At 41.5% G+C, this 72,089-nt stretch overlaps 2 protein-coding genes across 2 annotated transcripts; both read right to left on the reverse strand.

The window, feature by feature from the left end:
* Window positions 1-28,386: 28,386 nt before the first annotated feature.
* Mepe (matrix extracellular phosphoglycoprotein) lies at window positions 28,387-37,617 on the reverse strand. Its single transcript, XM_038317742.1, has 2 exons — window positions 37,555-37,617; window positions 28,387-29,661 (listed from the first exon to the last, which is right to left on the reverse strand). The coding sequence occupies exons 1-2, from the start codon at window positions 37,612-37,614 to the stop codon at window positions 28,387-28,389; spliced, it is 1,335 nt and encodes a 444-aa protein (XP_038173670.1). The 5' UTR covers window positions 37,615-37,617.
* Window positions 37,618-47,254: 9,637 nt separating this feature from the next.
* Window positions 47,255-55,528, reverse strand: LOC119806454 (integrin binding sialoprotein). The gene is made up of 6 exons (XM_038318181.1): window positions 55,475-55,528; window positions 55,331-55,381; window positions 55,165-55,242; window positions 51,421-51,483; window positions 48,263-48,427; window positions 47,255-47,803 (listed from the first exon to the last, which is right to left on the reverse strand). Exons 1-6 carry the CDS (start codon window positions 55,526-55,528, stop codon window positions 47,255-47,257), a joined length of 960 nt encoding a protein of 319 aa, XP_038174109.1.
* Between the last annotated feature and the right edge of the window lie 16,561 nt (window positions 55,529-72,089).

Here is a 72,089-nt window from a genome sequence, read left to right on the forward strand (position 1 = left end):
CCCTTCTGATACACACACACCATGGCTCTTCTGACCTTCACATGCACACCATGGCCCTTCTGACCTTCATACGCACACCATGGCCCTTCTGACCTCCACACGCACACCATGGCTCTTCTGACCTCCACACGCACACCATGGCCCTTCTGATACACACACACCATGGCTCTTCTGACCTCCACACGCACACCATGGCCCTTCTGACCTCCACATGTATACCATGGCCCTTCACACACACACACACACACACACACACACACACACAGTGGTCTTTCTGACCTCCACGCACACATTCTGGCCCTTCTGACTTACACACATACACACACATACACACACACACACACACACACACACACACCATGGTCCTTCTGACCTCCACTCGCACACTGTGGCACATGGCCTCCCAACCCCCAACCCAGGCACATACAGAATAAATACCTTAATGCAAGAAAAATACTTCTAAACTTGCAGAGATTCCTACAAGCTAAAAATTCTACTTGTAGGAAATGTACTTCATAGATGTATTTCCACAAATTTCCAAGAAAGTACATAAACAAAATGTTCATTTAAGTACTATGTATAAGTTATCAATTTTGTAAAAAAAATCTCAATTTTTATTAGTAGAGAACTATTTAAATATTATTTTATTCCTATGATGGGCTGGCTAGCGTGGAGTTATTACAAAGTACGAAGTAAGTGTGTACTAATGCTGAGGGGCTGGTGTGTCGGCTCAACTTTTATCAGGTAAAAAAAAGGATTTCTCAGACTGGGAATAGCATATGATCCTATGACTCATAGAGAGATGGGAGAGACTGCATCTGTTTCACACAACACTGTAATAAAATAAATATGTCCACAGCTTTATATCAAATGAGGAAGGGGAGTTTTATGTGAGTTCTGTGTTTCCAGAAGTATTTTTCCGATGACAGTTGTCAATTCATGAGGAATGTCCTAGTCTAAGTGATAAATGCGATAAAGCCAGATCAGTAGGGAGCTATTAGGAATTTTACATCTTTGGCCCAGTGATCTTTGTCAGTGGGGAAGAGAAGCAACACTGGGCAGGATACAACATTATGTAATTGTTATGGGGGTCAGTCGATTCTCACTGGATGTAATGAACAGCCTGGCAGAGGCGGGAGACCTGAGCTCCTCTTTCAGACATTGAGCTGGTGAGCGAAGAGGGTGTCCTTCAGATGAAGTTGACAGAAAGGAAAGGTGTGCTGGGGCAAAGCTTTGGCTAGAGCGACGGCTCTTTAAGGGAGAAATGCAGGGAGAATTACAAAGATACACCTGGACACGACAGAGCCTGTGCTGTGGGCATGCAAAGAGCACTTGCTAAAAATGCACAGTCGGATTTATATTGAGGTCTTTAATCCATTCAGACTTGAGTTTTGTGCATGGGGATAGATAGAGACTATTTTTACTCTTCTACATGTTGACATCCAGTTATGCCAGCACCATTTATGGAAGATGCTTTCTTTTTTCCATTGTATAATTTTAGCTTCTTGTCAAAAGTTGGGTGTTCCTAGGTGTGTGGATTAATGTCTGGGTCTTTGATTCGATTCAATGTGTCTTAGCCTCTCTAAGGAGTGGATGAAGGGTGGGGAGGTAGGTGGAGGGAATGGGAGGAGGAGAGGGAGTGGGAACTGGGATTCATATATAAAATGAAAAAAGATTGTTTTCTTTAAAAAAATAAAAGAATTAAAAAAAACACATAATTGATTCTTGAAGAAGCGGTACCTGAGCTGGATAGACTCAGGGAAGGGTCTTGGATCACATTTGCGAGGGCTACAGGTCTGAGCAGAAAGAGAAGGAATCCCACAGAACCATCTCTCAGTGACTGCACGGGGAGACAGTGAGAGGAAGCCGCTCTCTTTCTCGGCACACCAATGAGCTATTTTAATGAACTCAGCTGTCACTCAGCAACGCTCATTGCTGCAAATTTTCCACAGAGCAAGAAGCACTATCAGCTGACCCTTATTCATCAGGTGACGGTGTTAGCTTTCCACCCTCATAATGAAATTCTCCAGTCATCTGTGAACAGAGAAGGACACCAGCTGCTATCTTCAGCTGAGGAAAGAGCAGCAGGCCTCAGTGTAAAGAGGAAAACAGAAACCCGGATCTTAAGATGAGCACAGCACAACTTATAGGTGTCTGCAGTTTGTAACTGACCAAAACAGAGGGTTTTGTTGTGTTTGTTTGTTTGTCTGTTTGTTTGTTTGTTTGTAACAGAAAGTAAAGACTAAAAAATGCTGAGTGTAATCTTGTGTGTATTTGGTGCCCGCTTTCTGATTTAAAACATTGCAAAACCAGAAACTGCCAGAGGATTTCACAAGTTCTCCTTAAGATGTCAGCTCCTTTTGCGCTAAAGTCTTTCCATTTTTGTGACTTCCAGCCACGTCAACCATGGTCGAAGCCTTGGATTGAGGATATGACATTTCTGTTTACAAGGGCTGCCCCCTAGACCAAGTCGGAATGCACTCTTGAGTATTGTTCAACTACTTCAAGTCACGGTCACTCAGAAGTGGCCACCTCCCTTCCTCCTGGATGCCCCAGCTGAAGGAAGAGCAGGTATGATCAGAAAACCTCACATGGGTGAGGACAAGGCCGAGTTTTCTAACCACACCCCACTTTTGCTTCATGTTTGGGTCAACTTGTTCCCCTAGATCTGAAACTTAAGAACAATGTTGTAGTGTTCCTGTGCTCAAGTAGGGAACCAAATATGAAGTTTTCCTGGGGTCCTTGCTCTGTGACAGTGACCTGCTGACGAGGTCACTTGGCTGATTTCCCCCACTGAGCACTCACTAAAAAGAGCTTAAACTTTCAAAAGTTTTTTCATTATTGCATTTCTTCCCTTAGTTTCCATAGCAAATGATGAAATTAAAAACAAAACAAAATAACTGACTCTGTTTACCCCAAAGCCAACAACTGCTAACTGATCAGCTTGTTTAGCTAGTAATATTTTAAGATACCCTCAGGGTACGTTAGATATAGACCTACTCCACGCTGAACTGCAAATTCCCCTCCCAAGCACAAATTGTTATGTTTCCGTGTCATTTCCTTTTCGGTAGACAGCAGAGCTGTCAACCTCAGGAGGCTGCGGACCATTGGATCAAAGGAAACTATGTATTCAAAATCACCAAAATAAGGCTAACTCTTTAGCCTCATTTTCTACTCCTCTTTTTGGCCCTCCAGATGTCCCTGGGGACAAACATTAGCCAATTGCCACCCTGATAATGAGAAGCACACATCTTTGCTTACTACATTTCTTCCTTTTAAATGTTTGAGCACAAAGTGAGAGGAAGATTTAGCAGAAACATTTGGAATAAATTTTGGATCTTATAATAGATTTAAATGATGTTTGTGACCCACTGGCGACTCAAGTGTTCATTTTACTACAGAAACCTCTTCCTTCCTTTGCACTATTTTTCTGTGTGTTTTCTTAATTATAACTGGGTGTTTTTGAACAATCCCCAAGGAAAGAGTTGTGTCATATTTTAACATGTGTCTAACCCCAAAACAACCACTATATTTAAAAAGGGAGGGAATTCTGTGGATCCTAAGAGGATGCCAGAGTGGCATACTCAGACTCCCAAATATATAATTCTTCTCTGATTCGTAAACAGCAGAAGGAAGTCCCCGAACTTTAAATGGCTCATTGTCCTATTATGTCCTGTGTTCTTCCAGAGCCTGAGCTCAGAGTGAATGGAACGTACTTAGGAAACCTTTACCTAAACCCTGCCTGAGGAGGCTCATCTTGGATTGAGCCAGGCTGTCATGGTCAGTGTGCAGCCCTGTGGAGAGCAAGTGATGTATTAGTTGCTTGTCTCTTTGCTGTGACACAAATACCTGATAAAGTCAACCCAATGAAGGAAGCGATTGTGTTGGCTCACAGTCTGTCACTGCAGGAGCGGCATGCCTCAGGAGCTTAAGGTGGCTGGTCACATGGCATCTTAAGGAGCTGGTCACATGGCATCCCCAGGAGCTCATCGTGTCTGGTCATGTGGCATCCATAGTCAAGAAGCACCAGAGTCTGGGCCTCAGCTTCCTTTTCTTTAAGTAGTCTAGGACCCTGACCCATGGAATAATACTGCCCTCACTTAGGATGGGTCCTCCTTCCTCAATTAACTCATTCTGGATAATCCTTCATAGGCATGACTGGAAGCATGTTTCCTTGGTGACTCTAAATACATCAAGTAGCCAAATTTACCATTGCAGATGTCAAGTCTTGCAGACCAAGTTTTCTGTCCCACCTGGTCCTGCAGCTATTCAGTCACAAAGAAACACACAGAGGTCTACATTAATTACAAACTGGTTGGCCTATTAGCTCAGGCCTCTTATTAACTAATTCTTACATCTTAAATTATCCCGTTATTCTTGTCTATGCTAGCCATGTGGCTTGGTACCTTTTATTAGCGAGGCATCTCGTCTGGCTTCCTCTGTGGCTGGGTGAGGACTGCAGATTGACTCTTTCCTCTTCCCAGAATTCTCCTGTTCTCATCACCCTGCCTCTACTTCCTGCCTGGCTACAGGCCAGCCAGCGTTTTATTAAACTACAAGTGGCAGGATAAAAGACCATTGTCCCACAGCAAAGTTTCAAATTTGATTTGAAGAGCTCTCTCTGGCCATCTTCATTCTCAGCAGTCTCTGTGTGCCTTGGCGATTATCCAGCTGTTGTTCACGGGACCGTGTTTCCTTCTGTTACCTCTCATGTTTTACCATGGTATCAGCTCGTGTTCACATGCACTTTATCTATTTTTCTTGATTCTTTCAGAAGATATTAAATGCTTGAACAACCTAACTCTAAATCTACCATTTTTAAGCACTCAGTAGATAGTTAATAACTGTAATGTTTCTAGTATGGCCAGGAAGTCTGTAGATAGACTGGGTTTTTGTTGCCACTGGATTCTGGTTTAAAGGCTTTCACAGCAGTGAATCTTCATGAAATTCAGTCCATCGTCTTCCTTTGGGGGTTCTTTTTATGAGTTTTCTGAGTGCAGCAATCTAGAAATAGTCTTTGCTTAGCGTGATGGCACATCCTTGGAATCCCAAGACTCAGAAAACTCAGGAATGAGGATTGGCATTAGTTTGAAGCCAGCTTGGTGTCCAGGGTGAGACTTTTTTGTTTTTTTCTCTGTTTTGTTTTGTTAAATTGTACCATCCTTGTCTTCTTTTGCACATAGGTTTGAAATCCCCTTCTTGGCGCCTGCAGAAGGCGGTAGGGAGGGCTTGCTTGTCCTGGAGCCTGGAGAAGGCGGTAGGGAGGGCCTGTCATTTTTCTCACAGTTTTACTCTATGTGGCACTTTGGAAAACACTGTGTTTCTATGGTTTGGCATTCACATATTTATTTTAAGTTACTCTTTGGGAAGAATCCCATATTACTGCAATGAAAACTAACTCATATAAAATAAAAGTTGGCCATTTTTGGAGATATTTATGAATAGTCACAAATGATTTTTCTCCCTCTCTACTCTCCAGCTGATTTTATCCTATCATTTTGCAGGCAGAAAGGGAGCATGGTAGTCTTTACAAGTCAACCTGCAGCTGGCCAGTGCTGCTTGCCCATCATTCCTAGATCTTCTCCGCTTAGCCTGCTCATGTTTCAGACCTGATGTCTTTATTTGATCTCAGGCAAAGGGCCAATAAACGATGGGTATAGGTATCCTTACCTGTTCTCTAAATTCTGTACCTTGAAGCCTCTGCTAAGTAGAGCATATTGATCACTGAAAAGAACAATATGACTATCTTAATACATGAGGCACAAATATGTACATAAATAAGAAAGTATATTCAAAAATTACCTTAGGAAAGAAAATAAGTAATGGAAAGATAGCTGGGAAATATTCATGTGTATAAGTCAATGTGTAGAATTTGAGAAGAAGGCATAGGTGGGGGAAAGTTGTAGATACTAATATCAGATTTATTATGCATGGAGAACAAGAGTGATAGATATGCCAGTTTCCTACAGAGAAATCATTTGAGGAAACATGACAAAAAAGACCTGTAGGAGGAGGGTCCACTTGGTCGTCCCGGCCATCCGGCTAGCTTAGCCCCAAAACAACCACACAGAAATTGTATTAATTAAATCACTCCTTGGCCCATTAGCTTTAGTTTCTTATGGGCTAATTCTTACATCTTAATTTAACCCATTTCTATTAATCTGTGTATCACCACGTGGCAGTGGCCTGCCAGGTAAAATTCTCAGTGTCTATTTCCAGCGGATCCATGGAGTGTCTCCCCTACTCTTTCCTTCTCCCAGAATTCCATTTAGTTTTCCCCACCTACCTAAATTCTGTTCTACCCTATCAGGCCAAGCCAGTTTCTTTACTCATTAACCAATGAAAGCAACACATAGACAGAAGGACCTCCTACACCAAAGACCTGCAGCCTGTGGGGGAGGATGATATTGCATATACATTAAATGTGCAGAAAAAATTTAAAACACATATTATTTTGGATGTTGAAGAGAATTCCTGTTGACATTTGTCAAAAGTGGCAGTCAGGATTAGAATTACACCTAACTAATTTTGTCTTCTGAACTTCTGGACCTTTTTAAAGCTATGTAATGCAAGATGTTTCAATCATTCATAGATTGCTACAAAATGAGGTGCTATAGGTTCTCTGGTACCCTGCCCTCAGTGAGAACACCCTCTAAGCCCATATTACTTAGGTCCTGCAAGCAGTTCTGTTTCCTTCAACACAACAATTGAAAAGACTGGGTACCATGAATGCTAGACTTGATTTGGAATTTATTTAATTATCCCAGACTCTTTCTGTTGATTGGTTCAAAGTCTGTGTTTAGGCTTTTGGTTGCCTCAAAAAATTTTGTGTCGTGTTCTTTGAAATCTGTGGCATCTATTCACCTGGATTTTTATTGGTCCAGGGAATAACCAAGATCTAGTGTCAGAATATATGTACTAAACAAGTAAATAATGCTCAAATTTTCTTGATCAGAAGAAGCAATTATGTCTTCTAAAGGCATACAGAAATTTTCTTCAGTATAATTCTTCCAATTGATGATATTTTGATTATTTATATTGATTATCAATTTGGATCACCTAGGAGACAGATTCCTGGGCATGTCTGTGAGGGATTATCTAGATTAGGTTAACCTCTGGGCTTTCCTGTGAAAGATTATCTTGAAATGATTTGGAGTCCTTAGTCTCAGTAGAAAAACTCAAGAATGAATTTAATGGCAGCACAAGGACATTTTATGAGCACATAAAAGAAGAGCCACATGGCAGGCAAGTGACTTCAGCAACTTCCCACAGGAGGAGACTGAAGATGAGATACCAAAACATTTAAGCAAGTGTGGAGGATAGACACATGCTATGTGGTAGAAAGAGAAGCCCCGGAGGAAGAAAGCCTCGGACACTGGGAGTGGGGAAGCCCAGCACGCTAAGGAGAGCATGCTTAGAAGAGAGGTAGAAGACAAATTCAGAAAACCTGGCCAACTTAAGACCTTTACATGGCTGTGGCTTATAAGCTGCTGCACTAGGGGTTGGGGCTCCGAGAAAACAAAGTTCAGGGTCCCATTTTAAAAGGAGTTATTCTGACCACTACCCGAGGATTGCTGGAGATGAGTCCTCCTCCCCGGGGTGGTCCCTTAGCAAACGTGATTGAACAAGCCCAACTGGAGTGTTAGGTCTCCCTCCCTCCAGGCCAGATACTCAGTTCTCCTGAGCAGGAGTTTTTTTCTGCTCTTACCTGAAGACTCACCCTAAAAGGAAGCAGCTTGATTCTACTAAGACTACATAAAAAGAACTAAGGCAGCTTGGCATCAGCATCCACTGTTGTGGAAAGCAGATGAAAGCCAATCGAGGGTGTACTTTTTGATATGAGCATGGCTATGCCAAGGCCCTCAATGCCTCACATCCTTGAGAATAGACAAGCTTCCCCATGGCTATGCCAAGACCCTCAGTGCCTCAGATTTGTGGGAATGGCCAGGCCTCTCCTGGTTCCATGCAGATGTTGACAGTGCGCTCAGAAAATGTTGACCCTGCTCTTTACAGTCAGACTGCTCAATTCCAGAGATGCCCTACTGAGGTTAAATGATAGGGAACCTTGAGGTTGTACTCCCCATTCCTGTTCCCTGAGTTTTCCCCTTATTGTAAAGAATAATCTTGGAATCTTTTGGATGTAGCTTTGACTCACATCCCCCTCCTTTTTACACGTTCAGCTTCAGTTAGCTAAACCCACCTCCTCTTTCAGCTGTATGCCACAAACCGGCCTTCTCAATCAGATGTATAAAATAAGTGTGTTTCAATAGTGATTGAAGCAGTCAAAGTCAACTACATCATAAGTGGACTGGATCAGGTGCTTAAAGGGGAAATTAAAATAAATGTGCTGGGTCTGGGACAGCTGCTGGTGTCTGTCCCCCAGAATGCACGGTGCGCCTGATCCCAGCTTTTCTGCACCGGCATCTGTATGTCCCTTTGTAGGAGGAGAGAGGTGCTTGTTGGTTCCTGGCTGCTTAGCCCCAAAATAACCACACAGAAACTGTATTAATTAAATCACTGCTTGGCCCATTAGCTCTACCTTCTTATTGGCTAATTCTTACATGTTAATTTAACCCATTTCTATTAATCTGTGTATGGCCCCGTGGCTGTGGCTTACTGGCTAAAGTTCCGGCATCTGTCTCCTGCAGGAGCTACATGGTGTCTCTGACTGCCTCCTTTCTCCCAGCATTGAGTTTAGTTTTCTCTGCCTACTTCTGTTCTGCCCTGCTCGGCTATAGGCTCAAATCAGTTCTTTATTAGTCAATGGTAATCACAGCATACAGAGGGGAATCCCATATCATCCCTTCTTTCTTCCCCGTCACCCTTGTCAGGTCAGTCCCTAATCCTAATCTGTATAGGTCAAAGCACATTGATCTCCTCTTCCTGAATGTGTCACGTGACCAACTGCTTCAACCTCTTGCTGCTTATTTTCCCTATAGTGAGGAACTGTAGTTTCTCACTGTGGTGTGAGCCAGAAGAAAACTTTGTTCCCAGGTTACTTTTGTGACTGTCACTTCTCAGAATAGTTCTAGAGTTCATAGGTCGGAGGACACGAGGCCTTTGTAGCAAGAGAACAAATGTCCCATTTTCATTAATGTGGAATGCCTTACCATAAATGTCCACTTCACCCATCAATTTTCTAAGTTAAAGGATTAAAAACTTAGCTAGAAAATGTAAACACCATTGAGTGCTTTTATACTGCCTGTGAGTGACCTCTGTGTGTTGGTAAAAACAGTCAGGGGTAGGAGACAGGAGGAGGAGTAAAATGATAGCTTAGTGCACACAGACGCTTCCCAGAGGCAGTTGGGAAATACTCCAGTCAAAAATAATAACGCTTTCTGTAAATTTCTTTCACAACCCAGTTGTAAGTTGTCCAATACGATCATAACTTTGTCAGCAAATTCTATTTTCATTGTGACTGGAAAACTTTACCTCAGACTCACTTTGGGGGGAAAAATTGGTTCTACTCTTCTAACTTCTTCCTTTCTGAGCTTGTCTTTTTGTTTTCCTTTGTTTGTGGAAATTTCAACTCATTTATCGAAGTGTCTGTTCCTTGGGGTCATTCCAAAATCCCACAAGATTAGATCTCTACATTTGAACCTAAGCTGAGATGGTACCAGTATGACTGAGGTAGTTTTTGACAGGGAACTTTATAGAGATTAAAAACAAACTGTTGTTCTAAATAGTTTCATGACACCTTGCTTAATATCAATTAAAGTAAGTCTTTTTTTACTTTGAAAACTTTCTCAAGAATTTTATAATTTTTTTTTTCAGAAAGTGTGGTCAAAGAAAAATTTTGATACACTGTAACCAGAAAATAATGGATTAGACATAGGGTGATGTCACTCTAATACTCTGACCACAGGTAAGAGGCAGATCTGAGCAGCATTACAAAGACCCTGCACTATAAGGAGCCAAGAAGGTATACCAACATTGAGAACCTAAAACTGAACACTTCTGAAAGAGAAGATGTCTACATCCAGTCCTTCCACATGTTTACACATCTTGGTCATTTTGGTGCTTAGTTAAGTTCTGCTGGACCAATTCATTCTGTTCATAGTGATATTGTGGCAAGACACAAAAGACTGGAGTGATCTTTAGCCGGGGAGAAATGACCATGTTTTGGAACTGCTTCTGGGAATTTGAGAAACTTGGTATCAGAGCCAGTGTACACCTTTAAGTCACCCCACGCTGCTTCAGCAGAATATGCTAAGAATATAAATTGACCACAAGTTGTCTAATAGCCGATATTTTTATGAATGTCTATTGAATAAGATGTGACAGCCACAGGAAGCCAAGGAAATGACGTGAAGCGGAGTGGGTAGGAGTGGGTATTGGTTTGCCTGCTTTTTCCAGGAAGGTTTGTATATAGTGGCCTTTATGGTGTTTGCTGAAACCCACTCACAGAAGAAATATTCTGTTTTGTTTGCATTTGAGGGGGAAATGGGCTGACATTTCCTGAACTTCTGGGTCTGCTTCTCCAAGCCCAGAAGAGGCTCTTCCACCCCCTCCAAGCACTACTCTGCCTCTGACCCATTGTGGACATGCCACCTTGTTGTCCTGAAAAGTACAACCACAAAAAGTTGTTTCAACACCTTCTTGTCCTTTTGTGTAAAAGAAAACAGAGAACCGAAAAGTATATTTCTCCTGCAGAAAGGCAGAGTAAAGACAGGTGACATTGATCCTGTGTCCCTATCTGCTGCACAGGGCTGCCTCGGAAGTCTATGCACCCGAAAGGGATCCACACTGGTTTATTAGGTAGCTATAAGCTTGAATCTCTTTAAAAAGAAATTAGAATACTTTTTGCATATTTAGGGCTGAAACTAGTGGTCTTGTTCATATTAGCAAAAGTGCTCTTCCACTAACCTTTATGCCAAGACGTCAACTTGAAGTTCATAATAATTACTTTGAACTGCTGAACTGTATAGAAAGGATGGGGCACTGGACCACAGGTTTGTGATGTGAGCTAAACTAAGCCTTGTTTCTGTGTAAGCTGACTGTCCCAGCCATTTGTGAGTGTTGGTAGAAAAAACATCCTGTTGTTAGGAACAGTGGTGAACTGAGCCAAAGTTCCCCACAACTTTGACACCATGATGGTATGTAAGATTGAGAACAAGTCAGATGGAATTTCACTACCTGCTAACCTATCTGACATAAACAGAAAATCTCTTCCTTTGGGTACAATAAAGCTCCCATTCTCTGTCCTTTGGTTTTCTCCAACAAGCACTTTGCATGATTGACTCTTTGGCAGCCTTCTCTGTGTGCCAGAGACAGAAGCCTCCACTAATGGGGCTTTAATCCAAGCACTCAGAGGCAGAGGCAGGCAGATCCTCGTGAGTTAGAGGGTAGCCTGATCGACAGAGTGAGTTCCAGAACAGCCAGACCAACACAGAGAAACCCTGTCTTGAAGGCCTCTCCCCACAAAAAACCAGAGAGATCAGATAACCTTAGTCTATAAGAGTTTGGGTAGAGGGCATCAGGTTCTCTGACTGCCCAGACGGGAAAACCATGCAATTTTCTAGCTGGCTGTCGGCATCCTTAAGCATTTCCTTTGGGGTATTTTTTTTAGTTTTTGAGTCTTTGGGTGATGTGGGATGCCCCTCTGTATGCTGTGAATATGTTTTATTACCATTGGTTAATAAAGAAACTGCTTTGGCCTATGGCAAGATAGATTATAACTAGGTGGGAGATCCAAATAGAGATAGAGGGGGAAAGAAGATGGAGTTGGAGGGATGCCAGCAACCACTGGGGAAGCAAGATGTGAGGTAACAAGTCATGAGCCTTATTGTAAAATATAGAATAATACAAAAGGGTTAAGTTGTAAGAGCTAGTTAATAATAAGCCTAAACTAATAGTCTGAACAGTTTGCAATTAATATTAAGCCTCAGAGTAGTTATTCAGGAGCTGATGGGTGAGAGAGAAATTTCCAGTTAAAATTGGGCTTTTATTTACTTAAAAAGTATCTTAATAAATAAATATATTTTAGGCCTGATGTGGTAGCATAACATGAGGCAAGAAAAGAGAATCACAGGTTCAAGGCATGTCAATACATAGAAACTTTGTCAAAAGAAACAACAATGAATATAACTTCTGAGTATTTTTATTTTAAATTAACACATAATAAATAATGTTACATATCCAGAGGAATAAAGCATGACTTAGCAGCACATTTTCAAAGAGTAATGACCAGTGATATCAGAGGGATTGCATAAACATGGGCTCCAATATTTATCATTAGTTGATGCTAACAATATTCAAAATTATCTCCGCTTGTCAGAGTGACTCAAGCTATCAACCTGAGGTGACCTTGCTGTTGACCAGAGGTGACCTTGCTGTTCTCTGGAGCATTAGTTCTTATTCCTCCTGCCCAGCTGCTTCCACTGGCCATCAACCGCCAACTCCTTCCCAGGTCCCTAAACCATCTTACTGTCTGTGTTTCAAGATCAACTTTCTAGATTCTACATATTGTAAGTAAGGTCACGCAGAACTTGTCTTTCTGAGGTTGACTTATTTGATGTAATACTCTTCAGTTCCCTCCACATCCTTGTGAGTGACACAATGCTGTCTTTACGACTACATGATATTTTTCATTGGTTTATTTTTCATTTGCTTTATTTTCTTTGATGGTTTTATTGCACACCCTCTAGCTGGTTCATACATTGGCTAGTGAGAATAATACCGCACTGAGAACACAAGTACATACATGTCTTTCGTGTACTGGTTTCAGCTCCTTGGATACACATCCAGTCACTGGGTTCCTGGGTCACATGGCAATTTGATTTCTAGTTGCTCAATGAAGTGTCTAGACAAGATGTGAGAATTCTTTCTTTGTGCCTTTGCTAGCATTTGTCCTTTTAGGTAACAGCCTGAATTTGTAGGCTGCTGTCTTTTGCCAGATTTGTACATTCCCACCCACTAATTCTCCAAATATTTTTTCAGTTCTGTCCTTTCTTTTCCTGCCTCTGAAATTCAAATGTCACAAATAGTAAAACTCCTGTGACACCTCACAAGTCCCTGAGGGAATTAATTTTTTTAATTCTAATATTTTCATGTGGGTCTTCTGCCTCTGGACCAAGTCTATGTTTCACAGTGTGACGTGTTTTCGTCGCTTCCTCACTGAAGCTTATGATCACCTTGGCATGATCGTCGGGGTTTGGAGAATTAATGGGTGGGAATGTACAAATCTGGCAAAAGACAGCAGACATTCTTACACGTCAGCACTGAGGTGCACTGCATGCTTCTCTCTAACTCAAGTTTAGATCCTCGTCTCTTCACATGATGGTGACAGCTTTTCATTTGAGTCTTGGATATATAGTCTGAGATGGTGATTCTAGGGGTGTGTGTGTGTGTGTGTGTGTGTGTGTGTGTGTGTGTGTGGTGTGTGTGTGTGTGTGTGTGTGTGTGTGTGTGTGTATGTGTGTGTGTATGGTGTATGTGTGTGTGTATGTGTGTGTGTGTGTATGTGTGTGTGTATGGTGTATGTGTGTGTGTGTGTGTGTGTGTGTGTGTGTGTGTATGGTGTATGGTGTATGTGTGTGTGTATGTGTGTGTGTGTGTGTGTGTATGTGTGTGTGTGTGGCATGACCATATGAGGGACTGCAGCAGGACCATGCCAGGTGTGGGTGGTGTCCAGGCTCCCCACATGTTCTCCACAGATGCCTCAGGACAGCTGTTTTTCTGGGCTGGCAGTCTCAGCGCTTTTCCTAGCAGCTTGGCACAACCGTGATGCTGGTGGTGATGGAGCTGGAACACCTGTATGGTTTATTGAGGGTGGAAAGTCTAGACTCTCCTCAGTAGTGGCCTGCAGAGGTGGGCTCGCTTTCCTCTGTGGTGTCTGACTGCAGCTGGGTGATGCTTGCCTGAAGTTTCCAGTCTTGCTAGGCCATTCGTTTCCTGTTTCTTTGGGTGATGGGTGTAAGGTTTTGCTGGACTTTCAGTTTTGTCTTAATTTTGTCTGTACTTGCTGAACCGTTAGCAGACTATTTAGCTTCAAATCCTGGATATAAGGGAAAAGAAGACAACTCAGACATCCACCACTTTTCATCCACTGAACCTTAAGGTCCTAGTCAATAATTCTATTCACTTTCAGAATCTCTTCTTTTGTCTTAAATAGTCCAGGCACTTTTTATTGCGATCACTAAGAGGAATAGAGAGAAGAATCCCTTCCTTCCCAGGAGCGAAAGTTATCTATTGTTCTTTAAGTCTGTAGAGTCACATTTTAATATTATTCTGGAGCTATTCTGCCTATTTTTTGCTAGTAATACTAGGTATTACAGGCTTGGGGAGTGTGGAGTGCTCCGTTTGTAGATGTCAACAAGTCATCTCTCTCATAACAATAGGCCTACTTAGAGTTTTCTAAACACCTCGCTCAAAAGACATTGTTCGATACGTTGGCTCCAGCCAGCAGATAAGCCAACATCAATGTGCTCCAGGGCACTGCCCCACCCTGGTACCTGTCTGTTGAAGACTTCTACAGAACAAGACTGAGGTAAACACCAAGGAAGCACCTACATATTGAAAAGTGGGAGTGATAGTTAGTAGGTAAGATCGCAAGATTAGAGCTCAGGGCCACTGGGATAAAACAGCTTTAGGAAATGCAATTTCATTTCTTCAGAAAGTAGATGGTATCGCATGATCTCAGGACAGAGCCAGACTAATACTCGGTTCGTACAGAGCAAGCTAATATGCGAACAGAGATGTTGAACTGTGGTGTGGGACAGTGGTCTGTGCCCTGTCACTTGCATCGTTTTAATAAAATGCTGATTGGCCAGTAACTAGGCAGGAAGTATAGGCAGGGTGACCAGGCAGGAAGTATGGCTGGGGCAACAAGAACAGGAGAATCCTGAGAGGAGGAAAGACTCAGTCCGCAGTCGACACAGAGGAAACAAGATGAGAATGCCTCGCTGATAAAGGTACAAGCTACGTGGCTAACACAGACGAGAATTATGGGTTAATGTAAGATGTAAGAATTAGTTAATAAGAAAAGCCTGAGCTACTAGGCCCAACCAGTTTATAATTAATGTAAGCCTTTATTTATTTATTTGGAATTGAATGGCTACAAGACCTGGGTGGGACACAAACCTCTGTCAGCAAAACTGTGTTAGGCTTTGCTGAGCAGTGGTGGTACACGCTTTAATCCTAGCACTCAGGAGGCAGAGGCAGGTGGATCTCTGTGAGTTTGAGGCCAACCTGGTCTACAGAGTGAGCTCCAGGATAGCAAGGGCTGTTACACAGAGAACCCCATCTTGAAAAAAACAAAGCAAAAGAACAACAAAAACTGTGTTGGTTTTGACCTAAAATTTCTTCTCTATGTACTTTATATTTGACTTGGAGTTTTCTGTGCACACAGTGAGCTGTAGCCTAACTTAATATTCCACAGACCGTAGCCAACTCCAACAGCAATAACCCATCTCTGAACAAGCACAGCAGTTCACTTGAGTCAGACAACTGTTCACCCCAGGTTCAAACACAGCAGGTGGCTGTTGGGCTAAATTAGCATCATCTCTGCTTCCTAGATGTCACTTCCTTTTCTCCATATAAAACCAACCAGCACACGCCATAGGGTGCAAACTTGCAGACAGTTTCTGAGCTGTCGCTTTTTGATCCAAGAGCTGCAGATTAAACTGGCAGGATTTGCAAAGTACGATTTGTCTTAATTTTCTCTTTTGAAAGAAATTCACCATTTTAAACTTAGAAATTAAATAGCAGTAAGAGAAGCTATATTAATTTAACTTAAATTTAGAGCCAAGCCTTGGCATAAGCACTAAAAACTAGTTTTCTTGTGGATATCAAGAAATCCAGGGGCTGGAGAGATGGCTCAATGGTTAAGAGCAGGCAATTCTATTGCAGAGGACCTGAATTTGCTTTCCAGTACCCACATGCATGGCTCAAAAGATCCTCTTTTGGATTCCACAGGCAAATGCACTTTTACTTTAAAAGACCTCCCCAATTTATGCATAAGTTAAAAATAAAAATACATTAAAATACACAATTCAGGATAATTAACAAGAGTGCAATATGGTCATCTCATTAGATGCTGAAAACGTTTTCAACAAAATTCAACACCTCTTCATTATAAAGGTCTTGGAAAGAGCAGGGATACTAGAAAAAGACCTAAACATAATAAAGGCAATATACAGCAAGCCAACAGTAAACATCAAACTAAATAGAGAGAAACTCAAAGTGATCCCTCTGAAATCATGAACAAGACAAGACTTTCCACTCTCTCCATATCTATTCAATATAATACTTGATGTTCTAGCTAGAGCAATAAGACAACAAAAGGAGATCAAGGGAATACAAACCAGAAAAGAAGTCCAACTCTTACTATTTACTATTGATACAATAGTAACATAAGTGACCCCCCCAAAATCCACCCCAGATAATTCCTACAGCTGATAAACACTTTCAGTAATGTAGCAGGATACAAGATTAACTCAAAAAAATCAGTAGCCCTCCTATATACAGATGATAGACAGGCTGAAAAAGAAATCAGAGAAACATCACCATTTACAATATCCACAAATAACATAAAATATCTTGGAATAACTCTAATCAAACAAGTGAAAGATTTGTATGACAAGAACTTTAAATCGTTCAAGAAATAAAACGAAGATGATTTCAGAAAATGGGAAGATCTCTCATGCTCTTGAATAGGTAGGATTAACATAGTAAAAATGGCAATCTTATCAAAAGCAACCTACAGATTCAATGCAATACCCATCAAATTCCCATCAAAATTCTTCACAGACCTCAAAAGAAAAACTTCATATGGAAAAACAAAAAACCCAGGATGATCAAAATAATCCTGTACAATAAAAGAACTTCTGGATGCATCACCATCCCTGACTTCAAATTATACTATAGAGCTACAGTAATGAAAACAGCTTGGTATTGGCATAAAAACAGAAAGGAGGACCAATGGAATTGAATCGAAGGCCCAGATATCAATTTACTCACCTATGAACACCTGATTTTTTGACAAAGAAGCTAAAATTATAAAATGGAAAAAAAATCTCCAACAAATGGTGCTGGCATAACTGGATACTGACATATAGAAGAATGCAAATAGATCCATATCTATAATTGTGCACAAAACTCAAGTCCAAATAGATCAAAGACTTCAACATAAAACCAACTGCACTGAACCTTATAAAATAGAAAGTGGGAAGTAGCCTTGAATCCATTGGCACAGGAGACCACTTCTTAAATATAACCCCAAATAGCACAAACACTGATAGCAACAATTAATAAGTGGGGCCTTCTGAAACTGAAAAGCTTCTGTACAGCAAAGGACATAGTCAACAAGACAAAATAGCAGGCTAAAGATTGGGAAAAGATCTTCACCAACCCCGCATCTCACAGAGGAATGATCTTTAAAGTATGCAAAGAACTCAAGAAACTAAACATTAAAAGAACAAATAATCCAATTAAAATGAGGTACAGACCTAAACAGAGAACTTTCAACCAAGAAATCTCAAATGGCTGAAAGACACTTAAGAATGCACAACATCCTTAGCCATCAGAAAAATGCAAATAAAAACAACTCTGAGATTCCATCTTACACCTGTAAGAATGGCCAAGATCAAAAACACTGATGACAACTTATGCTGGAGAGGATGTGGGGTAAATGCTGCATTGCTGGTGGGAGTGCAAATTGGTACAGCCTCCTTTGGATATCAGTATGATGATTTCTCAGAAAATTGGGAGTCAAGACCCAGCAATACCACTCTCGAGCATTTACCCAAGGGATGCTCAATCATACCACAAGGACATGTGCTCAGCTATGTTCAAAGGAGCATTATTTATAATATCTAGAATTGGGAAGCAACCTAGATGCCCCTCAATTGAAAATGGATAAAGAAGATGTGGAGTACTTAGTAATCAGGGGTAAAAAATAATGACATCTTGACATTTACAGGCAAATGGATGGAACTAGAAAAAAAAAATCCTGAATGAGGTAACCCAGACACAAAAAGACAAATATCATATGTACTCACTCATAAGTAGCTTTTAGACATAAAATAAAGAATAACTAGCCTACAGTCCACAACCCCATAGAACCTAGACAACAAAGGGAGACATACATGGATCCACATAGAAAGGAGAAAAAGACAAGCTCTGCTGAGGTTATTGGAAGTGTAAGGGGCAGGTGGTAGGGTGCAGGAGGAGAGGGGAGGAAGGAATTAGAGGGGGAAACATATAGCTCTGTTGCCAGAGCTCCTTCCGCTCCTTCAGCCAATAGCTGCTGAGATACCAGACCATTGAAGCGTGGTCTCTCCTTCTTTAAAAAAGCAGCAACTGCCCTCTGCTCGCTCTCTGGCTTCCGGCTCCGCTTCCGGCGACTAGGCTCCCTTCCTGATTGCGCAGAGGGCTGTTGTCTGGGATGGTGATCTGTAAGTTTTTCCCCTTTAAATAAACAACCATTCTATTAATCATAATTCCAAACTTGTGTGGGATTGTTTGTGATTTACGCCTTCATAGCTCAATTAAAAACAATAAACAAAATAAATTTAATAAAAAGAAATAAAAAAGAGTGGTAAAAATAGAAGAAGTAACTGTCACAGTGTGTGTTGCTAAATAATATTTGGAACCCTGTGCTTCACTAACTGGAGGTGGCAAGTGTAGCCGAAGGTCACATGAAAGGTGGCAAAAATTTGTCTGAGTTCACGCAGAGAAGGGAAGGAAACATGCCTGATGACACAGTGGAAAAAGAATGACTCGCTCTGCCTAGCTCCAGACATGCAGACATCCTGTAAGAATAAGTATGTAGCCTGGAGAAATGGCTCAGTGGTCAAGAACACTTGCTGCTCTTGTGGAGGACCTGGCCTCATTTCCCAGCATCCACACGGAGAAACACAACCCCTGATAAATCGAGTTCTAAGGGATACTGCCCTCTCTTACGACCTCCATGGGCTTCTGCACACAGGTGGTATACACACACGTCCACTCAAGCACACAATGATACAAGTAAAATAAATAAATTAATTATTAAGTAAATATTTTTAAAAGAATAAGTTTGTAAACAGTAGAAGAATTCAGAGAAATTGGGGATACAAGATGCTTCTGGACCAGTTGACTCTAATGTCCCTTTAAGAGCCTGTGCATCCAAATGATAGGTGGGCCAAGAAAGAAATCAGAGAAGCATCACTCTTCACAGTAGCCACAAACAGCATAAAATATCTCAGAGTAACTATAGCCAAACAAGTGGAAGACTTGTATAACAAGAACTTTAAATCTTTGAAGAAAGAAATTGAAGAAGACACCAGAAACTAGAAAGATCTCCCATGCTCTTGGGTAGGTAGAATTAACATAGTAAAAATCGCAATCTTACCAAAAGCAATCTACAGATTCAATGCAATGCCCATAAAAAAAAAAATCCCAGTAAAATTCTTCACAGACCTCAAAAGAACAGTACTCAATTTCATATGGAAAACAAAAAAACCCAGGAGAGGCAAAACAATCCTGTACAATAAAAGAACTTCTGGAGGCATCACAATCCCTGACTTCAAACTCTACTACAGAGCTACAGTAGTGAAAATAGCCTGGTACTGGCATAAAAACAGACAGGACCAACGGAACCAAATCGAAGACCCAGATATTAATCTACACACCTATGAACTTCAGATTTTTGACAAAGAAGCAAAAATTATAAAATGGGAAAAAGGAAGCATATTCAACAAATGGTGCTGGCATAATTAAATATCAACATGTAGAAGAATGAAAATAGACCCATATCTATCACCATGCATAAGCTCAAGTCCAAATGGATCAAAGACTTCAACATAAAGCCAGCTACAGTGAACCTCATAGAAGAGAAAGTGGGAAGTACACTTGAACACATTGGCACAGGAGACCATTTCCTAAATATAACCCCAGTAGGACAGACACTGAGAGAAACAATTAGTAAATGGGACCCCCTGAAATTGAAAAGGTCTGTAAGCAAAGGATATGGCCAACAAGGCAAAACAGCAGCCTAAAGAAGGGGGAAAGATCTTCACAGTCCCACATCAGACAGAGGGCTGATCTCCAAAATATACAAAGAACTCAAAATATTGGTCATTAAAAGAACACATAACTCAATAAAAAAGTGGAGTACAGACCTAAACAGAGAACTCTCAACAGAGAAATCTAAAATGGCTGAAAGACATTTAAGGAAATGTTCAGCATCCTTAGTCATCAGAGAAATGCAAATAAAAACAACTCTGAGATTCCATCTTACACCTATATGAATGGCCAAGATCAAAAATACTTATTAAAACTTATGCTGGAGAGGATGTGGAATAAAGGGAATACTTCTGCATTGCTGGTGGGAGTGCAAATTGGTACAGCCCCCTTTGGATATCAGTATGATGATTGATTTCTCAGAAAATTAGGAAACAACCTTCCTCAAGACCCAATAGTACCACTTTGGGGTATGTACCCAAAAGATGCTCAATTGTGCCACAAGGACAGGTGCTCAACTATGTTCATAGCAACATTGTTTATCATAGCCAGAACCTGGAAGCAGGCTAAATACTCTTCGACCAAGGAATGGATAAGGAAAATGTGGTACATTTACATGATGGAGCACTACACAACAGAAAAAAATAATGACATCTTGAAATTTGCAGGCAAATGGATAGAGCTAGAAAATATATTGAGTGAGGTAACCCAGAGCAGAAAAACAATTATCACATGTACTCACTCGTAAGTGGTTTTTAATCATAAATCAAAGAAAACCAGCCTACAATTCACAATTCCAGAGAACTTAGACAACAATGAGGACCCTAAGATAGACATACATGGATCTAATTTACATGGGAAGTAGAGAAAGACGAGATCTCTTGAGTAAATTTGGAGCATGGGGACCATGAGAGAGGGTTGAAGGGGAGGGGAGAGGAAGGCAGAGGAGCAGAGAAAAATGTAGAGGACAATAAAAATCAATAAAAATCAATCAATCAATCAGTAAAAACCCTGTGCATCACCAAGGACTGAATCCTAAGGCGCAGGGAAAAGTGGTGATGAGATGCTGGGAAAGGGGCCAGCACCATAAAACTGATCGTGGCTGACTTGGTTTTAATGATATCCGGACACAAGTAACATTAGTAAGAAAGAAAAGAACTGTTTTCAGCTAAGATGAATTTCATTATTATCCAAGAAAACAGAAACACTCAGGGTTTTGTAAGGAAAGGTGTACAAACAGAAGTTGGATGATTGCAGAGTCTGATGGGAATGGCATTTGGAAATTGTAACAGAAGTGTCAGCTTACATTTTTTATTATTTATTTTGAAAGTCTGTATATGTGTACTATATTTATAGCATTCCCTCTATTTAACTTCATATGTGCCCCCTCAAATTCATGGCTGCTTGTTCTTTAAGTGTGTGTGTGTGTGTGTGTGTGTGTGTGTGTGTGTCTTCTGTGGGATAATACTCTTGTACCCTGTATAAATTTGTCACTTGTATTGGTTTAATAAAACACTGGTTGTCCAGTAGCTAGGCAGAAATTATCAGCAGAGTGACCGCACTAGGAGAATTCTGAGAAGAGGAAAGTCTCAGTCTGCCATCACCAGGTGTAGAGGAAGCAGGATGAGAATGCTGTACTGATGAAAGGTGCCAAGTCATGTGGCTAAACATAGACTAATAGAAAAGGATTAATTTAAGTTGTAAGAGGTAGTTAATAATAAGCCTGAGTTAATAGGCCAATCAGTTTATAATTAATATAAGCCTTTATGTGTTTTCTTGGGACTGAACGGCTGTGGGACTGGGCAGGACAGAAACTTCCATTTACATGTGTGTGTCTGTCTGTTTACATATGGGTAAATATGTAAATAGAACCTGCTGGGTCCATTTAGAGTTGCTGCTGTGTACATGTTTTCAGGATTGACACCTCAGTGGGACCATGGAACCCAGAAGTGAACCAGCTGCTGCCATAGCAATATAATCTTTCACTTCCTTCTTAATGCTTATCCTAATGCCTATGGGTAAGTGTAGTGCTCACTCTCCTAAAAGAAACTTCTTTTTTGTAGCAGAGACCACTGCGCCATACCAAGGTCAAAACAGAGAACAACTGTCTGACTGTGGCATGCCCAGTCTTAGCCAACACATCTACAGCACACCCTACACCTCAGGCTCAGAGAACATTGTGAAAGAGAGCACAACAGGGAAGCCCCAGCGATGAAATGGCAACAGTGGGAGCCTAAACAAGACATGAACAATGACAACCCTAGTTGGCATGTCAACATGGAAGGGGGAAAATGATGGGACCCCACTCTTAGAGGAGGAGATGCAGGCAATCAAGGGCTGTTGAGAGGGAGAAACAGTATTCTGGGGATCAATATGTTTGGATTTTTAAAAAAAATAATTTTCTATAGTAAGACAATAATCCCAATTTAATTGTAAATGAGAATAAAACCTTCAGCTAGTTTCAAAATACTTCTTAAGAAGTGAGTGAGTTTGCCACCTAGTGACTGTTTCCTGGTTGTCAGAATTGAAGACTTAAATGATGGCTTTTCTGAAGCCAGCCTGCACACTGCCCTCACCTGGACATCGTCCTAAGTTATAGGATCCCAGGACAAGCCAGGAACCGGAAGCTTCATGTGGGAGCACAGACGGTTTCAGGGTTTGTTTTGGTTTTAGTTAGAGAGCTTCAGGTGATTCACCTGGACCAAGTCAGCCACCAGCATTTGGGGCCTGAGTAAGAGGCGGGGAGCATCATGGAGGTAGATTCCTGCAATACAGATGATCCGCGGGTGACGATGGGCTTATGTATGAATAAGCCTTGCAATGTGAGTCAAAAATATCATAAATCAAAAGGGTCATAAATGCACTTAAATCACTGAATTTATGCCATAGTTGGGCTTTGGTTACATTAGCCATTAGTATAAAACTTATTCCATAACAAAGTGTGGACTATCTCATTCAATTCATTATTGAGCCTCTGTGTCTGAAAAATACTGACAACATACTGCACTGTAGTGTTCTCATTCCCATGATAGCCCACCAGCCTTCTGCTCCTGCTTGGCATCTTTGAGAGTCTAGGAAAACATGTTCAAAATCTGAGTGGTTTTTTTTTATGAAATAAGGTCTGCATTCATATTGCTGTAGAGTAGTTTAAAAAGTTAGCCGAATCATCATAAATGGGGGATCATCTGTATACACTCAATTGTCCCAAGATCTGGATTTATGTATGTACAACTTACTGCTACAGCTTCATAGCTGGCATCTGGCATATAAGGTTTTCTGTCTTATAGGCTGTAGACTTCCAAGGCAAGAATTCTGTTTCTGAACTAGGTCTCCATCACTTTGTGCCCAGTATTTAATATTTAATTCCCACCTTGGCAGTGCTGTGAATTTACCTTACTGTTATACACAAATGTGCCTAGCCAAGGATACTTATTATAATACTGATTTTGTTAATGAATGATTAATCAAAAAGTAATTATATACCTGCCAACTTGAAAAATGTCATGAAATCCTAGCCATGAAATTCTATGCAGTATTAAAGCATAGTGGATAGCCATTATACATAACTTTTGTTCATCTATGGTACTTAAAAATGAACTTATGGAGAGTAAGGGAACGTCAGAAGTTATTAAAGTTAAACTTTAATAACAAAGCAAGAATTCATAAGAGAAAATAATCTGGGAGAAGACTAAGTCCTCTCAACAACACACTGAACACATTCTGGTATAGTTATATAATCAAATTAAGTTGATTCAGAAATAGTCACGTGATAAAATGGCAGTGAGACGAGGGGGGAAGAACAGAGTCTGGTGCTGTCTTCTTACAATACGTGGAAGTGTTAGACAAAGGACTAGACAAACTCGTGATACTATAATTTTCCCTTGCAGTTTTCTGTTTTTATAATTTTACCATTTATATATTTTCTTTTTAAAACTTACTTTACTGTTTGCATATATATTTACCTTTTATTTGATTTACTTTATTTTACTGTTTTATATATTTACTTTCATAATTTCTTGTTATTTCATAAAACAAATACATGTCAGCAGGTCCAAGGCCTCTTTTCATTGCAAGAGTAAGTGGAAATAACAAAGCCTTTTCGTTCACTTTTGGCTCTGAGGAAGCCTTGTACCACATCCAAGACTTAGAGAGCGTCTCTCTTCCAGCGGGCACGGGACCAAGGGAGCTTTCACACAGGTGAACTCTATCTTCACCCCACCTGTTGTTCTGAAGGCTGGTGACGATCAGATCCCACGCCTGAGAAAAGCTCATAGCTTCATATAATCTGGATTCTTGTGGACCAGAGAGCTTCAACACTAAACAAGAACCACGGCTGACATAGCGGGGAATTCACACTCCTCCGAGGAACATTACTCAAAAATTCTACAGACTAAAGTTTCTGTTCACAGTAGACAGACCTTGTCGGCACCCAGAGCCTTGAGCAAGGTGAACCAGGAAGTACCACCACCCTGTGCACACGTGACTTGCTGTTTTACACCAGCGAAGGCCTCTTTAGTTCCTTCTCGTCCCCTCCTCACACTCACTTCTGTCTTTTACACAGACACGCAGTGTTGAGCAGTTTGGGCTATCCTGTCTGAATGACCATTCAGTATGAGACCAGAATACATCAAATCTGATACCTGACCTTTAGAACTGCTGTGAACTAAGGAAGGCATGCATACACTTCCAACCATGTCTGCTCCCCAAGAGCCTGTCTCAAGCCGTCTTAACCTGTATCTGTGATTCTCTTTAATTTGTTGGTGTGAAATATCTATAAAGAAGAGTTCTCTTCATCGGAGATGGAACTATCCCCACAGTACCAGGTTAGTAATTCTGGACTGTCCACGGACCTACAGAGGACCCAGAAAATGATTTGGAAGTTGCTGGAAAAGACACCCATGATGGTGATTTCAAATATGGGTTCATAGTCATTTGAGCCTGTTACAAATGAAAACAATAGATATCCTATTCAATGGCCTTCTATCATACTTGGTATATACCAAGGTTGGTGCCAGATCCCATCAGAATAGACTGCTAGAATGATTGCTTGGTTTAATAGAGCACACCTGCCACCGCTCCAGAGTTTCTCTGCCTCATTGTCCTAAGCAAAAAAAAAAAAAAAAAAAAAAACCCTTAAATTAAAATGATTTAACTTCTGATACTAATCTGTTAATGACATCACATAATCTATAAAAATTCAAATATAGTGACAGCTATATTTCTAAGCTTGGAACATGTGTAATAAAGTACCCCATAAACGTTAAAGCACTGTCCACTGAGTGGCAGGCAGGGTCTGCTCGCAGTTCCTTCTTCTTGGCCTTTCTTAACCACAGTCCTTGTGTCTAAGGGAGCCTTCCTCCGTGCTGCTCTCCTGAGCCTCCTGCTCACCGCCACAGCTTCCTAGTCCTCCGACTGACGGATTTTATTTTATTTTTTTTTTTTTATTTTTTTATTTTTTTCTTTTTGGTTTTTCGAGACAGGGTTTCTCGGCAGCTTTAGAGCCTGTCCTGGAGCTAGCTCTTATAGACCAGGCTGGTCTCGAACTCACAGAGATACGCCTGCCTCTGCCTCCCGAGTGCTGGGATTAAAGGCGTGCGCCACCACCGCCCGGCCTGACGGATTTTATTTATCTAATTTTGGTTTTGGTTTTTCGAGACAGGGTTTTTCTGTAGCTTTGGAGCCTGTCCTAGAACTAGCTCTTGTAGACCAGGCTGGCCTTGAACTCACAGAGATCCGCCTGCCTCTGCCTCCCGAATGCTGGGATTAAAGAAATGTGCCATCGTCACCTGGCCGGAGGGATCTTTTTTAAACTTTAAAAGATATGTTGTCCCACTTAAGGTCATCAACTGCAAATTCTTATTTACTTTTAGATATATAGTCTGTCTAAATGTGTAATTCTTAAAGACCTCTGCCTTATTCTCTCTCCCTCTCTGTGTATACACATGTGTGTTTCTGCATGAGTGCATATAAATGGACATGTTCTGGATTGTGGAGTGTATGCATGCATTAGAGAGGGTGTACATGCATGTAGGTAGTGTGACTAGGCCGGAAGTCAACTTTGAGTGCCTTTCTCCATTGTTCTTCACTTTCTATTTTTGGCACAAGTCTCCCAGTGAACCTGCAGCTCATCAATCCATCCATGCTGATTGGTCAATGAGTTCTGGGGATTCACTTGACGCCACTCACTTGTTGCTAAGGCTCTAGGTGAGTACCCAGACTTCCCCCCCACCCCCACCCCCACATCCTGCCTTCTTCCTGATCACCTGTCCCTTTCCTTACATTATCCATTCAGTAAAGCCCAGGAGCATCTCCTCCCTTCTGTGCTCCCCAGAATGTTGTAAACTGTTTCAGGATCGGGTAGTCTGCCCTGACAGACTGGAGTATTGGGTGGCAAATGGAAGGCAGACATTTATAAACAGAAAAACCAAGGAAAGTGGCTTGCAGGGAGCACCCCGCAGGCAGGCAAATCAATGACAATGACAGACCACACCACTCTCGTGGCTGGTCGTGGACAGTTTTTATTTTCGGACACAAGGTGGCAGAGTGCTTCTACTTTTCTCATTCCTCCGAAGGCCACTAAGAGAGACTGAATCTGTCCATTTTGGAGATCTATGTTTATTTATCTTTGAATGAGGATGGTCCAACTGAAAGAGGAACATAGATAAAGCAGAGCCTGTCTCACTGCAGAGGAACCCGTGAGCTTCGGCGGTTCTGAGTCTGTACCAGTGCCTCCATGTGTATGTTCACCTCAGCGTGATGTCTTGGTGAAGTCTTCCTTCTTTCACTTATAGAAAAGCAGATATATATTCACATACACACACATATACACATGTATATGTATACATACATATACGCACGTATATGTGTGTGTGTATGTATCCCTCACCAGTGCTCTGAAGGGCTGTCCGTGAGTGCTCAAAAATGGGGAGAGGGAACAACCTAACAAGGGAATTGAGAACTGAGGTGTGCAGCTGTCCCCCAGATAACAGACAATATGGTGGCCTTTGGAGTCCCCACACATAAAGACCCAAGACGGCATTTTCTCTGTCCATCTTCTTGTGGTTGTTTTCTCTCACCATCTCAGCAGCTCCTATGTGCTCAGATCATTCCTGTGTAAAAGCCATTGGGTTGCTTTCAATTTTTTATTTGCAATTTAAACTCAGTTATAATTTCTCTACTTAATTGCTTTCAGCGTGCTTTTTTGGGGTCAAAATTATTATTCTTTTATTTATTTTTTTTTAAAAAAAAGAGTACCAGGAATCAAAACACAGATTTGACACAGAACACACTGGTCAGGTTGTCTGTTGTTTGAGAGTCTCCAAGGGACAGGAGAAATAATGTTCACATTTTTTTTCTGAAGCTTACAGTCCTCCTTTCCTTCCCTGGATGCTCATCATTATGGAAAAGGAGAAGAATATTAGTAATGAATTCAGAGCAGGCGTCGGCAACAGCAATATACTGATGCCGGACATAAGGAGAGCTAGTTTTCTGGCAGACGAGGATGTTTGGCACGGGGCAGACTCTGTGGCCTTTCTATGCTCGCTCTGCCTTCCCCTCGTGGCCACACACTGGCTCCTGAGCATCCCAACACCATGCTCATGCTAAGCCAAGGAGAAGGTCTGAGACGAGAGAAATGGGGTGCCAGCTGAGTGAGTGAGTCTCTCTTGCCATGGGACAAACACTTCCCTCAATGGGAGATATAGGTTCCCCCCACCACAGACCTGCACTACAAGACCGTCTTAGCCAGAAAACCATCTGTGCTCAGGAGAGGGAGAAAGACAGGGATACTTTGGGAGTGGTCAGTGCTGGTAACTGTTGAACTGGATCCTGGTCCTGGCCCTCTCGTTTCTGTTGCTCGTTCCCTATCACCCATGGCACTTCCTCCATCCTCTGCTTCTCTCTAGATGGAGTCAGAACCAGCAAAAGTGATTACCATATTTGCTTCAGAAATGAAACTTGCTGCATAGGACACTAAGCACGCAGCAGAGGGATGAGCATAGCCAGCCGCAGAGTGAGATCAGGGAAGTGTCTCGTGCCTTGTCCGGGGATTCTTCTCACACACCTTATCTCTCTCCTGGAGGCAGATTAAGATTGTTACCTCTTACTTCTGCCACTAACGCCAACCGTCTCCTCGCGATCACTTAACTGCAGGCGATCATAGAAAAAGCACATTTATTTTCATTCTGAAGAGCGAACAACACACGTCAAGGCACGCATGACATTCACAGGCTATTTTAAGGTGTCGCCTACCCAAATATTACCTACTAGATAATTTCTTAATGAAAATTTTATTTAAAAAGAGCATTAGAACTTTGAGTAGAAATTCTTAGAGCTACTATAACAGCTCAGTGTCCTGGAGGTTTGTTAGCTTGCTCGGTTTGTTTCCGCTGTGTCCGCTCTTCCTCCAGGACAGGAGGAGAGGACTGGACCAGATTCCGGGGGCTAGTCGCCCTCGCTCTCACTGGAGCTGCCGCTGGATGAGGACTCGCTGCTGTCTCTTCTGTGGGTGCTGAAGCGCCGGTGGGCATGGGGCCTTCGCGACGGCCAGGCATCTCTCCACTGTGACATCCCTTTATTCCGTGTAGAACTGTTTCGTCCATGGAGTGCATAATGGTTTTTTCTGCTCTGTGTTATAATCCGCTCATTACTGGGAACGTTAGAGGAATCTCCTTTACTTTTACCCTCATTACCAAGACCGTGAGAAGGGAGACCCGGGCCCTGACTATCGCCTTTGCCTGGAAATCTTTGTTTCTCAGTCAATGTCACTTGCTTCCTGTAGGATTCTTCCGTGTCTTTCCTAGAACTGCCTTTGCTGCGCTTAGGAATCTCATTGTAACTGGCGCTCCCGGCGCCGGCCGTGCTGCCCCCTTTCGGCTTCTCTTTGGAGGGCACTCGTGGATAGTGAAATTCTACTTTTCCTTGATGAGCATTTAGGCTGCCAGCATCAATTCTGTTCCCTTCTTTTCCAGGGAGGTCCCTAAAATTAGTACTGCCTGTGATGTCATTGCCGCCCTCCACCAGGCTCACACCAGCAGCACCTGCCCGTTGTGTGGTTTTGTCTCTGGTTTCAACAGCATCACCGCCATGCGTTTCTCTCTCTGGGATCTCATTAGAACCCAGTCCACTCATGTGGGGGTTAACAATCTCAGATTTGTCAGAGCCTGAGAGGCCTGTGTGACTACCTGAGCTTTCTAGAGCGGGTCCAACAGCACCTCCTTGGCCAGGAATGTATGTGAAACGTTGGCCATCCCCACTGAAAGGAGGGACATCGTTATCACCCCTCACTTGAATGTCTGCGGAACCGCTGCCTTCAAAGTCACTGGGGATCTTTCTGATTTGGGGGTGATGTGTTGGGTAGTGAGGGCTTCGTTGGATCTGGTGGGTACCTTTGCTTTTCACGGGGCTGTTATGGGATAGCAGATTCCTCTGTTGAATCTTTTCATTTTTCAAGTGGTCTTTCGCATCACTGACATCCGCTGGAATCATGTTTGGAACACTCTTAGGTTTCTTCTCTGTGTTTTTGTGCCTCCGTAGCTCGCTCCCAGTCACCGGTCTCTCTATACGCTGCGAGATACTTCTGAGGAGAGCAGCGCCATCCGTTTCCTGGTCAGGCAGGTTAAGGAGGGCATCCTCTCCATCCTCTGCTCCATTGTCCCCCGTGGGCAAGTCCGCGTGGGCGCTGCTTTTGTTGGTGCTGCCATCCTCTTCATTCGTCATCTGCGGATTTACAAAAAGATTTTGGGTTTTTTACTATTTTTGTTATTTTCATTGGCTTTAAAAAGAAACAAGCCTTTCTCTTTTTTTCTGGGCAATGATTTCTTTAGGTGTCGGCTCACAGTTTCTTTCTTTGTCAAACTGGTGAAGAGCAATATTATCTCTGCTTTTTTCTTTTTCCCAAAGTAGATTTTTTTAGCATAAAGTAATTATTTCATGTTAAATTTTAAAAATCCGGTAATTCATAGAAAGTATTTAAAACCTAAAACATTTTTTTGTGAAAGGCCTACAACTCAGTGAGGATGGAATGGAGCAAAGCAGGTCCATGGGAAAAGAAGAATGAAGTAAATTTAATGGTCACGTAAGATTCAAATATTCAGAGGCAAAACAGTGAGACTATTTTAAAACTAAGTAGCAGAATCAATATATTTTTGGAGACACTTTGGTGTGTTAGCTTTCCTTAAGTGTGTTAATATCTTGGTTATGATAATTAAAGATATGAATAGATGAACGTTCCCATATGGAGAAAAAGAAAGATCATCCAAACATCTGTATGAGGGGTAAGGAAGATCACGGAGATGGTAAAGTAGTTCAGGTGAGCGAGGACCCTGCTGAGCAGCATTGAATGAGATAACAGAGTGCCCAAATGTTTGTAGTTTCTTATTTTTAATGTGTGTGGATGTTTTGCCTGTATTCGTGTCTGTGCACCATGTGTGTGCCCGATGCCCACAGAGGCCAGAGAGACCATCAGATCCCTTGAAAGTGAGGTTATAGATGGTTGTGAGCTACCACCTGAGTGTGGGAAGACAAACTCTGATCCTCTCTCTGGGAGAGCAGTAAGTGTTCTTAACTGTAGAATCATCTCCGCAGACCCCAGTTTCAAATCTCTCCAGCGCTCACTAAAGTAACTGTGCCCCAGAAGGACCCAGGCACCAATCATATAAGCTGCCTTCCCTCTTCAGGCTGGGTGAGCTGCAGAGACATGTGATCTGAGAAAGCATTTGACCTGGGAAGTCATGTGACCCAAGGAGGCATGGTACCCGGGGAGGCGTGTAACCCTGGGATGCTATTTTGCTTCTTTGCACATCAGACAGCTCACTACAAGATAAGAAAATGAACACATTTCAGGATTTTTAAAAGAAATAATCTTGTTCCTTAATACAATACAAGCAACGTATCTAAAGCAGTGCCTCTCTCATCCACCGTGGCCTATATCAACGACACTAGCAATCCCTCAGTCAGGACTGTGTGGCGTCCCTGATGTCACGCTAGCTTGCGTCCCTACAGAATGGCAACAGCAGCCACTCCCTCATAGGAGGCACAACTGTCCTCTCGTGTCTTACGTCTTCTGTCGTGGCTGCTAACTGTGGACTCCGTCTTCACTCCTTTCCCTGCGCTGGGAATGTCACCCTTTTGACTGTGGCTTGTGCAAGCCTGTGGCCACTGATCGCACATTGTCTAAAAGAGAGTCTTGATATCCTCATCTCTAAAAACACTAGGAGTGCGTGTGTGTGTGTGTGTGTGTGTGTGTGTGTGGAGGGTCAGGAAAAGCCTGCATGTGTCAGTACCTATGTATGTATGTATGTTTGAGAATAATCTGTGAGAGTTTTGTCTGCCCTTTCCACCATGTAAGTTGTAAGAATAGCTTTCAAATTGTCTGATTTGGGGGTCACTACTGAGCCATCTTGCTGTGCTCCCTCTGCCTCTGCTTGCTTTAAAATGTGTCTTTTTTTTTTTTTTTGGAGTTGTGAGACCGTTAACTGAGCACACACTTGAACTGTAGGTCAGAATAGTTTGAGGAAATCCCATCTAGTCTGGTAGAACTTGTTAGTAGGATGTCTCCAAGAGTGTACATTTGTCTTAATTGTAGGATATAATTAGAAATGATTTCGCATGTGGAAAAGATGACACCATTATTACTCACTAACTGTTATAGTTGCAAGCTTGTTTGGGGGAAAATGTAGAATTTTGTTGTGAGGGGGGAAAAGGATCTGCAATGGTTTACTTCTGAATAAAAACATTCTAATTACTTAGTTAAGCCACTGAGTCTCAGAAATCTTGCATTGGGCATTTATTCCTATTTACTCATTTCTGATGATACATTTTGAGCTGAACAGGAGGGTTAGAAAAATTAGTATAGCTGGGCAGTGGTGGTGCATACCTTTAATCTCAGCACTTGGGAGGCAGAGGTAGGTGGACCTCTGGGAGTTTGAGGCCAGCCTGATCTACAAGAGCTAGTTCCAGGACAGGCTCCAAAGCTAAAGAGAAACCCTGTCTTGAAAGAACAAGAACAAAACAAAAAACAACAACAAAAAAAGAAAAGAAAAAAAAGAAAAATTAGTATAATATATTAAGTTAAATTTAAATTTAAAAATTCTTAATTTTTTCCTGTCTACTCTTAGAGGAAGTTTTGTCCCATTTTTTTTTCTCTTCCTCTTCTTTTGTAGAAAGGTAAAATGCTTGCTAATGACTGGTGTGCATTTAATTAGAGGAAAAAATAAAACTGTTTTGTATAGCAGACAAGAGACAAAGTTTTAATTTTGGTGTAAGACAGTTAAGCACTTGTCTGAGAAAATATTTTAATGTACAAAGAGCTTCCTGTTCCGCATGTGCCCAGGGACGTGATTTTCGTCCGCCACCGGCTGCACGACCGGCTGTGAGTCAGCGGCTGCTCTGTCCTCTCCTTCCTCCCATGCCTTACTTCCTGGCAGTCTCTCTCTGGAGAACAGCCTGCCCACTCACTTCTGTCTTCTCAAACCTTATCGCTCCCCCACGACCGGCTCACGGTTCCCATTGTATAGCTCTCCCTGAACACCAGCCTGGAACTGACTCCTTTCCACTCCCGTCCCATTGTCTGGTTTTATTTCCTGGTGCCACTCACATGACCCTTTCCATGTCTCGGGTTCTCACTGCAGTGTCTCTCTTCTGTCTTCATGTTCTGAGAGAGAAGGAATTACACTCCCTCTGTTGTTTCAATTGGCATTATAACTTACACAGCAGGAAGCGCTGAAAACATGTTGCCCCAGAACCAAAATTAGCTAACTGCCTTAGAGATGGCTGTATGAAGAAGACCTAGCTGAGGCAAACAAAATTCTACGGGAGAATTCTCACTTCCAGGGGAAATGAAGCCAGATTTGGAAAAGTAAATCGTCCTTCGTTTGGAGGCATTTTAAGCTGTGTGCTGTTCTGCGGGTAATGATTCTGCAAGAAGCCACTGAATGAAAGAATTATTGTCAACCCTGTGGACAAGTGTCTCACTCTTCCTCTTCGATGAAAGTGGGCATGGATGAAGTCATCTGTGGGAGGAGTTTAAGATATGGAGCCGTGTGTCACTCTTGACAAGACGGTCTCTCATGGGAGCTTCCTTCTGGAAGTCTACACGGTCCCAGCACATGGGAGGATATGCTCAGAAAAATCCCTCACGAGAAGCAGTGCTATCGAAGCACAGGGAAATGACAATTGCAGGCCCCTGAGGTCCACCAAGGCCACCTTTGCAGAAGTAAGTCCTGAATCAGAACACGGCTTGGGCCGAAACAGTGGATGGGAGTAAGGGGGACCCTGGAATGAAGAGTTGCATAGCACCCTGGCTTCAGAACCTGACAAGTGTCGAGCAGGGAAGAAAGGCAACATCCACAGCTGGAAATGCCAGAGCACTTTGTCCCTGCTGAGCCTGCTTGCTAGTCCAGACTGTCATGGAAGGGTCTTTCCTTAGCCATGCACCTTTATGTTAGTTTCAGAGTAGACGTGTTTCCATGGTGACCCTTATAAATGATGCAAAAACATACACCATTATATTAAGGTGGTTTTTGTCTCGAATTTTCTGTATTTTTCCCTAAGACTACAGAATTTTTTTTTTAGTTTGAGAGAAGTCTAATTTTGCATCTGACAATTGGTAGTACTTCTTAGAACCACTGGAGGACGACTGTTGGCTGCCCTAGAAGGCAGCCACCGCATGGGCTCTCTTTTGTTTACATCTTGAAAAATATTTTCCTGCATGTCACTGTCAACTGTTTGTCATACCACAGTGTATCAATCTTACTATCATATGTCATATCATTGGGAAACACTTCCAGAGAAGAGTGGGGAAGCCATGAGAGGAAAGACAGGTTTCCCTGTGCTCATGGCTGAGGTCTTGCCGGCAAGTGTCACCCCTTGAACCTTCTGGCTTTTAAGTTTGCCATTCGGACCCTTGTTATTTTCAGCAGGGAGTTTCAGGACCTAGAACTGGGATTGCTGGGACAAACTGTGGCCAAGATGAGCTGTAATTTGGTGACATGCAGACCTTGATAGTATTTCTTGTATTGATAGCTTTCTTGATGCTTGTAGAAAAGTAATTCCACGTGAAGCCAATTCTCTATGGAAGCCTGTTAACCAGCCTCCTCCCTCCTTGAATGTTGGTTTGCTTTCATATACAGCACACACGGGGAATGGTGTTTGCTAATAACAATGTCCCAGAACTCTTACTTATCCCTCTGAAAATTGTGATTTCAAGGATGGCATCACACTGGGACAAGAACATCAATATGTGACATTTTTAATTATCCGTTGTAGGAATTACAATGGACTAGAATGTGTCACAATTATGCTGGACACTGTACACCCCTTGCCTAAGAACCCAAAGACATTTTGGCAGTTAAAATGTTCTCATATTGCTTTTTCTTTCTTTATAGAGCTGAAAGAGTTATTTGGGAGGAATGATTCTGTTTGCCCTCTGTTGTTCTACACAGCCCTGCCTGGGTGAAATTCCGCAAGGAGTCCAGAAACTCAATTCCACCAAATAGAACGTTCTTTCATTCATTTCTTCAAACAACAAATATCTAATTTCTTTTACTGGATTATATTAATGTGAAAAATCATTCTGACTGAAAGAGGCTCAGACCCACTTCTCTGTATTTGTTAGGGAAGAAAACATCATTTTCCTCCCCACTAGATGGCAGTGCCATTTCGGCCACAGAATCAGATTCCCGCATGAAGCAGTTTTCCCATGGCATGGAAGGGGAAAGACAGGCCTGGGGCTCCAGAATGGAGTCGTGGTCATTGGAACACACAGAACGATGTTTTCATGTGCAAACCTGAGAGGTTTAGTGTAAGAGGCAACTCCAAGTTCAGGAAGCGTGGTGATGGTGAAAGCCAACGGCTGTGTTACAATATGATGGTGCCAAAGAACTACAGTGCCGACATCAGTTCTGCCTGCAAGGCCGCACAGTGATGCCTCGTCGCCCACTGCAGCCCTGCACGTAAGGGTGCACAGTGATGCCTTGTCAATCACATGGTACACCGTTTTGCTCAGGCAAGAAAGAATGGACATGGCCACTAGTTCAGGCTGTCTCTTTGATCAGTGTGGAAGTGTCAATTTTTTCTTGAGGCTTACTGAACTACAGAAAGACCAGACACCGAGGAATACATATAGGTAGTTGTCTTGGGTCTTGGAGTTGAGGCCTTATGAGATGTCACACAAAAGAAAGGACCTAAGAATTCTGGGACAAGTGTTCTGTGAACAGCATAGTGTAACAATTCTTCCAATCTTGGTGTTTCCATTTCTTTATTTCCTTTGGAAACTTCTCACTTCTCACTGATGTGGCGAAGGGAACGAATGAGTGGCTATGCTAGTGTCCTGTGTGTGCTAAAGTGGAAGTCAGCACCATGATGGACCAGCCACTGATGAGAAAGACGTCCCACGGGAGACTTAAAACAAGACAAGCAACCAGAGGACCATCTCACCTGCCTGTTCTGTTGGCCTGAAGACTGCTTCTCCTGAACAATGCGCAAAGACTTGGGAGTTTGTTTATGTGTCTCTACTCTAATTGATAAAACAATTCACAGAAATGTAAATTCAAGTGGCTAGTGAAAGTATCTCATTATTTGGTTTACCATTCCAGAAACAAACAATTGGTTTGTCAATAACATCTTCTGTTTCTAGGACACAATGGATTTGCAGAGAATTTCTCACTTTGCAAAGGAATTTTGCATGAAAATTTCTCTCGAGTGCCTTAACAACCACATGAGGTGAGCAGCAGGAGAGAGAGTGCCCACACAGACACAGCTGGTGATGGAGAAGAAGGGAGAAGTCCCAGCCTGCATCTCCTCTTTCAAAATCCCAAGACTGAGGCAATACAAAGATGAAAGTAGCTTTCTTTGGAAAGATGTTTACTAATATGGGGATGTGTTCCTAAAGCTTATGTCAAATCTTTAAGATATCTTTCATAATATATCTTATTTTATATTTATATTTATATATCTCATATTTATATTTTTATTTATTGCATCTATTTTCTTATTGTTAGTTCTCCCATGATTGTGTGAAAATAAGTTTAAATTGTTACCTCATTTTTAGCAATAAAAAATGAGCTATAGGAAGAATAATATAGAAATAGCTTGGCTAGGTATAAAAATAGGATATGATAGCATGAGTGTTTTCTAACAGAGCATGCTCATTTATGTTTGTGTTAAAACATGTACTTGTGACATAGATTAACCCCGTGTAGGTTCCGATTCATTGTGCCTTGGACCAAAGCCTCCTGCACGGAACTGCGTGTGAGGGATAGCGGCTGCGTATCACTGCTTGACCTTCCCCCTTCTTTTTTCTCACACTTTAAAGCTGTTTGAATCCAGGTCATAATTATGATACATGCACATGGCTTACTATATGCTCATTTTTATACCAGCAGCCTATGATCAGATAATTGAGGTAACTGTTAAAATGGAATGTATGCATCTGCGAGAAAAGATGACACTACAATTCACAGTACCCGATTTTGTCCGTTACCCTACTAAGACTCTTTAATTTGGACTCTGCAGTCCTCCCTACTCCTCTGACACCCACTTGGCAGTTGCACTAAACTTGACAGTGGCCCTGTAGTGGATATGACATCGTCTTCCCTGAGGAGGAAAGCTGGCAGCCTCTTTTGACTGGTGGTCACCGGATTGATGTTGGCCTGGCACTTTACTGGAAGCTGGTTAGAAAGGATACTTCAGCTCTTCCCTGGAATGTGCAGCTCAAAATAACTCAGCTTTGGTTGGTTGGACTGAATAGGTCAGCAAGACCCACTTGACCACCAGCCTGCTTCAGTGCAAGCCTGTTGGTCCCGACTGGCCCCATGGGGATCAGGTGGGACTGGCTGGTTTGGTAGGCACAGCTCTTACCGCAGTGTAAGGGCTGTGCACGAAGGGGTTAGTGAGATTCCCTCCTTTCTGCTCTTTCACCAGATGGTTACCCAACAGCTCTCCCACTTACTCGGGACCTATATTTAAGTATGGTCAGCAATGGAGTGAGTACTTGTTTCCATAGTTACTCAACCCACAAGGTTACTCTGGGAGCTAGGATGCCGGTAAGACGTTATCTAATTAGCTCCGTGTCTGAGTTGCAGAAAAAGTCTGTAGTGCTCAACTTTGTCACAGGATAATTTGGTCACATCCCGAGTGCTCGACCGGTGAGTCAGAAGAAGCAAAGTGACGAGAGGCAATAGAGGCCCGATTTAGGTAAGATCATGGGCATCAGTTCCATTTTAGCCTCATCAAAGAACATCTTCGACAGGCTCCCGCTGGCCAAGATGCTGCCAGACACAGGCATCCTAGTCCCCTCCCAGAGCCAGCTATTTGCAAAACGCATTTAGCTAGCTTTACACAGTCATGTCAAATTCCTCAAGGCTCTGGTGAAATATTACAAGGTTCTTTTATGGTTCCAGTTTTTGAGCATAACTCACTAATCTGGGCTGACTTGGAACGCTGTAGCTGGGTGCTCATTTTCTCAGAGATTCGTGATAAAATAACATGGCACCATCCTATTGTGGCAGGCTTCTGATGTGCATGCTCAGTGCAGAGAGAGAGAGAGAGAGAGAGAGAGAGAGAGAGGAGAGAGAGATTATGTGGCATGTAAATTAATTTGTAAATGCTTACTGGTGCTGCCCAGGTCACACTGAAGAGGAGCAGTCCCAAACACATGGCCACAGTCTGCATCTTCACAAGTCTCCCTGAAAAAGTCACAACACCTCTTTTAAGAAAGCCAGGCATGAACACACATATGCAACATCCTTCCCAGAGCAGATAACTTCCTTTTAATATATAGATTACATACCTTGTATATAATTACATCTATACAATTATCATCTCCACAAATATATGTAGTTTGCACAATTAGTTCATAGTTAAGGGTTAATATTTTAATCTATTTCCATGTCTGATTATTATCATGTAAAAAATAAAAATCATTGAATATAATTAATCTGGTAACCAATTGATAGAAATAAATTTTACAGACATAATAGAAATAAATTTTACAGACATAATTATTTGCATTTTCCCTATGTGCTTAGAAAACTATCATTAAATGCTTGTATGATTTAAAGTAACAGTAAGGCAACATATCAGCTCATAATTGAATCATTTAGTATGTCAAGTATGTAAATGTGAGGAATGGAATCTTATCGATTCCAGGCTAGTACCCTAGTGCACATCTTCACACTCACTAGCAATATGTCTGAATTCGTCACTGTTGGGGCCAGAGAAAGAAACCACTGGAGCAATTTTTACTGTAAGCAAATGTATGTACTAAATATTAAAGTAGATAAACATCATTCTGAGAATTTTACGTGTGCTTCTTTATTTGGTCCCTACAACAAACTTATGAGCTGGGTGGCTTTACCAGTTTTATAGATGAGGAAGCAGACTCAGAAATGACTATTGATGAGCAGAACTGGGGTTGGTATTCTTGCAAAGTAGCTACAGAACTGGTACTCCTAACCAAAACTCTATGCCACCTCAAGTAAGATTCTGTTCTTCCATCCAATTTAATAAAAGCCACATGCAGTCAACTTTTAAAAGACCCTGTGTTGTATAAATTTCAATAGAGTAATCTTTGGAACCCTAGCATTTAGTTACAGAGTAAAGCACATGTGTATAGTGTGATAGATATCTCACTAGGACCTAGTGAGCTCAGCTAACTCAAGGAGCAATTACAAAGAAAACTTACCAGCATGGCTCCAGATAGCAATCTGTTGGTCTTGATGAACATTAAATATTTTACTGACACATAAACATTTAACAGCCAATATGAAAATAATGTGTTTTGTTGGAAGAAAGTACTTTTATGGGCAAAGTGTTTTAAATGTTCTTACAACCTTTAAATATTTCATAGTAAAAACATACTCAAAAGAATAATGCAACTAAAATATATTGTAAAATCCCAGTTTGTAGTCTAACAAGATCATCCTAAGAATCGAAATCGAAATTCAAGCTATAATTTTGGTTTCCAAGCCTTGTAGATAAGGGCAGGCTACACATTTATCAAGTAGCTCATTGCTGGTAGATACCTCAGTGAAGTGTTTGTAAATAGAAGCACAGCTGGCTTCTCCTGTGTCCGGGTTCTCAGATGGTGTACTGCTACCAGTTAGCATGGATTTTGATAATAATGACAGTCAGCCCGCAGGCCAATTTTCTGCCAAGACACAGAGTTGAGTTAATGATGTCTAGCACCTCACGTATCGTATAGAACAAAGCACTGAACTTAGCGATGCTCAGCTGAGAATAGTCCCAGCTGCGCTTATTTTCAATTAAGCAGACCAGGACTGGAGGAGACTGCAAAGTGAAGCAAGCGCTTTCGATAGCAAGCAATTCTCTGTGAGGAGCAGCGAGAGACAAGTTACCTGGTGTCATTGACCTTTGGCAAAGCTCGGCTTCTTCGGGCTCAGCAGTCCCTGGGCATTTGCTGAAATTTAAAGTTTGTTAGAGCCCCCCAGTGTCCAATCAGCATGGCTCACTTGTGCCCACGGATGACCACAGGGGGCAAGGTAATTTTAATCTAAAAATGTTCTTGTGGTAGAAAGCTGCTATCAAATGTTCCAGGGAGTAGAATAAACAGAAAATTATAAATATCACAGTTTGGACATTATGCTGCCAGATAATTAAAATTGATTTCAGAACTATTAACTAGAACTGGGTGGATAGCTTGCATATTTATAAAATAGAAAATATTTGTAAACCAACAAATTTATGAATGGAAGGCATTTTATTAGGTAAATTTGTTGTCTTCATTGTGTCTGAATGGGATTCAGAATCAGTTAACAACTATGTTCTGAGCGTCTACTCCATGGCAGGCATTGGAGAAGCCCCGGTGGATGAAACAGAAACTCATCCTGTCTCGTGGGATTCGCCACCCGAGGAAGGAATCAGACAATGAACTACGTTCTATTAGATGGTGTCGTGGATGAAGTTCGAAGTGGAACACTGCAGGGGGAGATCTCAAACACTAGGAGGAAGGAGACGGGACTGAAATTTTATATAGAGCATCCTCAGGGGTCCTCACTGGAAATGTGACTTTTGAGTAAAGTCTTTGATATGGCTCAAATGTGTGTTATGCTCCAAAACTCGTACCGTGAAACTAAAACTCCTATGAGATAGGATAGAGCTTTAGAATCTAAGTTATCAGGTGAGAACTTTCCTGAGTGAGATTAAAGGACTGAAGGAAATGACCTCGACTTCTCTCAGTCCACCTGTCTGTCACGTGAACACACGACTTTCATCCTCCTCACCACACCCCCAGGAGGAAGTCACAAGACACCATATTGGATGGTGGTAAAATTATCTTCTACCCAACAGTGAACCTTCCAGCACCTTCTTTTTCTTAAGCTTCCCAAACCTCCAAAGCCACAAGAAGTCAGCACAGTGAGATGCCAACTTTTGTTCTTTGATACCAAGTGTGAGGTAGTCTGTTACAGTCGCGTAAACAGACTAAGCAACCACATGACTTTGCACAGAAGAACATTCCAGACAGAAGGTCTAGGAAGATCCAGCTCTGGAACAGGGGCCTGCTGGCTATTTCCAGAAGTCAATTAGATGCAAAGAAGCCACTTAGCTGGAGAAACTGAGCAAGGGAAACAACAGCAAATAAAGTGAGACAGGAATTAGATAGCGAGGACGAAGGACCTGCAGGTCTGTGCACTCTGCCCTAAGAGGTAAAGCCCTTTCAGGGTTGGTTCGGAGCTGTGACATAGAGGGGCTTGCCTACTCTACATAGGACCTTGGATTCAGTCTCAGTACTACTAAATAGAAATAAATAGGTGAAATTTAATCAATTATTAATTTAATTTAATTCCAAGTCAAGAAAGCTGCTAGAGGTTTGGAGCAGAGCTGAGACTGAAGGCGTGAAGTCGGGACAGAGTAGAGAAGCAGCCCAGAGTTCCTGCAGTGATGGAAACAAAGTCCAGGGGTCTCCAGGCACAGAGGGAGAGGAACGAGGAAAGGCGGTCATGTTCAGCATGGTCTCAGCGGACAGCCAATCGGACTGGCTGCGTGGGGAAGTTAGCACCAGAGAAGCTCCCACCAGAGGAAGCTCACCAGGAGACTCAGACTACAGGATGATTTTGCCTTGTAATAAGAAAACTGAAGTTGCTTTTTATTGAAATGGGAAAATATTCAGAAGATACTTTTGAAGGATGTGTTGTGGTTTTAATTTGGATGAAGATTTCTCTTGAATGGTTAGGACACCATTGAGTCTGTTCTTCCTTTCCGGACATTGAGCTCGTTCTCCCTTTCCTTGGTGGTAGCAGCTAAAATCAAACTGTAATGCATGTTCACAATAGGGAGGTTTTATTTGATCTAAAAATATAGTAACACCTCATGGGATGACTCATATTAGGTTTATGTGTAAATATACCAGTAAAAGATTATGTAAGTTATTAGACCTATACTTTATGATGAGAGCTACTTATGCATAAATACAGCTTTACAACCAATTATAAATAGTATGTAATAAATTTTATGTACAAATCTCTGATTTCTCCAAATCAAATAGGCAAAAATAAAATAAAAAATAATAAAAGAAAGCAGAAAATGAGCAGTATATCCCTAACACAGTTTTGGTTTGGACAAAGATGTTTTTTCTAATTTAGGCCAAATTCTTTCTTGCTTTGTACAAGTTCTATGGCTTTCTCCCAAGGATCCTGAGTTGCTTTTAAAGACTTGTAGGAACTTCAAGCTATTGTGTGTGAAAAGAACCACAGTTCATTTGAAATCATCTAACTGAACTTTAGAATATTTGATCACTATCATTGACAGTGGAGACCTTTAACCCTCATAGTCGTGAACTGAAACACACCTAAGCTCAAGCCCAGCTCCATTATGGTTTTAGTGACAAATTGCTCAAATAATGAAACTGAATTTTTTCAGCCTCCTTTCCTCCATCCAAGCACCATTCTAACTAATCAAATCCAGACAACAACTGCGATGTAGGTAATATTATTATCATCATAGTTTTGAGTGATGAGATAAAGTGCTTTGGGGTTTTTCCATAGGTTACATAATCAGCAAATGGAAAATCCAGAAATAGCACAGGACATGTAATTAATGAAGGCCAGGATGCTATACTGACACATAATGTCAGCATGAACACTACCAAATTCTGCCAGGTGCTTAGCCCACTGTCTCTATGCCTGCCTCACCCATTGCTCCTGTTAGCAACAAATGTCTGGGGCCCAGAAGGAGCAGGGGCTTCTGTCCCCTGTCCCCTGTTGGTTTCCTGACCAAGTCTTCTGTGGCTTATCTAATGGACACACAAAATCAGAGAGGGAAATGGCAGAACTGAGGATGTATTTCTCTAGACATTATACACATCTGGGACACCAGTTTCATCGGTGCTGAGGATTTGGGTGACAAGGGACAAAACTAATAAGGAGATGGAAGTCAAAAAAGAAAAGCAATAAGCAGAAGTGAACCAAAACACAAATGGTAGAAAAGAGAGAGAAGGGGAAGGGAAGAAAGGTAAAAATGCTCGCTTGCAGCTTAGATATTCTATTAAACCAGTAATCAATTAGCAAATTTGACAATTGGCAGGCTATTCTGGTGCGGGACAATGGTCTGTATTCTGTAAATTATATTTTAAATAAATGCTGATTGGCCAGTAGCAGGCAGGAAGTACATGAGGGACAACCACACAGGAAGTAGAGGCGGGTCAATGAGACAGGAGAATTCTGGGAAGAGAAAAGCTTGGATTGCAGTTCTGACCCAGCCACAGAAGAAACAAGATGTGACTGTGTCACTGAATAAGGTACTGAACCATGTGGCTAGCATAGACAAGAATAATAAAGTTATAAGAGTTAATAAGAAGTCTGAGCTAATGGGCCAATCAGTTTATAACTAATGTAGACCTCTGTGTGATTTCTTTGGGACTTAACAATTGTGGGAACTGGGCAGGACAGAAATCTTCAGTCAACACTATTCAGTATCTCATGCTTGTGCACTGCTCATAGCTTCAACAATTCACACAGAGATTTTGTTTGAGCCTCATATACAGTATAGACAGTGAATGGCTCTTCATTACCATAGTCTTATAAGAATTTCATATGGATACAAATGTATTTTTCCTTTGTTTTTCTTCCTTTCAAAAGAATGTTCCTAGCTATGAAAGTGGTTGCCTATTAAATTAACTAATATATTTATAATATATTTATATTATTCTGGTCTGAAAGTGTGTGAGTTTTAGGAGAAGAAAATTCACTTAAGAAACAACTCCTTGTCCTACCATGGAGTGGACTGAATGGAGCTAAATATACATGTTCTCAAAGCTGAAATGAATTCAAAGAAAAAAACATTCAACTTAAGACTTAAACTTAGAACCTACAATTGACAAGAGCAAAAATAGTGAGACCCCTTTCCAGCTAGACGTTTGGAGGGTGGCATTCTGGGAAGAGGCTGCTGAGTGGTTAGTGTGAGTGTCCCGGGAGATGGACACTTTGTTTCTGTTCTCTTGGAACCTGTCCTCTTTGCTGACTTTACGGATCTCTGTGAGTTCGAGGCCAGCCTGGTCTACAAGAGCTAGTTCCAGGACAGGCTCTAAAGCTGCAGAGAAACCCTGTCTCGAAAAACCAAAAAAAAAAAAAAAAAAAAAAAAAGAGCAAACAAATTTGTCCAAAAAGTTTTGCTTATAAATTCATCCTGGAAATCTTGTCCTGTTTCAGAAGAATAAGGTGTGTTTATTTTAAATATACTCATTTGTAAGTATCAATATTCATCCTAAGGTACAAAAATGTTGCTCTGTAAAACATCACTGGCGACCTACTTCTCGTTTTCCTCCAAGTGATTTTTATCTTTAGGGAGCATTATCTTCCCTCAGCATTGGGCATTCTCTCAAGCGCAGCACCACAGAGCGCCACAGAACAGCAGGAAGCTAGTTGTGTCCGTTTCTCCAGACCACACACCCCTTCAGCTATTACTAGCGAAGGGAGGGTATGGCAATATAATTTACCTTTATTTTTATATTAGAAGTAAGTGTTATTACAACTTAAGATGATGACTCAGAGGGTGTAGCTAGAATGTAATTATAATGACCCCAGCCTTTTCTCCAGGACATGGTGACATTGCTGGACGTGGCTACAAAGCTCTGATCTGTGGCCTGGAGGGGATAGCGCTGCTCATTCTCAGAATAGGATTCCTTCCAGGGGCTGCTGCTCTGCATTGAGAGCCCACAGGAGGCGGAATGTGACTTTGAGGGGATGCATATTCACATCGGCTTACTATGTCGGGGCATGTCTAGTTTTCTCCGTCCTTTAAGCTGCCTGGTTTTGCATTGTGTTATTTCAGCTCTTCTTCAATGATCTCCTTAACTCCTGGGGATCCAGAGTCATTCTGCCAGTTTCTGTCCTAGTTAGCTGTTGCTATTTAACATATTATCTTAAGACTTATTTTGAAAATCAAAGTTAAAGTTCATCAAGGGGGGAATATTATGAACGAGAAAGCGTGACGGAAATCAGCATCAGCTTAGAAAGATGTAGAGTTTATATTACAGCAGTAAACTAAACCATAGAGAAATGTTTTGTGTTCTCCAAAGCCTAAACATGGGTTGACATGAGGAAAACTTGACTGAGACGTGGGTCGATGAAACTTGGAAAGACTGGAAAGTAGCAGAGGGACAGAGGGCTATCACAGAGAGCGGACAGATCTGTCTTTTGCCAGCACCTGTGCTGTGGTCCTATTAATATTCTCAGGTTATCAACTCACTTCCTGCCTGCCCTGCCTGCCATGCCTGCCTGCCTTTCCCCCAGTTTCAGCTCAGTAAAAATCTTTCAACTTTTTCTCCTCATCATTCAACTTCTGCCTCTGTACAGTCCAGCTGCTCAACTGTGATCAGAGCCAGCCCCTCAGTAGCAGACCATTCTGCCCTCTGTCACCTGTCACCTATGGTTTAGTATTGTCTTGTAATGCTAGGAACACAGAGAACTGACATATTACTGCTCCTGTGTGCTCTCTGTCCAACTCCATTTGAGCCTATGCCTCTCTGCTGGTGGAATCAATTTAAATGGAGTGTGTCAATCTAACAGCTTCAGCTTCTTCATGGGACTGTTACAAACCATCCCGGTGTTTAGTAACCATGACACCCCAACCAGGTCTAAGAGTATGCAGTCCTGAAAGGCTACGTTTCAGTAGGAGTGGAGAAATGAAACCCACGAATTATACAATTTACCAGAAAACCCAGTTATTTTGGAAAGCATAATGACCAAGGTGACTTGGCTTCCTGGTAGCTTCAAATTGTAAAATAAATAGCTAAACAAACAAACAAACAAAAGATACCCTGAAGCCTAGGACTGAGGGATCAGTGGAATTCTACAGCCAAGAAGGAAACCTCTCAACAGACAGAATGTGGAAGATGATACTCCAGGAAGGAAAAGAGATGGAGGCTTCTGAAGCTAAAGTGCAGCCTCTAAAGAGGAGAGAGGAGAGATGATCTCTACAAACTCCTCTTAGGCGGTTTTACAAAGTGTAATACACACACACACACACACACACACACACGAGCACGCACGCACGCACATGAACAGGAAATGACAAAAATAAATGTGGCAGAACGTTAACCAGTCATGAGTTTAATGTTTAGTGTTAACTGTTAACCTGAAAGAATCCCAAACCCCCTAGGAGATGGCTCTCTGAATGGGCCTGTGAGGACTATCCTCATTTTAACCGAGATGGGAAGACCCTCCCACTGTAGGCGGCACTGTTCCCTGGCTGGAATCCCCGACTCTACTGGTGAAGAAAAGGAACCAAACTGCAGCGTGCATTCGTCACTATTGGCTGATTGTGGATGCCATGTGACTTGCTGGAACAAATCGCAGCTGCCTCTACTTCTCTGCCATGAGGGCTGACTGGAACTGTGAGCTGAAATAAACACCTTCCTGTAAAGATGTCTTTTCCAGGGCATTTTATCACAGCAACGGAAAAAGGAAGGCAGTGAGCCAGGTGCCAGGTGTATGGAGGGTGCTTATGGATTGGCTTCTTCCTTCAGGGACTCTTCCTCCAAGGCCCTGGAGCCGGTGATAATGGAACTGACGGCAACCAAACTGAAGACATTTTGACGAGGTTCTACATTTTCATGTTCTGGATGTCTAAACATTGACTATGTGGGCTCATATGTTTTATAATGTATAAATTAAAGGATATGCCAATTATTGTTGTCGTGCTCCTTCCAAGTGTCTATTTGTTTTTAGGTTTATATTAAGGAGTCAGTTGCTGTCAAGACTTGGTACACTAATTGTGTGTGTGTGTGTGTGCGGTTTGAGTGTGCGTTTACATGTATATGTGTGTGCAGTTTGTGTGTGTGGTTTGTGTATGTGTTTGCATGTGCATTTTGTGTAGTTTGTGTGTGTAAGAGTTTAATTACCCCATGTTATGACTTACCCTATTTAAAATCAAATTTTGTAAAGATAAGCTTACCAGAAAAAACATAGAACACTCAGTCACAACTAAATATTAGATAAAGAATAAGTCATTTATTTAGCATAGGTTTGATTCAGATATTTCACAGAGACTAAATTATTCATGGGGGCCACTTGTTTTTAAAAAAAGCAACTGTATTTATCTGAAATTCAAATTGAAGTGAACATCTTACATGTATTCATGTTTGCTAAATCTGGCAGCTCTAAGAGTTATTCACTTTTTGGTGTATATTGTTGATTTTGCCACCATCAAACCTTAGCTGTGCAGACTTATTGAAGACAGAATGTTTCCAGATCCTCTGAGTTTTAAACCCTAATGAAAATAAGCTTGCTTTTTAGCTGAATGGTCCCACCCTTCTTAAACCCACGTGCTTTCTGATGTTCCCCATTTCTTCATAATTATAACACATTTGAAGAATTGCATGTTTATTTGCGATAAAATCTGTGCATACAGGTCACATAATATACATGAGGATGAGAATTAAACCTAATACAGTATTAGATAGGAAGTGTGATATAGGAAGTACACAATTACTGTATACAGTATCATTCATAAATCTCTCTCTAGTTGCCTTCTTGTACAAAGAGTGTGTTTGGGCCATTAGCAATAATGCACACAGCACAAACAGGAAGCATTCCAGCTAAGCCCAGCTCAGACATCAGTGTACTGCTCGATCAATGGCCCTGACTTACAATGACCTTTCAAGTGACACACCTGGGAAAAAGCAAAAGAAGCCATTTCAAATAGAAGCATTTGCAGAAATCACTCTGGGATTGTAGCACCATTCCACATTGTAAAATGCACATTTGTTATATTGCACCTTCCTGAGTTGAACTTTGAAAATAAATGGTAGCCAAATGCAATGACAGAACAGGGAATTTACCCCAGGGGTGGGGCTTCACTGATGGTAGTAATAATCCTGACCATCATAGCCTTCATAGCCACGCCCCTTGTAGTAGCTATATTCGTCCTCATAAGCTCGGTAATTGTCCCCGCGAGGCTCCCCGTTCTCATTGTCGTAGACTTGATACTCACTGTCATTCTCATTGATGCCCGTTTGTTCATATTCTCCCCAATACTCAGCGGTTGTTTTACTGAGTGGTGGGGAGGAGGTCCCGTAGGCTTCGGGTGGTGGGGGTGGTGGGGTCGTACGCTGAAGTGCCTTCGGAAGGACAGCAGTCGTGGGGCCATCACTGATCAGCTCCCTGCCCGTTGTGGCTCCCTCTACACCCGCTTCCGTGACGCTTTGTCCCTCACCTTCTTCTCCATTGTCCCCTCCGCTACTGCCGTTGCCACCGTACACCTCTGTGGAGTTCGTGCTGGTGCCGTTGACGGCCTGCTCGTTTTCATCGACTTCTGCCTCTTCGTTTTCATTTTCCTCCTCTTCCTCTTCTTCTTCTTCATCGCTTTCCTTCTTTTTTGCAGCCTTGCTTTCTGTGTCTCCAGCCTAAAAGGGAAGGTTTGAAATCATCCAAATCTAGCTGTGGAAAACTGAGAACGTCTCTACTGGTGACCTTGCTGTGGATGCTCTTTCAAGTTAAAGATAACTTCGTTTGTGAAAGAATTGGCTGATGGCTCTAAGAATGCAGAACAGATACCTTTGTGATGGGTTTTGCTGGGGTGGGGTGTGTACTCCATAAGTCTACCCTGTGTGCCATGCCTCTAGCTCTGACCCCCACTTTGTCTGCCTTGGAAATCGCACCTCTGAAGTAGGATGGTCTAATAGCATGGGAAAGAAATTTACAGAATATCATTCCTCATTTGTAATCGGGGAAAGTGTATCCATGCTTGCTTCTTTATGGGGTAATAATATTAAGTAAAGATGATATCAAATATGATGTAGATAGGGAAACTTGGACATCAGCAGAGAGATGGAAACAGATCAGCGTTTGAGACTACTCATTACCTTCTTGGGCAGTTGGAGCGCAGCTAGTCCTATAGTCTCTGCTTCAGGTGTGGCCTCCGTTCCATAGAGTGGAGTTACAGTAGAGAGGGTGGAGTTCTCAGCTTCTGCCTCCTCCTCTTCATTCCCCTCAGAACCCTCGTTGTTCTCCTCTTCATTTGAATTCTCCTGGTGAAAATGTCCAGAGTTCAGAATCTACTCTAGCTGGAAGAGAGTCTTTGAGGCACTGTTTGGAAATGCCCTCAGCTGGTTCATCAGCTGCCTCCCTGGATGCCATTCCCCATCTAATTTCTAGGAACTCAGCATTATTTAATCCTATTTATCTGCTGGTGGGGTGCTTCAGCTATTTTTACTTTCTGTCTTATCAGCTTAACAGTCCTTGCGATTGAAATGCTGGGTGCACAACTGTTTCTTCTGCGCACGAAATTTATAGTCGTGTATAATGCTCCTACATGAAGATGATGACAAATTAAGACTCCTGAACAAATGCACATTCTAATCTTTATTTTATTTTTTTATCTAGGCTATGAAATCATAGTAGTTAAACTGAGCTAATCTAGTAGTAAAATTAATACCTACTAGTTAAAGTCTGGATTTCATATGTTTAAATTGATGTATTTAAGTGAGTCCTGGGTAGTTGAATTCACTTGAAAGGTATTTCTGAGAGATATGTGGGATAATGTTAAGATCTCAGGAAAACAAATTGAATCTGAGTTTGACCTTTCTTATGAAAACGAATTGACTAAAGCAGGATTTTTCTCACTCAGTTTGTGAGGGCTACAGATGCAGGGAAGGGTTTGACACAAGCCAAGTCCATCTTCCAAGCTAGGTGCCCGATATCTCAGGTGTGGTATACAGTCTGGTTTTTTAATGATTCATTCAAGCAAATTAAACCTTTTAGTGGGATAAGGAGAAATTATTGGTATCACTGGAGAGACTCTAGGAGGTCATGTTAGCTGGCCCTTGTTCCCTCGTTTCACTGATGAAAAACTCATGTGTAGTGATACAGTGGTTTGTGCAAAGTCAAATGAATGATAATTCACGGCAATTCACTGAAGAGTGGTCAATCTCCTAATGTATGCAGTTGTTCCTCTTAGATCTTTTCTTGGCCGAGAAACTTAATTTCAGAATGTTCTTGTGCAAACAAATTAAAAAGGAAATGACTTGGACTGTTGCTAGATATTAGGCTTCAAATATCTGATTAGATAGAAAAGTTATCTATATCCATGACCCTATAGAATGGTGAAAATCAATAAAACAAACAGGCGTTGGTGAGAACGGGGAGTGGTCGAAGCTCTGTCTGCGGAGAGCGGGCCTTTGCCTGATGGCCCCTACTTTGGAAAGCCTTTAGCGAAGCTGAACATATGCACATATCATTTTTTACTCAGAAGCTACACTTTTAAGAAAAATAGCCTCCTCAAATGGATATGCGTAGTCACTTGAAGTTCTAGAATGTTCCTGGTAGCAACACCTTTGCAGCAATCCTAATTTGGAAACTACCGACATGCCCATTTTCAGGTGAGTCATGCAGGGCGTTGATAGAGGGAAATGCCCATGGGAAGCCTGTGTCCTAAAAACGACAGGATCACATAGAAGCATCTCCGAAGGTCGGAACAAGGGAAGCCTCTTACAAAAGAATGTACACTATGTCATCCTGTATATAGAATATGTACATGTATAATATATAAAAAATATATAAAGTATTGTATATGAAAACAAGCAGAAATTAACCTATTCGGTTGACGTTAAACTCACGGTAGTCCATGGTAGTAGAAGTTGGTTAATGGATATTCGGCATGTGCTATTTTTTTATATTAGTGCTGATTTTACTTATATGTTTAGTTTCTGAAATTTCAGTGAGCTGATAATTTTATCATGTATGTTTCCATTAAACAAAGTCTGAAATACTTTATGGTGTGCAGGGGAGGATGTTATCAACAAATAGAAAGTGTGTCCAAGTTGTTTCCTCGGGTGAACACAGTCCCTGGGGTTTGTTTACCTAAGTGGAACTGGCAATTAAATTTTAAAGAAGAAATGGAGATTAAAGCATGCCTAGAATCTCGCAGGTAGAAGATTCCCGAACCCACCCACGTTTCCTTGATCACTGTGGATGATCTTTGGAGCACTATTCCTTCGACCTATCAAAGCAGCTATTTCCTGGGCATCATATATGCGTCCGAATTATGCTGGGCAGTATGAGGAGCTACAGCAGGGGGCACAGAGTGGATGAGTCTCCCTTAGTTTCGGAGCATGACTGAGCTGCAGCAGGAATTTGAAAGATGTAGGGCACACATGGTTTCTAGTCCTGGCTTGGCAAGACTTTTAAGATCTTTCCTCCACTGTCAGTATAACTATAGCACAGGAGATGTTACTTAACGGAAAGAAAAAACAAATACTTGGTCACTGTACGAGTTGCCACATCTGCCTTCAGGATAGATGACACAGATGATCCATTTTTGTCTGTCATTCTCTATTCATAAATACCACCTAGGAATACCTGAATTTAGAATGTTCCCAAGCCAGGGGTAGCTATGATTAGAAATCCAGGAAAATAGATCTTAATAGTATGCTTTCATAAGAAAGATGTCAGTTATAAACATAATATCATAATTTCCAAGCTATATAAATGAATTTTAGACATTAATTACAGTAATTTAACTGTTTGGGAAGATGTTTATACATCTTGAGTATTTTAGTTTCTGTAATCTAATAATTAGATTAAAATCTACTGAATTCCTATTAAAGAGATTGACCTTATTCTATAGATTAAGTCAGGACACTGTAGAGGCATCAGTTGGCTTCACATCCTGGCCACCAAGGAAAGGGCATCACACCAAGCTTAGGCTTACTTCTCTCTTGCCTACTATCATAGACATCCAATATAAACAAACTTTGTGCTGCGTTTTAGTGGGTTTTACACTTCCCTTAAAATGCAGACACCTCTGTTCCTGTGTACCACATCTAGGTAACTTTAACCCCACATTGCAATGGTGTAATAAGCAGATTATTTTAGTTGCTTCTAACTTAAATAACATTCCATTTGTCCAAAATAGCTGGTTATGGGTAGCTGGCAAGGAAGTAATGGCTATTTGCTGAGTTTAGATTGCTATTAGTTCCTTGTGTTGCCTGGCTTGTTATGGAAGAAATAGAAAATGTCTTACCTCTTCCCCTTCCTCGTCTGAACTATCTCCATCTCCATTTTCTTCAGAAGAGTCACTGCCTCCCTAAAACATACATATATGCATATACATAGTACGTGTGCACATGTACATATATATATACATATGAAGCATAAATATATACTCCACAACAATTAAAATTTCCTGATGATTAAAATGTAACACACAGAGGTATTTACTTACACTTATTACTGGATTGGTTGGTTTATTAACACAGAATAGGGTCAAGCTAAAGTGCGAGAGAAGTGGGTACACTTGGGCATATGGGGAATGAGGGCAGTGAAGCAGTTGCTTTCAAATGAACAGCATATGAATGAGGTTGCTCACTTCCAACCCCTCCAACATAGACAATATGTTGAACTATTGCATTCTCTGTAAAAGCCAGAATAAGAAATCGCAAATTGATTAGTTCTGAAGGAATGAAGGGACTACTCCAAGAAAAAAATTCAAAAAGGGTGATTTTTCCCACCTGTTCCTAAGCAGGTCTCCAACTAGAACATAGATGTCATAGTCTTTCTTACAAAATGTAGGTGATAATGATTTAGCTTACTATAAAGTATAAACTGTTCTTTGATAATTCTCTTAAATACTACAATCTAAATTATAATTTGATTTATAGAAACTGAATTTATATTCCAAATTTTAATTTAATTAAAACTAATTTTAAAATTGTATTTAATTAATATATGCACAGTTAAATTATATAAAAGATATAAAAGCACTTACGATTTGATGGGGTGATAATAAAGTGAACCAAGGAGCCTACATACAAAACATGAGTCAATGAACTTTACTGGGCTCTTCATTGTTGCCTTTATATTGTTTAGTTATATTCTTACAGTGCTGTGGATCAATCTCAGGGCAAATGCTCTACACATTAGACATATCCTAATTCTGAGCATTCTTTTTATTTTTTAATTATATGCCAATGTAAACATGCATCAGAGCTTCTAAGCCAAGAGAGAAGATTCTTGATCTTTCTACCAAAGAAGCCCACAGGGAATCTCCCTTCATATTCCTCACCATCCCCAACACCTCAAGGATTCATGCCTACCTAACTTCAGAGCCTGCCATTTCCTGCCTATCAGTGTTGGCTTATGATTGTGATGATCAGTTAAGCATCCTGTCCTGGGAGAACATGACTTAGAAGGACCTGTAGCTTCTAGGTTAGGAATAAGACTGTAGGAAAGACTCATCCCTGTGTTGTTCATGGCAGTCCCTGCTGGACTCATTCTCCTGGTGGCCATGTCACCCAGCCAAGGAAAGGGAATGCTTGCTGTCTTCAGCCAATAATAACTCTGGGTGGAAAAAGAATAATTAGACCCTCCCTACACTGCCATGACCTAGTACTTGTGCTGTTCCACACCCAGGGGGAGAGTAAAACAAATCATTATATTTGAGCTATTTCCACTTATTAAACCAAATATAGAGGACAATACATTTATGTAAGCAGAGCTGTTTTTCTCAGCTAGGAGTCTGTTGGGTATTTTTCAAACTTCCTCCACTCTAATTCCCTCCATAACTCAGTTAACATTCGACCACCAGTGTGTGTTGGAAACATGGCAAAGCTGTATGGGATACCTTAAAGCTTTTCACTTTATTTTGTTATTGTTTTGAATCACTTTCCTTTCTTTGGCTTATTACCAATTTATCACAAACTCTTAGTGATCCTTCCAGAGTCTTTCATTCATATAGACACATGAGGGACGATGGTTTGATAAAAGGCAGATGAACTGGCATCTTAGTAGAAGGCAGTTCTGAAAACCCACATTTGTGTGCTAGCTGAATGTGATGAAAATAAAACTGAATCTTGTTCGCTACAAGTTGGCACACTAATCAAATATTATCCTAATCATAAAATGTAGCTTTCCATTAAAACAGCTTAGGATACTAATTAAGCTGATTTATACTTTTGTTTCTGTAGTTCAGGATAGAGATAATCTAGAGTAGACTTTCTGGTGGCATTGCCAGGATAGAGACTTGCTGGTGGCTTGCAACCCATCTGATGCATTACACACAAGATCCTATTTTATGGATGGCTGCCCACAAGCAGACTTGGTAACTAAAACATGAATTTTAAAGTCAATAAAATGTAACTCATGGGGTCAGGATGACAACTTTGGACGAGAAATAGACATTGACATAAGACAGAAATCAAACTTTGTAAAACAGGAGATTGCCACAAATATCTCAGAAAGTTACATTTGGAGATGTTTTATTTCTCATTTTAAAACAACTACCTTACAAGTTCTACTTAACTCTATCAAGCCATTATGTATATAATTTGTGATAAAAGCATATATGACTCCTAAGGACAATGAGTCTATCAATAATAAAAAGAAAACTGTAACCTTACCAATATTAGCACACTATGGACTTTTTTAGTTAGATCACACATGTCTATAAAAAAATCTAGGTGGGAATGGTTGTATCTAAGTATTAGATATTCCAGAAAAGTTGGCCAAATACTTAAGAACTAGAATTTATATCACTTCTGTTTCAGAAAGAGAGCAGAGCTCCAAATGGATCCTGTTTATTTCTGGGCCTGAGGTGAACCAAAGAGAGCAGAACAATTGTGAAAACCACAGCGCTCGTACCATTCGCACTCACAGATCTGCAGCCGCACACGTTCCCTGTAATTAGAATGGTGCTAGAAATACTCGAGGGTTATGATTTCCTATCATGGCATGAGCCGGAGAGGGGTCAGCCTGACATATGTGAGACTGGAAATACTTGAGGGTTATGATTTCCTATCATGGCATGAGCCGGAGAGGGGTCAGCCTGACATATGTGAGACTGGAAATACTTGAGGGTTATGATTTCCTATCATGGCATGAGCTGGAGAGGGCTTAGCCTGACACACGGTGAGACTCACAGCCCAGTTGCTGCGTGGAGGCAGCGTTCTCAGGGCCCTGTTGCTTTCAGTGACTTAGGAGTCCTGGGTCAAATGGTGCATAATTGATGCTCTGAACCCAAACAGTACAGTCATGTAAATAGTGTCATGCTAGGTTTTTTGTTTGTATTTAGAACCAGCACCACACCCTCCAGTATCCAAAAGCCTCTTTCACAAACAACCCAGCAAAAATGGGATGTCTCGCTTTTAGCTTTAATTATTTTTCCTTCGTGTTTACAAATCTTACTGATTTGTTCTTCCTCACAGGCTTCCTACATTTACCAAGTCTCTCTCTTTGCTCTGCAGAGCTTGGGCCAGACCCCAGTGTAATTGTGCTCCATGAGACACTCACAGCTCTGCCCGCTAACAGGGTAAGGGTTCCAGACAGCATCATCACTACAAGACAGTTGCTAAGGGTACTGGTTGTCCAGAGACCCGAGCGATTATGAACTTAGATTTTTGAGAGCTCAGGGGGATGCTGAAATATCCGGTGTGAACAGCTGGATGCCAATACTGAGCCAACCGTCACGACAATGGGTGATCTTACCAGTTCTTTGTCAGTAGATGATCAAATGGTTCACTTTTATCAGCACATTAGCCGAACACTTGAACTCTAGATGCCAGGGCACTGGTTTCTATCACCCCAGCGTTTTCACTCTGTGTGCTTTGTCTCTTGAGAGAGAGCTTAGGGGAGTCAAGTTTCTATATCCTGAGGTCCCTCCAGCTGAGATGTCTGGGTGTCAAATGTCTGGGTGTCAAATGTCTGGGTGTCAAATCTGATCCCCACAATAAAAGTGCGAGGAGGGAAAAGGAAAGTTAAGCTTTACGCTTACCTGGGCTGGAAGGCGCTTTAGAGGAGGATAGAAGTAGGCATGTTTGTAAAGAAAATAGCGTGGCCGGTACTTAAAGACCTGCACAAATGAGAGGCGTGTTATCATATGCAGTGTGCAGTTATGTTAGAGTAAGTGTAGCCCAGAGAAATGTTCTCAAATTACTCACCCCATTCTCTTCAGAATCTTCAGCTTTGACTCTTCGGTGGAAATTCTTCATCTGTCCAAAAGAACATTTTGTTAGTACATGCCCTGTTTACATTAAAATGCAGCTGCCAAAAATATAGGGTTCTTTCCCCCACAACGAACTTACTGAGAAAGCACAAGCCATTCCCAAAATGCTGAGCAAAATTAAAGCGGTCCTCATTTTGGAATTATTTCTGCAATCCAAGAAGGGATATTGTTAATAGATATCAAAGCATAGTACATGACTTTTGCTCAGAAAGAGTTCAATTGATCTTAATTTGTGTAATTCTCATGTAAACTAATTATAAGTGAGTTTCTGGTTGGAGAGGTGAGGTGTAGGTACTTGGCCCGGCTCACATAAGGACCTATTTGACCCCTAGCCTTAGAAAAGTCTGTATTTGTTTCCACGCCCTTCCATGTGGGTTGTAGCCATGTCTGAATAGTTCTGAGCTTCACATATGACTCAGACATTTTTCTGTGGTTTGTAAGAGGAGGTTCATTGGATCCCGGCGTCAGGATCTGAACACCCCGGATGCTTCACCTGGGGTGTGAAGAAATCTCCAGCTGGCACTGACAAGGGCGTGCCAGCCACTCCAGCTGGTGTGTCGTTGCAGCTATGTGTCCCATCCCATTGCTGATAGGTAAAATATCAAGCAAAGCCCAAATGTGTTAAAATGGTTTGTTTACCTGGTGAGCTACACAAATTTCCAACTTCTGGGCATAGATTTTTAGACTAAAAGTCCATTCTTAGAATAGACAGTAGGGACATTTTCCCTGTGAATGCTCCATAGCTGCTTTAGGTCCTGCAAGAAAGAGTGAAGGATTGGAGAAAAGGGGAGGGAGAGAAGGGGAGAGAGAATGAGGTAGGGGAGAATAAGAGAAAGAGGGGGGAGAGAAAGAAAGAGAGATGCAGAGAGAGGAAGGAAGGGAGTGAGGAGGGAGGGAGGGAGGGAAGAAGAAGGGGGAGAAGGAAAGGGAAGAGGGGAGAAAGAGAAACAACCCATAATATATGAAATGCTATTCTCATGAGAACTAGCTCTTGAGATTCTCATCTAAAGGTATGGGATAAGTCTCCTTGAATCACACCTCCCCAGTTCTATTTTAGCTCTGAATCTCCTACTGTAGTAGGTACAGGTGCTCTATGGAGTGGTCCCCCATTTTAGCTCTGTATCTCCTATGGTGGCATGTACCGATGTTCAATGGAGTGTGAAAAGATACAGCTACCCCTGGGTAGGTAGTTCCGAGCAATCCTGGGGTTTGCAGCAACAGCTCCTCCTTCCACAGAGCTTCATCATAAATAGAAGCAGACAGGGAAGTGTTACCATAAAATTCCATAGTAAAACTCTCTCCTCTAAAAGTTGAACAAACGTAGCTGGAATCCTAACACCTGCTCACTCACAGCTGATGAGAGTTGCTTCATACACAGTGACAAAGGGAATAACAATTTCTCCAAATACATCTTGTAATGAGATACTTAAGATGTATAGAACTCAGGTCACATACTACACTCTGTGGGGGGATCCTTTTTATTTTGCCTCATCATTAGCATTTACTACAGCTATGCTGAGTATTAGATACTACAGCGACCTTTATGCAGAGTGCGGCTCCAAATGCACTACTGGTGTGGGAATTCTGATTTGATGTGTACACACTCTTTCCATGGCTTTTTTGATGTCATGCCTGGGATCATTCATATTTGTTTGTGTGAAAACAAAAGAGGCAGGATGGGGACAGAAGAGAGAAAGACAGAGACAGAGGCAGCGGCACACATAGTTTAACAATTCAGAGGACCAAAGGGGTTTGGTCGTTGAAGATGGACCACCTGTTTAGGAAGACTGATGATCCAGTCCCGGTGGTCCACTCGGGAGGTAGATGCAGGAGAATCAGGCATTCAAGCATATCCTTGGCTACACAATAAATTCAAAGAAAGCCTGAGCTATGAAAGACTCTCTATTTAAAAAAAAATGATAGCAATGAAGGAGTAAAGGAAGAAGAAGGAGAAGAAGAAAAATGAGGCGGAGGAGAAAATTTGCTTCATAGCATCATAAAATGTGATATTCCTAATACTCAAAGAACTTAAAACTTGAATATATAGAACTGTAGACAGAGCTGCGATAAGAAAAAAATGTCTCAAAAGAAATCTTGACCTAACCAGAATAAAAGCATGGCAGAGAGGATAACATTTTCTATATAAAAACAAGAGAAACATCAATACCTCAACCGACTGCCCATGTTAATCTCCTCTTATTTACTTTCTGATTCATTCAACATAAGGAACTTCCACAGTGGCCACTGCTGACTAGTCAACTCAAACACTCTTAAACAATTGTCTTACAATTACACGTAAGGTAGCAAAACCATCTACTTCTCTAGTAGTATACATACCCATATTAATTTTAGAGGTATAGGATATGAACACTTTGAAATTTAATGTAGAATATATCGAAAAGATATTATGTATTATTGAAGTACAGAACAGGTGTAATTTATGGAAAATACATATATCTAGGCAATTTACAAATGTAAATAGTATTACAGTTAGGTTGCCCTAAATACATCAGCATGAGAAAAACAGTTGGTCAGGATACGTAGAAAAAGAAAGACACATTATTTCCTAGTTCATGTTCTCAATCTGAACAGTTTACTTGCTTGCTTAGGTTAAGAAGTCTGGCCTTTGGAAAGAAGCTCAACTCAGAGGTCCCGTTACATAGTAAACAAAAGTTCAATCATTGTGCACAATGCAATAAAACCCCATTAAAGAATTCCAAGCCAGATCTACACAGGTAAGCCTGAGGTGCCTGGCTGTGCTGTAGAGCAGTTTGTTTGCTGTCTTACCCTTTGGCGGTCCTGGCTGGAGTGAGTGAGTGAGTGGCACGGATTGTTCCCTCTGCTGTCACTCACTCATTCACTTGCTCTTGCTGGCTATAAACCCTCTCTGCCTCCCAGGAGCCTATCACAGCCACGGTCAGCGTGATGTCAGGCTCACCAGAAAACCCCAAACTTCAACACGTTTTCAAGATCCGTGCACAGTTGAATAAACATGAAAGACGGGTCTAGTGCCAAGAGGTTTGCATTGTGGGATTTAATTGAAGGGTTAGAAGAAGATGACAGTTAGAGTTCTGAAGATATATAATAATATGCTGGATTTCAAATAAAATAAATAGTAAAAGACCTAAGCATCTAAGCATTTAAACTTTCATAATTACGCAGGTTTTCACTATGTTGAAAGAAAGGAAAACCGGCTAGTGCACACATCACTGCATCCGTTTAAAAGCACTAGGTAAGGGGAAAGAGGTGGTGCCCCGAGATACTTCAATATTGGTTCTTTTATATTCTTTCCTAAAACATATTTCAGAGACTCATGAGTCAAAATTAATGTGATTGAATCATTCAGACTGCCCAAGGTTTGCTAACTTTGCGCTGACTGTAAAAGTTACAACATTTGAGGCTCAGTCCAAGAAGCCAAGAAGCCGATGTAGCCTTTCCTAAAACAGAACAGTCCACATCATCTGGTACCTGACCCTTGGCTGTGCAAATGGGACCACCCCATCATGCATTCGGACTTATTTCAATTTTTCTTCATATGTATTTTTGCCTATGAATAGAGAACAATTACTGGTTCTGTAAGAAAGCAGTTCGTGGTTGTTGAAATGTTTACTGAAAAACAAACCCATAGTTCGTGGGTTGGCAACTGGATGTTTTCTAAGCTTGCCAAGGAAAGCCTGGCTTGGTGCTCTGTACACTCTTCTTGCTCTGTCCTATTGTTCGTCTCGGTTGGTGTCCACCTTACAGAAATCAACAAATGGCGTTGTTGCTCATGTACAGCTACTCTGTTAGCTTCTTCGACGGTTTAACTAAAGAAAAGTATTTCAGCTTTTCTCTTTTTTGAAAATATAGAGCCATAAAAGAGACATTGAATAGGCTCCTTTAATCCAATTCAGACCCATAATCTCAACTGAACAAAGTTTGAATAATTCAGTTTTTTACCAAACCAAAGTGTTTTATAGGACTTGGGGAGCTAAACGAGAAAACCTGGCACTTGCTTTACAATGTTTGGAGCTGTGTGTTGAGCAGAGCAAAGGCAGAGGGCATAGAAGCTAAAGCATTCGTGAGGTCCAGAGCTGCATGAGGAGGGAAGGAGGTTAGATTGTGGAGATGGAAATGCTAATGATACCAAGAACCTGAGCCTGGCTAGGTCATGAGCTCCAGGGGAAGACCCTCTACTCTCGTTCTGCTTACCGAACAGTGAAATGACTTCTAATGACATATTGTTATTCCCAGAGGTCACCACATCGCTCTGACCTCATCAGAGGGCGATTCTTACAGTAAATGGAAACTATTGCAGAGACCTCAGCGGGACAACGTGGAGGGAGTGAGGAGAGAGACTTCAGGGTGCTCACCCTGAATGGGATGATTTTTATCACGGCCGTCTCCTCAAGGCTTGGGGATCTGTGAGGAAGAGGGGATGGAAAGGTTGTAAGAGCCAGAGATGTGGACGATCCTAAGGAAACAATATCTTCCAGACTAATGGGGCAGATGTACATGTGAACTCACAGGGACTGGTCTATACAAGATCAAGTCAGACAAAAATCCAACCACAAAGAAGCGGAGGTTGCACAAAGTCCCACACCCAGCTGAGAAGTTATTCACAGATGGTAGCTGGTGGGAGAGGGACAATCAGCTTTCTTCAATAAAGTGACACTGGGAATATCCGCCACATTGCAGGGTAGGCCTGTGCCCAGAAGCAGTTATCCAATGCAAACCAGAGTCCATGGTCTGAGAAAGAACATGGAATTGGGTGGGAAGGGACAGGAGGATCTAGAAGGAGTTTGGGAACAGAAAAGACTATGATAAAATATACTGTATAAATTTCTCCACGAATGAACAAAATTAAGATGCTGGCAATAGAGTAGTACAGTATCTAATGTGAGAGCAGAAACTGTCTGAGTTACCGTGAGAATAGTGTAATCCAGAAGGAAAGGGCACAAGGGGAGATGGTTCAGCCAACGAGAGGACTAGTCCTTCAGGCATGAGGGCCTGAGTTTGAATCCCCAGAACCCACATAAAAAGCTATACATGTCCCTGAGGTTCTGTATTGAATGGTGGAGATGTGCAGATGCCAGGTACTCACCTGCCATGGACCTCACCAATGGCTTCTGTTTGGATGAAAGGGGTAGAATGAGAGTCAGGAATGGCATGCTATGTTCAATTTTCCCACAATCTTGATTTATTGTGTACCACTTGGAAGTTAAAATGAAGATATTTTCACCAAAGATTTTCAAAAGTATTATCAATTATATGCCTCCATCACCCATGAAGCAGGTGTCCAAATAATTGCATGTAATTTGGGTCAAGCTTTTGTACCTACCATGCCAGAGGAAATGGAAGACAAACACATGAAATGGCGTAATCAGGATGCTCTCAGCAACATCCAGAATACAGAAAATAATATAGAAAATGTTATTACACACGACCAGCTTCCTTCAGTAAAACAGCATTAAACATAAAGCCGAAGGAAAGGAACCTGATAGACCAAAAATACTTTGGGGATCCGGGATGATGTCTCGGCAGTTTAAATCAATTACTGCTTTTGCAGAAGACTAGGGTTCTGTATCCAGCACCCTCAGGGTGTTTCACAACTGCCAGTCACGCCAGCCTCAGGGGACCTGACGCCCTCTTCAAACCTCCAAGTTCACTGCACCTAAGTGGTATACATACATACAAACACTAGGGAGCGCGCGCGCACACACACACACACACACACACACACACACCACAGGGGGGGAGAGAGAAAAAGAGAGAGAGAGAGAGAGAGAGAGAGAGAGAGAGAGAGAGAGAGAGAGAGAACAAAATAAAACAATCAGTTGAAAGTACTTCAGAGCTAGGGACATGGCTCAGTAAGTAAAGCACAAGGACTCCAGTTGAGACCCCCAGAGCCCATGTCAATCATCTTAATGCTCCTGTAGTGAGCTGGGAGGGAGAGACAAGAAAATCCCCTGGAAGCCGGGCGATGGTGGCGCACGCCTTTAATCCCAGCACTCGGGAGGCAGAGGCAGGCGGATCTCTGTGAGTTCAAGACCAGCCAGGTCTACAAGAGCTAGTTCCAGGACAGGCTCCAAAGCCGCAGAGAAACCCTGTCTCGAAAAACCAAAAAAAAAAAAAAAAAAAAAAGAAAAAGAAAATCCCCTGGAACCTTGCAGGACAGCTGGCATGGTCTACTCATGGCAAACACAAGATGTTGACTCAAAGATAGAAAGTAAAGAATATCCAAGGTTTTTCCTTGACCACCACACTTGGGCTGTGGCAAAAGTGTGCCTGAGCTTACACACACATACACACACACCACACATACACACACACATATACACATGTGCATGCACACACATACACGCACACACACACACATGATTTTTTCTTTTATTGAAACCAGATTTTTTCCATACAATATATTCTGATTACAGTTTCTCCTCTCTCAATTCCTCTGAGCTCCCCACATCCCCTCTCATCTGCATCCACACCCTTTTGTCTCTTGTTAAAAAAAAATCAAAAGAATAAAATAAAATCAGATCAATGAAAATAAACAAATTGGGATAGGGCAAAACAAAGAGAATAAAAAAAAGCAAAGAAAAACCACAAGAAACATATTTAAATGTAGAGATACACACATTTGTAAACACAGAGATTCCATTAAAAACACAAAATTGGAATAATATATACTCAAGGGACCTGTGAGGTTAAAAAAAAGTACAGCTCTGACAAAACACTACAAGGCAAAGACCTCCAAAGACACCATTGAGTTCATTTGCGTTGACCCTTTACTGCCCAGCAAGGGGCCGACCCTTAGGAGTGATTTGTATACCCAGTGAGATGGTTGGATGGATGGTTTTGTTTGTGAGTGGGTATCAATTGGAGATAGCTTCTGGGTTAGGGATGGGGGCTTGTGTCCATGTCTTCTGTTAGTATTTCAATTCCATCTGGCACAAAACTTGTACGTATCCCATAATCCAGAAGCAACAGACTCCAAACTTATACCCAAAGAAAACTCTTATTAAAACCACTGTGTTCTCATACTACTGTGTCCTTGTGGGGTGGTGGTGGTGAACCTATGCCTCCATGCCATCTGTTTCTTGTTGCTATGCTCTGAAGACAAGGGCTGCCTCTGTTCCAGTTGCTTTATATGGACACCAGTAAACCACATTTATAGCTATTTACGTGAGACTGGAAGTCCTCATAGAATTTGACATCAGTTGAACATTAGTGAAACACATCAATTGATTCTATTCTTATAAAATGAGGGGGGAAACTCGGAGGCTAACACACACAAGCTATGTGTGGATGATAAACCCAAGGACGGAGTGAGTACTTGTGGGTCATTTTTGATGGTATTCCTGTCTCAAAGGTAAACTAAATTTTTCTCTGTCCTTCCAAATTAACATTATTTAAGACCCTACAGGAATGAACAAAGTTGACATCTGTATGATCAATTTACAGCTTTCCTCAGAACCAGTATCCCCTACGGTGCTATCAATTCCTCTCTATTGATTCTTTTTCATTGCCATTTAGATTTGAAGGCTCTTTCATAAAAGAAAGAAACTACAAACCCTCTCCCCCATATACATACCTACCTACCTACAAACACACACACACACCCTATATATACATATATGTGTGCATTCCCCACATACATCCCTACCTAGCTCTTTCTATATGGCTTTTCATCTTCTCTGGAGGTATGAGTAAGAATTGTCCCGATAGACCTGAATATTTGGTTCCCAGTTGATGGTGTTGTTTGGGAAGGTTTAGGAGGTGTGGCTTTCCTGGACAAAGTAAGTCACCTGGATTGGGTTTTAATATTATAGAGTGTCTCTCTATCTCTTGTTTGCTCTCTCCACTCCTTCTTACTTGCAGTTGAAGATACGAGGTCTCGGCTTCCTGCTCTGTTCACCCTGCCTCCTCCCTGTTACCTCACTTCCATGAGATGGACTCTTATCCCGCTGAAACCAGCAATCAAAATAAACTCTTCCTTCCCTAAGTTGTCTTTAGTGGTGGTGCTTTATCGCAGCCACAGAAAAGTGACTCACACAGCCCTGAGTCAATCTCTTCACGTCTGCTCACCTTTCAACCTCTTCAAGGTGGCCTTTGCCTCCCAGGTCTGGGAACCTGGCCGCACAAAGGCCACTGATAATGGCTTCTTTAACCACTGTGTTTTGCCTGTTCATTGGACTGAACACTTTCTGCCACATTCTTATGTGGTGTCTACCGTAATGGAGGCCACCATTTCTCCTCTTTCCACATCCATGGCACTGTGCTCCGTTCTCTCCATCCCTTCTGCCCACCTAAGCGTCTCCTCTCTGCCACACTGTCTCTCCCTGGCATGTAGAGTTGGGCACGTTGGAGAGATTCTGTGTCCATCTTCTCTTTTCATCCTTTAATCTCTAGATGATCTATGCCTTCGACTCCACGTCTCTTATTTAGTACAGATGCCTCTCCTTTGCTCAGACACCATCCTTCAAGACGACATGAATAGCGCTACCAGGATGACACCGCCAGGAAGGCTGAGCTGACTGGTCTTCTGCATTGCTTTACCCGTTCCTCAAGACAGAACCCCCGATGGCTTCCTTATCATCGCTTGTCTGGACCTATTCCTGCTGCACCAGTGTGGGGCTGTCCCTCCATCAACACAAACCTTGCTGCCATCCACGCTGCCTCTGCTGTCTTACTTGAGATATCATCGCCTGGCATGGCTGACATGAGACTTCTTCACTGTTCACCGTGAAATCTGCTTTTCACGCTGTAGTCTACGTAAACTTTCTAAAACACTGAGATGTTTAAAGTCTCTGTGTAAAATTCCCAACACTCCATCCCTGGCAGCCATTTATAGGAAAGGTTTGTGGCCAAACAGATAGAAGGTTTATCAAAACAAGATTTATTAAGATTTAGTTCCCCTTTACCAACCAGATGTTTTATGGGGGGGTATCTTATTCAGTTTGTGCTGCTCTAGAGGCATACCACAAACTAACCTCTGTTTCCTGGTCTGCAGGTTGGAAGTCTGATGATCTGATGTCAGAGGGAGGTCTATAGTAAGATATCTCTTTTGGGAGTCTCACCATCCAGCTCCCAAAATGAATCATGCATGGAGGTTTATTCTTAGTTATAACCCTCTGGCCTTAGCTTGGCTTGTTGCTTGTCAGCTTTTCTTAACTTATATTATCCTGTCTACCTTTTTGCCCTGGACTTTTCCCTTTCTCTTACTTTTGTGAATCTTACTCTCACTCCATGGACTGTTTTGTAGCTGGATGGCTGCCCCTAATGTCCTCCTTCTCAGGCTACTTCTCCCGAGTTTCTCCTTCTATCCATTCTCTCTGCCTGCCAGCCCCACCCATCCTTTCTCTGCCTCATTATCGGTGTTGAGATCTCTATTAGACCATCAGGTGTTCTAAACAAGCAAAGAATCACAGCTTCACAGAGTTAAACAAATGCAACATAAACAAAAGTAACATACCTTAAAATAATAATGCCAACTGAGGCCCTCTGTGGATCTTCATACAGTAGAGGGAGGTGGTTTTTATGTCTCTTTCCGTAAGGTCACCAATGCCATCATGAAGGACACCATTTTCATGACCTATTCTAACATCAACTTATCTACTAAGAACGCTATAGTGTTGGCTATTAGAGTTTCGGTCTAGGAGTCTTAAAGGAGCATGTGCGGCTCATGGCCACAGGCTACGTTTAGCTCTCAAGCCAACCTGTAGATTCCCATCCATGTCTCTCTTCTTTTAACCACTGTCCCGGTCCAGAGGTCGTATCTTGTTTTCACTCTAAGGAGTGGTCTGGTTGGCAATTTGTTTCTATGTCCCAAATTCTCGAGACTAAAACTGGCAAACACAATCATGATTTACCCACTAGTTAGTTGTTGCTTGAAATCATTATTCTTTGAAACCTTTCTAAAAATAAAGAAGAAGCATCCTGGAAGCTTTAAATATTTCCAAGAAATGTCACCATTCTCTACAAAGCTAAAGAAGTTACGCTTTAGAGCCAGATGATTCCGGGCCCTAATTCTCATTCATTTATTATTCCAGTGTGTATTTATTGTTTCTAGCGCATGGTGACATTATTTCTTCTAAATGATAAGAATAATCAGAATCTTCTCAGTATATTTTAGTTGGAGTGGGGGTGGGTGCCAGTAACAGAAACAATAAGCAAATGTGCCACATTGGTGCAAGATGAGAAAAAAAGTGAAAGAGAAGACTGTATATACACGACGATTAACTTTAAGAGTCATCGGGAGGCCTTTGACTGAATTTAAATTTCAGTAAGCACATACATAATTCCCTGAACTTTGGTTTGACTTGCCTCCCTCAGATTATGTTACGTCATTAAAAGTATTATTAATCTTAAGCATTAAAAAAAAGAATTGAGACACGTACTTTCTAGTTAGCTTAAACTGTCAGTTTGAACCATCCTAGAAAGGAATCACATCTGAGGAATTTCCCAGACCAGACTGGCCTCTGGAATGTCTATAATGCTTTGTCTTCACGGTTAATTGATGCAGGACAGCCTAGCCCACTGTGTTCAGCACCATTCCCTAGGCAGGTGGTCCTAGGCTATGGAAAAAAGCCAGCTGAGCCTGAACCTGAGCGAGCCACCAAGCAGCCATCCTCCCTGTTTTCTGCTTCACCCTCCTGCTTGAGTTCCCACCTCCAACTCCCTCAATAGCCGACATAACTTGTAAGATAAAGAAAAGCCCCTTCTCCTCGGTTGCCTTTGGCTGGCGTTTCGTCAAGAGAAGATTTCACTGTTACTTGATGATCTGATCACTTCGTGATTGGCCTGGAGGTCCCATAACTGTTCGTTTTGCTTTGGTAAAAGACCTAATGTCCTTTTGTTGGGTCAGCGCATTCTTTGGTGAATAAGAAATCTGTTCTCAGAAATTCTCTCAGGGATTCCACAGTAGACAAATACCAGTCTTCAGTTACTAGCGGGGTTGTATTTTTGGTATTTCCCAGGCTTGCCACTGCTGGGGCCTTCTGCAGCAACCCACAATAATAATAGCCTGTGACTGCAGAGCGAATAAGTCGTGGCCAGCCTTTACTTACAGCATTATTGGAAGGTTGTACAATAGCCATGGTTCTGCTGCATTGATGACAAAATGTTGACAGAGCATCTGAAGACAGCCGGCCACGTAGTCAACATTACTGGGGACTACACTGGTCTTTCCTACTTGAAATTGCACCTTACACTTGTTGGGAATACCTTTGATCCAGGACATTCCAAGCAAACTCCTCCATCTTAAGAGAGTGCACCCTTCCCATGTGGCTCATGTTCCTGTCATGATTCTTCTGTTCTTTGGGGTTCATTAAAGAGCTCTTGTGTAAATTTTTATTGCTTTATGAGTTTTATTTCTTTTGGCACAATCTAATTTTCTCACTGTATACACACACACACACACACACACACACACACAGGAATGTTTGATGGCTGACTGAATGACCAACTTCTTGAAGTATCTATCCCTACTGCTATGTATGAGATCTTTGTATTAAATGAGAATATGAGCTAATGACACAGGTCTGTCTATGCCACACACCAAAGATGAAAATAACAGTTACTTAGATTGAAACTTAAATACCTAAAAATAATGTTTCCTGGAGAATTTTTATAAAGTCAAAATCATTATCTCTACCATTGTACTCTAGGCACAGCCACATTCAAAGACAAGGGGCAAGATGATATGTCTCTGGCTCAATGGTTTATAGCTCATTATAAATAGCTGTGATAAAGTCATATGGAATAAAGTAATAATGACTTAAATCATAGGTTAAGATAAAAAATGAATCAGGCCGGGCGGTGGCGGCGCACGCCTTTAATCCCAGCACTCGGGAGGCAGAGGCAGGCGGATCTCTGTGAGTTCGAGACCAGCCTGGTCTACAAGAGCTAGTTCCAGGACAGGCTCCAAAGCTACAGAGAAACCCTGTCTCGAAAAATCAAAAAAAAAGAAAAAAAAATGAATCAGATTGAGCAGGAGATTTAAAAGTTCTTGAAAATTTGAAGTTTTGCCATTGTCAGTGCCAATACTATTAGAATGCCTGCTTTGACTTACACTCTGGCAAGGTCTCTGGGGAGAATAAGAATCTACACTTAGCCAGGAAATGATGCGCACACCTTTAATCCCAGCACTCAGGAGGAAGAGGAGGGTGGATCTCTGTGAGTTCGAGGCTAGCCTGGTCTATAAGAATTAGTTCCAGGACAGGCTCAAAAGCTACAAAGAAATCCTATCTAGAAAAACAAAAAAGAATACATGTAAAATATATATGCATGATATTAAAATATCTAAAAATGTGGCTATAGAAATTCTTTGAGGGATTTTATATTTTATAATAATATAAATAGACCAAATTCAGCATTTCATTTCATAAGGGTGACAATCTAACAATGGAGTATTAGACTAAACGACCCATTAAAATGTCAAGATCTAATTCTACAAAGTCATAAGACATTTAAAACACATGGATGTCCTTTTTTCCAATCTGATGAGTTGGCATTGGGAGATGAAGCCCTCCCTTGGTCTTGTGGCTTTGCATCAAGGGTGGGGGTCAAGGGATCTGCCTTCAATTTCAGGCTGATTCAAAACCATACCAGAGCCAAGTGCTCCTTGTAATTATGTGTTCCTGTAATAGCTCAAACTCTGCCCCATGTTCATGTTCCTGCTTTGCTAAGGTGAATGGGATGAGTCCTGCCTTCTCCTGGTGCTGTTGTATCAAACAGTGAGAAGCCGCAGGCCATGAGAGGCCAGAATTGGTCTCTGTGGTAGAAGGAGTGTTGACCACCATGAGAGAGAACTTTCCTATGGATTTGGATGTTTTAAAATGGGAAACAGGTTCTATGAAACATCCAAGAGGAGACTTGCAAAGAAATGGGTCATCAAAGAGAAATCAAACCTGAAGGATCCCAAAGAAGTCAACAAAGTGCACCAAAGGAGACATTAAATCACAAGTAGACCACATTCCAGCTCAGGACCCATGGGGAAGCATGTTACATGCACAATACTGAGGGAGTGGTGGGAAGGACAGGTGTGGCAAAACAAGGTGAATTCTTTGGGGAAGTTGGACCACCCCTGTATCTAACCATGTCAAAAGACACCGCAGATTTAAAGCTTGACAAAGCACTAATGAAAGGGAAGACGTGCTTTGTTCATTTCTTAAGACAGAACTCTAATTTCAAGAAGAGAGTGGCTAACATAATAGAGACAATTTGTTTCACAATTCATAGAAAGGTCAGAGTTTTCTGAAACGTAGTCTTGCTAAAGCATCCCATGTTTGTCTTCATTTCTGTCAAGTTCCCCTTGATAACTGATGTTTTAGTATAGAACTTGGTTCACTCTTGGCTAGTCTTTCAGTTAAAATTCACTGTATAATCAGTAAAATAGATATTTTAAGGACTTGCCTAGTAATCTATATAAGTCTGCTGTGGGACAGTGGTCTTGCACCTTGTAAAGATTTGTAACTTGTATTGGTTTAATAAAATGATGATTGGCCAATAGCCAGGCAGGAAGTATAGGTGGGATGATCAGACAGGAGAATTCTGGGAAAAGAAAAGGCTCAGTCTGCAGTTGTCACCCACACACAGAGGATGCAATAAGAGAATGCCTCACTGATAAAAGGTACTAAGCCATGTGGCTAACACAGACAAGAATTATAGGTTAATGTAAGATGTAAAAGTTAATAAGAAGCCTGAGCTAATAATAGGTCAACCAGTTTATAATTAATGTAGGCCTCTTTGTGTTTCTTTGGGACTGAATGGCTGTGAGACCAGTAGGGACAAAAACCTTTAACAACAAATGGTGCCTATGTGGACAACTACAACCACATAAAACCTGAGAGAGCTTGGGAAGTAATTCTAGACACAGAAGAACAGAGTTAAGCACAGCTTCTTGGTAGCAGCATTTTCTCAGGTGGGCTCTGTTTGCGAGAGGCATGCACATCTCATTTAAGAGAGGCTTCCTGACTCAACTTTAGCTGCAAAGACCTTACAACTCTTTTTAAAAGCCCCACCACCAAACACTTAAATGATGTTTATGAATAGCCAAACAACATGCTTCTTGGTAGTCACAGAGACCTTGAAACTCTATAGAGTTGTGGCAATAAACATGGCTCCTGCCAGTACCTCTACCATGAAGCTAGACTCTCAGAAAGCTAAGGAATGGGGTGGATCCAGCTGTCAAAGTCACGGCTTTAATCCTAGTTATATTGCTTAGCAAATTAAAGACTCATGTGGTCAGAAAGATCTACAAAAGAGAGATATACAGTAAAGATAGAGTCAGATTTAAAAAAAAAAACCTCTAAATGGTTTAGAGTGTGTTTAAAAATATATGTAGGCTTGGTAGAGAAAAGAAAACAGGAAAAAGTCCTGAGAGAGAGAGAGAGAGAGAGAGAGAGAGAGAGAGAGAGAAGTTGGGTGTGGGGCACACACTTTTAATCGCAGCACTTGGGAGGCAGAGGCTGGAGGAGCTCTGTGAGTTTAAGGGCAGCCTGGTTTACAGAGTGAGTTCCAAGATAGTCGAAGATACACAGAGAAACCCTTTCTCAAAAAAAGAAAAGAAAAGAAATAGAGTTTAAAATAAAGCCATGGAAAATGGAAAATACACAAAGAATCTAGATACTGTATGTTATTGTATTGTCTTTAAATTGTTTGATGGCTGAGGAAGAAGCAACAGCTGCTAAAAGTCATTTGATTATAAATGCTGCTGGATTAATTCAACATATATATTTTGAAAATGCCTTGTGTCAAAATTTAAGTCAAAAGATATGTTACTCTTTGGAGAAGAGGTTTTGCTTTGGTTTCCACAGGAAATGAGAGGTTGTGGATTCATTCTGGGTTAAAAAATTAGGTTTGATCAAGGAAGACCCCCTGAGAAATTTTCAATAGGAGCAGATTGCCTAGATGATCCAATATTTCAAAAGACCTCTGTTGGAGTTTTCTCTGAGTTCTACATCCAGAAGAGCATCAAGATGGCTGGCTGAGATGATCAAGTCTCACAGAACATTCCATTCAGGACTTGACCATAATTCTAAATTTTCTTTAGTCCCTATAAGATTATCAGTGCCCCCAATCAGCACAAAGTAGCCTAGAATACTTTGCCCACATTCCCAAAAAATGGATTATGGATGTTTGTCTTTTTTTAGAGTGTTGGTTCCAAGTTGTTATGGATAATGGTCAGGAAAAAAGCTAACCAAAGGAGATTAGATTCAGAGTTTTTGTTTTGAAAAGAAAAAAAAAGGGAGGAGTGCCAATGGTCTTGTATCCTGTAAAGATTTGTCACTTGTATTGTTTTAATAAAATGCTGATGGGCCCAAGTATAGGGGGCAACCAGAACAGGAGAATCCTGGGAAGAGGAAAGGCTTAGTTTGCAGCTGTCACCTAGACATTGAGGAAGAAAAATGAGAATGCCTCACTGATAAAAGGTACCAAGCCATGTGGGCAACACACATAAGAATTATGGGTTAATGTAAGATATAAGAGTTAATAAGAAGCCTAAGTTAATAGGCCAACTGGTTTATAATTAATGTAGGACTCTGTGTGTTTCTTTGGGACTGAACGGCCTGTGGGACTGGGCAAGACAGAAACCTCTGTCAACATAGGTCAGGGGCATTATCTTACCCTTTGTGAATCCCATACCACAAACAGTATCTTTTAATAGCTGCTTCATCATGACAGAAAGACTCACCATTGTGCTGTGAATCCTTCATACCACTGCTCTGCTCTTCTCATCACTGAAGGAGTCACCTCCAGCTGGCAAGGTCACTCTTCATCTCTCACAGGACTCTTAATTACTCTCATCAGAATAACGAAGCCTATTGATAGTCTTGTAAGTGTGTGTGTGTGTGTGTGTGTGTGTGTGTGTGTGTGCTTTAGATACCAGGATAACATGGATTTTAGTGATATCTTAGGAACGGTGAGAGATGTCATTCCCAGAAGCAGAGTTGTTGATGATATTATCCTCTGAAAACACAGACTGGTAGGCGAATCCATGAGAGCCCAATACAACCAGAGCAATAAGAGTCTTGGACCTTTATGGAAAACATCTGTTTTCTGTGTCCTTGAATTTAGTATTCAACAGCAGCTTCAACAAACACATTGTCTGTGTTTAGGTAGATCAAGACCAGATAGTCATAACTAACGTTCCATGAGACTTAGTCCTTTACTATTAGGAGAAGACACTTGAAAGAGAGGATGATTATTCATATGTAGATTGTTTCACATTGACCCATACTTCAAGGTGCATTATCAGAAATACATTTTCTCCACATAATTTTTATACAACTGAAACAATACCATGACACGTTTGAGTATGGTTCTATTCTCTAATTTTCTTTGCATCTTGTTTCTTTGTGTGACCATTAAGTTTCTCTAGATCTTAGAAGTTGTTTCATAAAAACTATAGATTTTCTGATGTCACTTTATTCCCCTAAGAAGAATATCTTATTAGAATTTCTATATATGATAAAACAGCATGACCAAAAGGAACCTGGGAAAGAAAGGGTTTATTTCACTTTACAACATGTAGGGTTACACTCTATCACTGAAAGGAGTCAGGGCAGTAACTCAAGGCAGGAACCTGGAAGTAGAAACTGAAGCAGGCACAATGGAGGAGTTCTGCTTACTGGCTTGCTCCCTGTGGCTTGCTTGGCCTGATTTCTTATGCAACTCAGGACCACCTGCCCAAAAGAGACCCGATATCCCTT

This window comes from Arvicola amphibius, chromosome 1, assembly GCF_903992535.2.
Source record: "Arvicola amphibius chromosome 1, mArvAmp1.2, whole genome shotgun sequence".
Classification (NCBI taxonomy): Eukaryota; Metazoa; Chordata; class Mammalia; order Rodentia; family Cricetidae; genus Arvicola; species Arvicola amphibius.

Excerpts from the sequence above, each read along its gene's own strand:
- LOC119806454 (XM_038318181.1), bottom strand. The coding sequence starts at position 55,528 with ATGAGGACCGCTTTAATTTTGCTCAGCATTTTGGGAATGGCTTGTGCT. Across the intron at positions 55,382-55,474 it reads GAATGGCTTGTGCTTTCTCA|ATGAAGAATTTCCACCGAAG; the intron begins GTAAGTTCGTTG and ends TCTTTTGGACAG. Across the intron at positions 55,243-55,330 it reads AAGATTCTGAAGAGAATGGG|GTCTTTAAGTACCGGCCACG; the intron begins GTGAGTAATTTG and ends TCATTTGTGCAG.
- Mepe (XM_038317742.1), bottom strand. The coding sequence starts at position 37,614 with ATGCAGACTGTGGCCATGTGTTTGGGACTGCTCCTCTTCAGTGTGACC. Across the intron at positions 29,662-37,554 it reads GTGTGACCTGGGCAGCACCA|ATGACGAATGAAGAGGATGG; the intron begins GTAAGCATTTAC and ends GTAAATCCGCAG.